A 72,089-nucleotide genomic window follows, 5' to 3' on the forward strand; every position below is an offset into this window, starting at 1 on the left:
CTTCGTACACCAGGGTTGCCAACAAAGATCCTCCTGCCTCTGCGTTCCAAGTGCTGGGATTAAAGGTGTGTGCTACCATGCCTGGCTCACCGTTTCCCAACTCTAGCTCTACACTGGTAGCTCATAGCGAGTGAATCTGATACTTACCAGGGCCAGGGTGCAGCAAGGACTCCATGGAGCCAGCGTGTTAGGTGGGTAGTGGGAGAGTCCACCCTCCCCCCCTTTGCATGTGATGGCATCTGACACAGAAGCATGCAGCCCGCTCCTGTGCATCAAGGATGACTGCACTCTTTCCATTCTGCTAAACAGAAGGCATAAGCGTGCACAGTCCTTGAAATAACCGAATGACTAAACATCAGCCTACACTCAGATGCAGATACCAACTAGGCATAACTAGGGATGGGAGGGGTACACGTGGCTGTCCTTCGTCTGGGGTGTTTTGGCCACAAGAGGTGGACAGAGTTTCGCTCCCTCCTTGCAGTGACTGAGAAGAAGTAGCTGGGTAGCTGAAACCACAGAGGCTAGTGCAAGTGAGCCTTAAGAAATTCCGTCAGATGTGATATGTCCAGGCTTGTACTGGGATATGAAGTACTGGATTTGACAAGATCTGTGGGTTCCCAGTGCATAAGCGGTTTAAAAAAAAAAAAAAACAAAGTGCTTCTCAAAATACAATTAGGGAAAAATTCCTTTGAAATGCTGAGTTCCCTTGGGGTGGTGATAAAGAAACCAACGGCCCCTTCTACTTTAGAATTAGAACAACTTTTAACCTCCCTGATGCTCCGATACCGTCATTACTTGTGTGCACATGGACATCACCAGGTATGTGTAGAGCGATCACTGGATTTATTTTTTCAAAGATATACTTCAGACAACTAGTTTTTGTTTTGTTTTTTAAATCACACCACTCTAATTAAAATCTTACTGCGAAGTTGGTGGGGGAGGTAAGTCACAGCTCTATAGCTTTTCTAGATTCTGTTTGGGTTGAGCTTGGTGGGAACGCAGATATTACTGAATACAAAAGCGTTTTCAAAATTCGTGTTTTACAGATGAGAGGGAGTCTGAAATTACTTTTGATAATAAATGTCAAATTGCAGAAAGGGAGGCTGGGCTATGGGGCTCAGTTTGTAAAGAGTTAAGCCAGCAAAAAAAAAAAAAAAAAAAAATAGTTAAGCCAGCATAAATGAAGTCCTAAGTTTGATCCCTAGTGTTATGATTTAAAAATGAAACTCCATGACACAGATATGATATGGAGAGATTTATTGGAGGAGAAGAAAAATGGAGAGGAGTTGGGACCTGAGTGAGCTTGAGGGTAGAGAGAGGATGGGGATGGGGGGAGGGCTTAGGGGAGGTTGTCCTTTTCATCCTGGGACCCTAGTGGTGGCAGCAGGCAGCTGATGTCAGAGGTTGCTAAGCAACCTGGAGGCAGGTTTGTGAAACTGCTTATATGTTAACATCTAGCACCCTATAAAACTGGGTGTGGGGGGCCACATGCCCAGAATCCCAACACTTGGGAGGTAGAGGTGGGGATGGGACACAAGTTGGAATTTATCCTCAGCTGTGTCGACAGTTTGACTGAAGCCAGCAGGAGCTAGGGAGATGGCTTAATTAATAAAGCTGGGCAAGCATAAAGTAATGACTTGCACCCAGGAACCTTTTGAACTTGTAGCCCAGTATTAATGCCTTGATGGACAAGGGTGCTTATGACATAGAGGTTCGGGAAATGGAATAAATTAGGCACCATGTCTAGAAGATTTCCCTTTTCAAAAGCTGTTCAGTCCTCCGCTTGTCTGAAGTGTGGGTTGTCTAGCTAGGTCCTTGGCGCCGTTAAGAGAATTCAGTCACTTTACCCAATTACTCTCCATTCTTCCTTTCCAGCCTCTTTGGAGCCCCCTGGTTCTTGCCCTGTTTTGTGGTTGTCTGAACAGCTGCAGGTTTCGTTATTTTCCACTTTCTTGGGGGCACTCCTCCAACCTTATCATTGCAGTTGAGTGAGCTGCTGTTTTTTTCCCAGCTCTGTGGGGCTTTTTCTGCACTATTCCAACCCAGCCTACAGAGGACCTTGTTTGGGTTCTTGAATAATACACTGTAACAACACCTTCGAAATCCAAATTCCCGTGCAAACATCTCTCAAGTTTTCTTAGGTTTGATACTGACATTATGGTTATGTTAAAAACAAACATCTTTATCAGCCATGGAAACAGAAGTTCTTAAAGGTTAAGAAGACACAGCTTACTTTTGCTTTAAGATGTAATAACAAAGGGCTGAAAAGATGGCTCAGTGGTTTAGAGCACTGGCTCCTTTTGCAGAGGACCTGGGTTCAATTCCCATTCCCCATGGTGGCTGACAACCATCTGTAACTTCCGGTGGCAGTGAATTCTGTACCGTCTTCTGGCCTCTGGGCAGTAGACATACATGGGGGTACACATATAAGACACTCATACACATAAAATAAAAATAAACCTTTAAAGAAACTGAACAAAAAAGGATTAGATGAAAAGGACTAACCAAAGATCACACTTGCTGCAGCTCACGGTGTGTTGAGTTCATAAGTAGTCTCCTCATTGTTATATATGTTAAGAAGGTTTTTTTGTAATAACAGATTTTAAAATGGAGTTCTGGGATCCTTTCATATTTCTCGTTCATATGTGTATTTGCTTTGCTTTTATTTGGATCTGTATATGCAACTGTCATTTTAGGAATGTTAAAGGCTCCTTGGATAACAGTGGATGAAAATATTCATGCCCTAGACTATAAGGTGTGGGGGGGGGCGTTGTTTCAGGTTGCTATTGACAAATGAGTTTTAAACAGACAGAACTGTAGGTCTAATCATGTGACCAAAGATGTAGATGTTTCAGGAGACTGCTCACAAAAATAATGTAATCCCTGGGTCAAGAGGAGCAGTCTTAAGAGGTGTCGGAGGTTACCTAGCAACGGAGGAAAGCCGTTTGTGGCAGGACCTGAACAAAGGTAGCAGGCATGTCAAGGAAGCTAGCATCAGCAGGGTCAGTGTGACCCAGAGAGCTAGAGGAGAGGGTCAAGTCTAGATACAGTAACACCATCCACAGAAAGCTCCTCAGAGGTGAGAAGGGACCTTTACGTACAGCAAGGGAGCTGAAAAAGGTCGACACAGCCTCCTTTGACCTTACTCAGTAATCTGTGCAGTATTTGGATGTTCTGCACATTTATCGATTTGGTATCACAAGAAAATTTTAGTGAGTGGATGAATTTGTAAATAGGGAATCTGTTATCATATATAATATGTTATATATATAAAGTATTTTTACTTATTCATGTTATTGTTTATTATTATTATTATTATTATCATCATTATCATCATCAATTATTATTATAAGAGATACCTATAATTTTTCTTAGCTTTTGGGGGAAACTTAGTGATAGGCACTAAATGTTTTTCTCTGATATTGAGTACCATCTTAGGAGTTGCCTGGCATGTTTTTTCTTTCTTTCTTTGTTTCTTTTTGGTTTTTTGAGACAGGGTTTCTCTCTGTAGCCTTGCCTGACCTAGTGTTGTAGTCCAGGCTGGCCTCAAACTCACAGACATCCAACTGCCTCTGCCTCCCAAGCGCTGTGATTAAAGGTGTGTGCCACCACTGCCCAGCTGTCTGGCCTGTTTTTGTTTGTTTGTTTGTTTAACTTAAAACATTTTTTTCTGGGCTGTTCTTATGCCTTTCAGATTTATCTAAAACTATAAAAGGCACTGAGAATTTGTTTCGCAATATTTTCAGTTGTCATTGATTTAAATTTTTGTGCGCTGAATTTTTTATAATCTCAATTTTTATATACCTTTGACTTTACATTGATTCTTTTAATTGTTTTCCCCTTTAAGCTTATAAAATTCAGGGCCGATTGTTTTTAATTTGGAAGATTAAAATGACTGTATAAAATTGGTAGTTACTAGGTAGAAACCCAGGCTGAGGGAGGTGACGACATAGGAAAGATATTTGAACTCAAGTTGAATGCTTAGCCCCAATATCATCATATTTTAGCATACTTTAAAGCCATGCAAAAGTAATCCAAAAATTCTTCACAAACTTCAAAAGATTATTTTTTTTAAAAAAGAAAGAAAACGTGTATCGTTTTCTGATTTGTAGACTTTGAAGTCTACACATTGGCAGTCTTTGAAGACAGGAGTAAGGTCAAATGATTTAAAGACAAAGAAATTGAAAACATAGGAATTTCCTGAAATAGAAAATGCCTCTGCTTTTCTTCTAAGCATGTCCCGCAAGACTTTACGTGGTCCCGAATGAAGTCTCAGTGTCACTCTTAAATACAGAGACATCCCGACCAATACCCAGGATGTCCTTTGCTTTCTTTGTGCCTGTGTTCCAAGCCTGATAGCACATTCCTTCCTGTACACTATGCTTCCCTTCTGGAACTTTCCTTGGCCTGTTGCCAGCTTTTTGTGGTTGGTTGTGCACGTGTCAGACTCTCCCGCTAGAACAGGCGCTTCTGTCTCCTGTCATGTTCTCTAGACACGGGCTCCGAAAAGAGGAGGTAGAGATGATCTTAGTGAAGGAAGAGTGTGGCGGCCGGGGGTTGGGGGTGCCGGGGGGGGGGGAGTGGGGTGTGGGGGGGAGTCAGGAGGTGGGAGGAAAGGATGGATCAAGGTTAGCTGGGAAGGAAGTCCTCATGACTTCTGCCCCTGCTACGCTCACCCGGGCTGCTTTGAAAGTGAGTTCTCTGTTGCAGAGAACATTTGGATAATGGCATTGCTAGAAAATAACAGACTAAAGCCAAGAGCTAGTCTGAATTTCCCAAGGTTCCTTTGTTAGATGAGTTGTGAAAATAAGGGCTGGAGGTTATGGGAGATGTTGTCATGTTTCAGTCATGTGACCCTTTGACTTGGTGCCATCTGCTACCTTCCTGGGCTGCTCTAGTTATTTCCAATCAAGGTACCATTATGGAAGAGGGGGAGTTGATGGGGAGGGTGTGGAAGGTCAAAGTTCAACTATGGGCTGTGGGGAGATGGGGTATGTAAAGGTCTTTGAAGTCTTTGTTTTCCTATTCAGTGAACCCACTAATTATTTTTAACATCTATGCATTATAATATCAAATAACTTTAAATTATCATTCAGCAAAATGGGTAGAGTAGTGCTTACCGAGTGGCTAAAGATTCTAAGTATGGGAAAGGAGACCTTCCATAAAGGTGGATCAGATTGGAAACCTCTCACTGCGAGAGAGAAGCTGACCAATGGGATGTCAGAAACGATGATGAAGAAGGCTTTGAAATAAATATACAACTAAGTTCTACTGAATAGAACTTTCCAGAGTGAGGGAAAAGCACATGTTGCTTAAGTGTGTGTGTGTGTGTGTGTGTGTGTGTGTGTGTGTGTGTGTTGGGGCCAGAGGCGGGCGCTGGGGGAGTTTGCTGGGTCAGTAAGAGCTCTGGAAGGATTTCAGGCTCCAGCTGTTCACTGCCTGTTGCTGACCATCTCCAGCTACTCATGGCCCAGAAGCAAGGAGGGATTGTCCTGGGTGTCCTGCAGGGACTTGGCTGCCTTTAAGAGTTTTCTTACTCTGACATGAACTCTGGTGCCCCATATTTGAAGACCTCCGCTTGGTGGGGAGGCCTGGTGGCACTCAAAGAAAGAATAAGCAGGCTTCCAAGATGAGACTTGATAGCCTATGACTATATAGTGGGGGAGGAGGTCCCCCTCGGTTATAGACCTAGGGGAGGGGAATAGGGTAAAAGCGGGAGGGAGGGAGGAATGGGAGGATACAAGTGTCGGGATAACACTTGAGATGTAATCTGAATAAATTAATTTAAAAAAAGTTTTCAAACAAGGTCCACATTTTAAGAGGGAAAAGCGGGGAGGAGAATGGATTAGAGTCTGTGTACTATCAGGAAGAGTTGTAAAGCAAGAGGCAAACAACTGTGATTCGCAGCTTCCAGGCTCAGAATTGAAGATTTGGATAAAAATTTTCTTTGTTTTGTTTTTTGTTTTGTTTTTTTGAGACAGGGTTTCTCTGTGTAGCCTTGGCTGTCCTGGACTCACTTTGTAGACCAGGCTGGCCTCGAACTTGCAGTGATCTGCCTGCCTCTGCCTCCTGAGTGCTGGGATTAAAGGCGTGCGCCACCACACCCGGCTGAAGATTTGGATAAATTTAAAGAGAACATGCCCTCTCATTCATTAGTGCAAAACATTTCTTATACATACATACATACATACGTACATACACACACGTATATATTATTAATACTAGCAGTTGTTTTTTCATTAGATTGAGCCTGTATCTCTTCTCATGTTTGTAAATCTCTTTAATGGCACTTATATGAATGTGCTCGTACTGTCTTTGGGGATGAAGAGATAGCTCAGTGGTTACAGAACTGGTTGCTTTTCTAGAGGACCCAGGTTAGAATCCCAGCAGCCACATGGCAGCTAACAGCCATCTGTAATGCCAGGCCCCGGGAATTTCTTCCACTAAAATGGGTAGAGTGGCTCTTACTAAGTGACAAGGGATCTTAGTTTGGGGAATGTGACCTTTGGTAAAGAAATTGGGTCAGATTCTCAGAAATGGAAGGCATGTTAGTTCTTTCTGCCTTGCTTATTATGGCTCCAGATAACTGATGCTGAGCTACCTTACCAGAAGTGGGAAAAAATTTGTGAAAGAAGCCAAGTAACCCCAAGTCAAAGATGCAACAGGGGGAGCTTGTATCTAATTGTTAAGTTCTGTCAGGTAAGGCTGGACCAATAATAAATAATAGCCTTTCTTGGAGAGGTCCTGGTCATAGCACCCACACAGCTGTTCACAACAGTCTGTAAATCCAGTCCCGGGAATCCACTGCCATCTTCTGGCTTCTCCTGGTATTGCATGTGTGTGGTGCACAGACACAGGCAAAACATCCACATGCATTTAAAAAAAATTGTCACTAGAAAAATAAAGCAGGCAATTGCAGCATCTAAAGAGCTCTGGAAATCCACCAGCAAAAAAGAGGCATGGGTCAGCTTTAGTTCAGTGCTTCAGGGAAGATGTCATACAGTGGGTTAGCCCTGCAGTCTTATAATTGATTAGTTAATTAGTTGAGACTGGGTCTCATGTAGCTCAGGATGTCCTTGAGCTTGCTGTGCAGCTGAGAAGGATGACTTTGAACTAATAAGTCTCTACTTCCACCTTCCAGGTGCTGGAATTAAAGACAAGGGCAACCAACCATAGCTGGCTATTTAAATGTTGTATTATTTATATAAGTTGGGCTTCTTTCTTTCGTTTTGTTTTGTTTTTCAAGACAGGGTTTCTCTGTATAGACTTGGCTGTCCTGGAACTTACTCTATAGACCAGGCTGGCCTTTAACTCACAGAGATCCACCTGCCTCTGCCTCCTGAGTACTGAGATTAATCTATGTCTCTCTGTCTCTGTCTCTGTCTCTGTCTCTGTCTCTGTCTCTGTCTCTGTCTCTGTCTCTCTCTCTCTCTCTCTAAGTAAGGGGGGGCGGGGAGAGAGAGTGTCTGTGTCTGTGTCTCTGTCTGTGTAATCCTGGGTGTTTGGAACTTGCTTTGTAGACCAGGCTGGCTTTGAACTCACAGAGATCCACCTGCCTCTGCCTCCCAAGTGCTGAGATTAAAGGTATGCGTGTCAGTCTTGTGTGAAATAAGTCAATTGCATTTCTATACAATCCCAGAATGGAGGAAGCTTTGCTTCTGGTGAAATTGGAAACAGGCAAAAGTTCAGAAGCATTTTGCACATGTTTTATCCTGCTAGCCCCAGGTCTCAGCCTGCATAGATGGTGTGGAGTGCAGGGCTTCTCCACAAAGTAGATTCAGCCACCCTGCCTGCGTGAGCATGGGGCCTACCCAAGCCTTGAATTCTTATTGTGTAAATGAGACGAATGACCAGCCACCACATTTCTCAAAGTTACTGTGAGGATTACACGCCGCGATGCATACACGGTACTTTATAATCTATAAACCACCACAAGAATAGTGGCCATCCTCAGCAGCCACAGGAACTGTTAGCTTTCTGTCTTCCTAATGACAAAGAAGCTAATAAATGTCATTAAGAAGAAATAATTAATTTTACTGGATTTTGCTACTTTAATGTTTGGCACACAGCTGCTTCTCACTACACATTTGTTGAATGAATGCAAGAAGATTATATGTGGGCTGTAGCCTGGCTGACCATGAAACAATAAATCAGCTTTTTCCACCTTAAAGAGATGTACATGTCTTCTTCATGGGATTAACCCTGTTATTATTACCTTTAAAATGGAGGAACTGAAGCTGGTTGAGCTCAGCTGATGCTCAAGCAATTTTAATGTTTATCTGTACTTTTTTTTTTTTTTTAAGATGGGCCTGTGACTCTGTCATAGAAAATCATTCAAAGAAAAAGGATGCACTCTTGTATCAGACTTTATCTATTTTCCCTCATCAAAGTAATTTTTGTTTCATCTATCACACTCTGATGAAAGTCAGTGTCCCTGTATTCCTGGTTTGCCAGCTCTGTCCGTGTCTCTGCCCTTTGTGCATTGTGTCTGAGCTCTAACACTTCCATTCACTGGGAAGTCTGAGGGGCCATTGTGCAGCTGAGTGACGTTGTGTCAGTTCTATGCGTTGTGCTTGAGGGCAGAAGTGGCACGTTGCCTCTGGAGGGTCTTCTCTCACTGCCACTCAGATGATGCAAGAGGGAAGCCATGGCGACTCCTCCCAGGTAAGTGCTCTGGGCTTAGGACAGTCTGCCTAGTATGTGTGGTTTTTGGTATCCATTTAAAGGAAAAGGTAGAACCAATCATTTCTTATCCTCAGGCTTTGGGCATAAAAAGCATCAATGAAATTCCATGCAATTGTATTTGTGTATGCTTTCCTAGAAGATGGTCTATTAAAAAAAAAGAATCTCCAAAGATGCTTAGGGACCACTGGCTGGCAGTGTGTTTGATCAGTGGTAACTTTGCTGCTGGAAATGATGTAAGAACCTAGACTCTTGCAGGGCTCACACCGGATGCTTAGGGAACATTTGCTGGGCCCCGGGCAAAAGTCACACATGTTGCTTTTTTTCTTCTCTGTAACACATGGCCGGTGAGCTTCTTGAGGACAGGGTCTTTGTTGTGATGCTTGGCAGGTGTCCTAACCTCTGTCACTCAGTGATAGAAAAATGTACTTTCTGTGTCAGGTCTAATATAAAATTATTTTGAAGCCAGGGTGTGGTGGTGCACGCCTTTAATTCCACCACTTGTGAGGCAGAGGCAGGTGAGTGTCTGAGGAGGCCAGCCTGGTCTACAGAGACTGGTGAGGGCTACATAGAGAGAAACCTTTTCTATATTTAAAAAACAAAACAAAACAAAACAAACAAACAAACAAACAGGGAAAATGAGGTGCCTTGGAGATTCATGTCATCACGCCTGATGACCTGAGTTTAATTCCTGGGACTCACATGGTAGAAGGAAAGAACCAACTGCCATGGGTCGTCCTCTGACCGACACACACACACACACACACACACACACACACACACACACACACACGGAGGGGAGAGTGAATAAATGTACTAAAAAGACTCCTTTTTTAAAATCCTACTTTGTTCAAAAGACCTCACTTTTATTGTACCTTCACCTTCAACAAAAGCAGTCTGAGCCACAGATAGCCTAATGTAGACAAGTTATAAATGACCCACATATGGCTGCCTGTAGGGAGGATACATGTTCTGATTGTTTCATGTTAATAACACAAAGTATGCGTAGTTGTGCTATGCCCTAATTAGCCTTAATTGTCAACTTAGCATGACTTGGTGTCACCTGAGAGAAAACCTTGATTGCAAAATTTTCAGGATCAGATCAGCCTGTAGGCAAGTCAGAGCTGGTGGTGGTAGGTGTCTGAATGGCTAATTGATGAGGGAGGGAGGGCCTAGCCCACCGTGGGTGGTACCATCCCTACACAGGTGCAAGTTGGATAAGCATGAGCCACAGAGCAGAATTTCTGTTTTGAGGTTTTGTCCAGATCTCCCTTGGTGATGGACTGTGACCTAGAAGTGTGAGATAATAAATCTCTTCCTCACCTGAGTTGCTTTTGGTCAGAATGTGTATCCCAGGGACAGAAATCAAACTAGAACATGCAGCTAACATAAGGATGTGGGAAGGCAGTATTTTTAAGTATACTGGTGGCAGTGTTGATACTAGATACTTCCAAAAAGACAGTGTTCCTTCTGCTTGGTACTACAGTTTGGCAGCCCTGTAATCTGAGTTTGCACCAGTGCTGGCTGTTTGTGGCTCCTCTTCCATCTCCCAATACACTTTCAGCAGAGGTCTCCAATGCTGTGTGCTTTTTCTCTCTGTTTTCTCACCCAAATTCCCAGGAGTTGAGATCTGATGGATTCAGGCTACCTTCTCTTGTCGGATAAGCTCATGTGACAGCATTACTTTTGGCTTCTTCTGATGAGTCCGTTCTGGGACACACAGGTTCAAGGGGGGCGGCCACTTGGCACAAATGTGACTGTTGCTTTGAGTATGTGGGGCTCTCCACTGTGAAGGAGCCTGGAGAAGCTAGGGTGACTGACCTCCCGGTTACCTAGTGGACTTTGAGAAAAGGGGCAAAGCCTGCCTTCCTCTGTTACCCATGACAATTGCTGGAGGCAGTGCTGGGGCAGAAGTTACAGTTTCTTCAGCAATGGCCCCTCGCTAGACTTGTTCTGCTGCTGCTGCCGCCGCTGCCGCCACTGCTGCCGCCGCCGCTCTCCGCACCTACCCTGAGAAAATAGCGTGGTAAGCGGCCGGAGTCAGGACTGTGCAAGCTTGTTGCTTGCTGGGACTTTTAGCAAAGGAGCCAGAGTATTTGTTTGTTTGTTTGTTTTTTCTATTTAACAGATAAGGACGTGGCCATGTCTCATTTTTAAAATGAGAATATAAAATAAGACGTGCAGGTGCGTATGCCATGACTGTCTGGGAGTCAGAGGACAACTTGCAGGAGTTGGCTTCCCCACCCCCCCATGCCCGCCACACCCCTTTCCTCTCCATTCCAGGGATGGGACTTGGATCACCAGCCTTGTGTTGCTAGTGTTTTCATCTGCTGACCCATTTGCCAGTCAGAGTTTGTTTTTAGGTGCTGGGGATGTAACCAGTGGTTGCCTAGTATATGTGAGGCTGTGAGTTCCGTCTTCAGTGGAAAAAGAAATACATTAAAACAAAAAAGACAATAATGACCACAGCCTCCCGTTTGGTTCTAGGCAGCTCTAATCGCACATAAGTTACAGTCAGGTACTTGCCTAATTTTGCTTTGAAATTTTATGTGTATGAGTGTTTTGCTTTCATCAATGTGTGTGTGTGTGTGTGTGTGTGTGTGTGTGTGTGTGTGTGTGTGTGTACACCAAGTATACGTATGGTGTTCTGAGGTGAGAAGAGGGTGGCGAATCCGTTAGAACTAGAGTTATGGATGGTTGTGAGCACTTTGTGGGTGATGGGAAGTGGTCTGAGCCTCTGAGCCCGTTCTTCAGCTCCAGTTCAACTCTTTTGAATGAATACCAGGAATCAATTGGTGTACAGGGTCTCAACTGAAAATCAGAAACACACAGAGTAAACAGTGTCCTTAGCTTATTAGAAAAATGAAAAACAGCACATTTTATTCAAAGGCAGTAGATAAATTGTCCATAGGGAAATGTTGACTTATAGGGAAATGCTTAAGTATTTGGTAAACATGTTTCATGTTTCATAAATCAAGTCTTCAGTTGAGTCCATTCTGCCCAGGTTTCCTGTGGGTCAGGGTAGGGGCACCTGTGGGCAGGCATTCTTGAGGAGACGCCTGTTTCTGTTGTTGTGTTTTTGGCTGATGTTGTTTTTGAGACAGCTCATCACCTGTGTGGGCTAGGCTGGCCCCAAACATGGCTGTCTGCCTTTGCAGATTACAGATGTGTGTGGCCACACCCAGAGGAGTAAATAGTTCAGTTTAAAACAAGTTGAAACCAAGAAGTTGATGTTTTCCTTCCACTAATACGTCTCAGGCTTATGTGTGTGCAATAGTGACTACACTATATGTTTATGTGTTTTTAAGGCATGTACATTTAACCGAAAAGCTTACAATGTTAATATGTTCATTGCATCAGTACCTGTTTTAACTGACGAGGAGACAAAGCTATTTCTGGCAGAATTGCTTTGTGTTTTTCAGTTTTATAGTCAATTGGACTAGGACTAGGATAGAGAGGTCGGGTGGAGGGACTGTCCTTGGCAGGACTTGCTTTTGCATTCTTGGCAGTCTCTTCAAACCTCACAGTAAGTGTCTGTGCTAATCCAGGGGAGCCTGATTTTTAAGAGGAGGTCCCCCTTTCTCCTAGCATGCTATAGGAATAACATTGCGCTTGTGTGTATTTTAGTTACTGCCTGGAGAGGAAGAAAGCCTGGCTGTTGGGGTTCAGGAAGGTGTGGCTCTGGAGCTGTGGTAATTAGAGCGCCTCCTGGGTTACTGTCACCACCACAGAGCAGTCAGTCTTCACAGAAGAATAACGGATAGTGTGACAAGGGGCTGGAGAGATGGCTCAGCAATTCCCAGCACCCACCTTGTGGTTCACAACCTTTTGTAACTCTAGTCTCTGGGATTCTGATGCCCTCTTCTGGCCTCCAGGGGCACTGCATGTACGCAGTACACAGACATACATGCAAGCAAAATATCCGTGTGTATTAAATTAATATTTAAGGTGATACTTTGTCAGTGTGGAGGACCTGGAATTATAAAGTTGATGCTTGACCAGTTTCCACATTTAATAAATACAATTTAGCATCATGCTTTTCTTCTTCAAATTGGAAGCAGCAGTGGCTGTGAGTGCCTAGGAAAATAAAAATGTTTTAAAGCCCTCCCCGACCCCAGTGATTAATATTTGTGTTCCAAACCTGGAGTGGGGGGATGTAGAAAGTATTTCACTGTAGCAAAAGTGGCTGGAGAGATGGCTCAGGGGTTAAGAGCATCTGCTCTTGCTGTGGACCTGGCTTCCGTTCCCAGCTCACAACCATGCGTAACTCCAGTTCCGGGGAGTCTAATGCCATCTTTATCCTTCCATGAGCACCAGGCATGTGTGTGTTGCACACACACGCACGCACGCACACATGCACACACGCACGCACACACACACTCTTAAAAGGAGTGACTGCTGTGCACAGTTGTGAAAGGGTTGCTGTTAGGGTGGGTTGACTTACAGAAACAATGCACTCTTGTTTTTGTAACTGCAGCTCACTTTAATTAGAGGCTGAGGGCAGAAAGTTTGGAGGAGCCAGGCAGGGGATTAGTGGGCTGGCCCATCTACCACAGCCCAGTGCTTCCAGGGCACCCTGGATTTTGTCTTCATGGTGGAACGAGTCTTATCCCATAAAACCACAGATATGTCATATGCCCATCACATGGCCTTTGCTCTCTGGCTACAAAGGCTCACCTCATACCCTTCCTCTCTTGGGAAAAGCAGAATCTAGACACTTGTGACCTTCCGTAAGTACTAAAAGCCTGAGGGTAGACACAGGTGTGGGTACGGACAGACAGGTATCTGCTGAAAGACTTTGTCTAAGCTCTTCTGAGGTTCCATGTTGGTCAGTACTGCAGGCCCTGTGGGCCGAGCTGCAGGACCCCTGGCCTCACCTTCCCCTTTTCCCCTGGTTTGATTAAAAACGAGCAACATGGGAGAAACCTTAGGTTTTGTTTGCTTTATTTATCATCATCATCATCATTATTATTTTATTTGTTTGCTTGATTTATTAATTATTATTTTTTTTGAGGGGGAGGATTTCTCTATGGAGCCTTGGTTGCCCTGGACTGGCTTTTTGTAGACCAGGATGGCCTCAAAATCATAGAGATCTACCTGCCTCTGCATCCTGAGTGCTGGGATTAAAGGCATGTGCCACCATGCCTGCTCCAGAACTTGTTTTTCATGAGGGAAAATGAAGACACTGAAATATAGTTTCTTTTTATTCTTCTTATTTTATTTTATTTTATTTTTTTGAGGAAGCTTTAGCTTAAAAAAAAAAAAAAAGTAGGGGCGCTCCAACATCTTTCTCCTGTGTGTTGTTTTCCTGATGAGGAGCTCTGGATCCTTGTTTTAGTGTCATTACTTATTTCAATTAAACAAGGAAAGATATTCTAAGAGAGGAAGCAGTTTCTGTTATGAAGAAATGTTTTTTTCCCCTCCCAAGACAAGGCTCCTCTGTGTAGCTCTGGTTGTCCTGTAACTCACTCTGTAGACCAGTCTACTTCCTGAGTATTTGGATCAAAGGTGTGCGCCACCACTGTCCTATGTACCATATTTAAAATTATGTAATGGGAAACGTATAAGAAGTGTCCATTTTCAGGTGGAAAAATAGAGCATGAAGTCTGTATAGTGCATCCTGAGGTCCATCACATAGTAAGTCCATTAATCAAATAATAGGTCCATCACATAGGAGGTCCATCAATCACATAGTAGGCCCATCACATAGTGGGTCCATCACATAGTAGGTCCATCATCACATGGTAGGTATGTTTAAGGTCACTAAGAGAGCTGGTGCTTAGGTAACAGGCAGTTGACAGTGGCCTAAAGCTTAATGTGATTCTCTGGTGTCTCTGGTGTGGCCTCTGGACCAGATTATACACATCATTAGAGAGGTTTTTAGCCAGTTGGTGCTCTCAGGTGCCTTTTAGATACAGGGAAAGAAAGCACACTGTGCCTTCCTAATGCTGTGACCCCTTTAATACAGGTCTTCATGTTATGGTGACACTCCCCCCCCCAATAAAATTATTCCATAGCTGTATTTTTGCTACTGTTACAAATTGTCTATATCTACTATGCCAGATATGTGCTATTTGACATCCTACCCCTCCCCCCCCTTAAAGGTCGAGACCCATAGGTTGAGAATCGCTGCTCTAGAGGCATGAGCCAAATGATAGCTTTAAAACAAAACAAAAACAAAAACTACCTCTCTGTTATACTTCTGATAGGGTAGAGTTTGGGAGCCATAGGCTAGGTGCACCCTTCTTTTTACCACTGCATCAGGGTTAGTGTCCAGGCCTAGCAGTGGTGATCCCGCAGGTTCTCCATGGCAACAGCAATGGATGCAGCCTTGTTGAGGACTGCCATAGACAGCCTTACACTAGGACCACAAAGGCAGCCTTAGGAGATGCAGAGGGAAGCTATGGAGTTAAGAAAAGCCAGCTGAGTGGCCTCCACTCTGCTGTGCTTAGTGCCCTGCGTCCAGTGCACGGTGGCATTTCACGGAGCTCTCTGCTACTCTTAGGTCATGTCTCTGGTGTCCGCTGGTCTCTTTGCTGAGGGTCACAGCGAGCGACAGTGTTTCACTCAGAGGCTATGCGTGCTGGCTGGCCTCAGAGATACAGGAAACTTGAGGTAAGCTTGGAGCTTCTGAAGCTGATTTTATTTTAGACCTAGGGACCTTATCTTGTAAGCCGTTAATATCCCTTGCCTGCCTGGTAGCAAGTGCTTTGGTTTGCAGTGTTTGAAGGAATCTCTAGACAGTTAGCACCAACCGTGCGTCGTCTGGTGGAGAGCTGGCATTTCTGGCTCTCGACGCGCTCTCTGGACTCCAAACTGCATTACCCGGTGACTCCTTAGGAACTCAGCTCACAGGCTCCACCTCAAACCTCTTCAGTCTGAATGGCCTGCTGAGGCACAGTGGGAACAATCAGATTTGATGAATTCCATGGGTGATTTTGAAGCATGCCAGTATTTGAGAAATATTGGTTTTAAGCATAACATTAAAAAAAAAATTGTCACGCAGTAGTCATGTGCCTCCTAGTATTTGCATTTGTGTAGTTTTTGAAGTTTCTGTTGCTCTTGGCTTGTTTTTAAGTTTATTCTCTGGTCCGATAAGATACAGGAATGATTTGGATTCTTTTGTATTTGTTAAGACTTACTCGTAGCCTAGAATGTCACCTGTTTTAGAGGTAGTCCCATGGGCTGCAGAGAAGAATGTGGTTTATTACCTGGTGTGTGGGATGTTCTGTAGATAACCTTGTTTCAGTCCTTTTGGCCAGTAGTGTGACTTAACTCTCAAGTGTCTTTGTTGAATTTTAGTTTCAACGTCGTATCTAAAGATGGACTATTATTATATCAGGACTGAATTGGTTTGTATGGCTATTAGTATGAAATCAGAAGCCTCAATGTTTATCATGTTTACAATTGTTGTTTCTTTTCAATGAATTTTTCCACTTATTAATATGTAGTGGCCTCTTAAAAATCTCCTAATTTTGGTGTGCGACCTACTTCATCAGATACCTGAATGGTTTCGGTTTGCTTTGTAGATCGGCTTCTGCCCTTTCCCTCTGTCTCTAGCTTGCTAGGGAGGTGTGTTTCTTGGAGACCACAGATAATTGGACCTTTTTTTTTTTTTTTTTTTAAAGATTTATTTATTATTTGTACAATATTTTTGCCTGCATGTGAGCCAGCAGGCTGGAAGAGGGTACCAGATGGTTGTGAGCCATTATAGATGGTTGTGAGCTACCATGTAGTTGCTGGGAATTGAACTCATGATCTTTGGAAGAACAGCCAGTGCTTTTAACCTTTGAGCTATCACTCCAGTCCTGGATCATGGTTTTTAATTCAGTTGGTCTCTGTCCTTTAATTGGTGATTTAAGGCTTTTCTTTGAAAGATGTTTAAAAATTCCTATAGTTTTGTTGTTTCTCTGGTTAGCTGGATTTCTGGTTCTTTCTGTCCCATTATTATCAGGGGATTACTGCTCAACTGTTTACTAGCTTTTCTCTGTTCATCTGTTCTTCTCATGAAAGTTATTCTTTCCTGTGCTTTTAAGATTGAGACTGTCTTTTTTCCTCCCTGTATAGTTAGTATTCCTTTTAGCATCTACAGTGCTGGCTTGATCATAAACTGCCTTAGTTTGTGATTGTCTTCAGATACTCTTATTTCTCTGTTTTGAAGGACAGTTTCCTGGCTACAGCAGTCTTGGCTGGCAGTTATTTACTTTTGAGTATAAAATATGTCATTCCATGTGATCTGTGCTTTTAGGTTGCCAATGAGATATTTGATGTTGTTTTGATGTATTTGGGGTGATTTAGTAGTTTCCCTTTGGAATATTTCATATTGCCCTTGTTTTATATATTTGACATAGTGTCTGTATGGTTTTTGGTGGAATCATACTGCCTTTTCCAGTGTGTGTGTGTCCGTCCATCCGTCCGTCCATCTGTCTGTCTGTTTGTCTGTCTGTCTGTCTGTGTGGGGTGTGTGTATGGAGGGTGTGTGTGTCTGTCTTTATGGAGTGTGTGTTGTGTGTGTATGTGTGTCCCTGTCTGTCTGTCCGTCCATCTGTCTGTCTGTTTGTGTTTTGTGTGTGTGTGTCCCCAACTGTCTGTCTGTCCATCTGTCTAGGATGTGTGTGGTGAGCATATGTGTAGTTTCTGTGATGTACTTGATTAACTGTTATTTGATGCCTCTTCTGCATTAATTTGGGGCTCTTTCTTACTGAGCAGCCTTTTCTTGGGGCCTCAATCCTTAATACTACTCACAGAGAGGCTCTTTGGCCTGAGGCTTCTGTTTCTCTCTTCCTGTGGGGACCTATGAAGTTGGAACTGTGTTCATTTTAGCTTCTTCCTGGCATGCCTCTGCCTCCCGTGCTAATACTAAAGGTGTGAGCCACCATGCCTAGCTATTCTTTCTTTTTTTAAAAGATTAGCTATTTGTTTGTTTGTTTGTTTGGTGTATGAATACTCTATCTGCAGGTACACCTGTATGCCAGAAGAGGGCACCAGATCCCGTTATAGGTGGTTGTGAGCCACCATGTGGTTTCTGGGAATTGAACTCAGGACATCTGGAAGAGCAGACAGCGCCCTTAACCACTGAGCCATCTCTCCAGCCTTCCAGCTATCTTTCTTATATTTGCTCTTCTCCTTAACTAGGTCTCACGGTGGCAGCTGCCAGTCAGCCGTCTAGTGGAGAAGTCAGACATCTGGATTTTTAAAAAAATGTATATAGCTGAAAACAGGAGTTGACCACAAACCAGGCTCAGAAATGTATACTGGGATTTTCAGTCGCCAGCTTCAAAGAGTTGTTGATGAGTGACCTCTGAGAGGGGAAACACCTGTGCTTGGAGGGAGGGGATGTCTAGCAGGCTCTGGGTTCCCAGGTGCAGGCTCTACTCTACCATGCGTCTCTCCCCACCATCTGCCACCACTCTGCTCTGTTTTAGGGCTGACAGCACACCCTCAAATGGAGCACACAGAAGGGATGGCTTCCCTGGGAATCTTTCACTTTAAGGAACAAAACCAACTTAGGAATGAGTTTATCAGGATCCTGAAATCCTCCTAAGAGCCCAGGAGCCTCAGAGAGCATCTATGGTCCCTACTTCTCTCAGCTCCATCCCCAGCTTTCTGCAGGTCAGCTCTATATAAAAGCCTTTCGCTCCCTATATTGCTTTTTGTCAGGCTATTTGTCACAGCAATAGAAATGAAACCAGGGCCCAGGGAGAATGTTGGGAGGTGGGAAGATGGCCTTTTTTTTTTTTTTTTTTTTTTTAATTTTCTGTATCTTTTAATGAACATTACAATTAATACTAATTAATGTATTTATAAATATTTATTAGATTTCTAGACCTAGATAAAACTAGATACATTATGAAGCTTACTTGTGTGGCTATAGTAAATATAGCTATATACTTACTATGTTTTTTTAATTGAAAAATAAAATCATTCATATTACATCTCAATTGCTATCCCATCCCGTGTATCCTCCCATTCCTCCCTCCCTCCCGCTTTCACCCCATTCCCCTTCCCTATGACTATGACTGAGGGGGACCTCCTCCCCTCGAATATGATGCTAGGGTATCAAGTTTCTTCTTGGTAGTTTGCTATCCTTCCTCCGAGGGCCATCAGGTCTCTCCATCAAGGAGACATGGCCAAATATGGGGCACCAGAGTTCGTGTGAAAGTCAGTCCCCAGTCTCCACTTAACTGTGGAGAATGTCCTGTCCCTTGGCTAGATCTGGGTAGGGGTTTGATGATGACTGCACGTATTGTCCTTGGTTGGTGCCATAGATTGAGCAGAACCCATGGGCCAAGATCTGCCCATCATAGTGTGAAGATGGCCATTTTTTGACACTGTGGCTTCATCAAAAAACCCCAAGAAGGCCACCAATGGCATGAAAGGACAGAGGCATTCTCCCTGCACGTACCCTTAGCATGCATTGTGGATTTATCCACTGACCCCACTCTAGGGGAGTGCCCTTGGGCTCTAGGCTCTTGCTGAGTCAGAGAGACTGCGCTTGGTTCACTTTCTAGTTTCTCTGTTCCGAGGCCGGCTCCATGGCTGTCAGCACCTGATGCTTTCAACGATACCTGTCTCTGTTAGTTCAGACGTTTTACATGGCAGTGATGACAAGTGAGACAAGGTTTTTAGTGAACGGCTTCGCGGTCAAAGCCTTCTCACGGTGTCTGCTTTAAAAGCCTCCTTTATTGAGAATGTTGAAAGCCAATGACACAGGACTAAGAAAATACAGACTATATGTACTGCATCCTTCCCTCTTTACTGGTTTGTTTAGTCAACAGATGATTTGAATTGGGGATGAGTCTTAGTTGACAAGCAAGAGGCACAGGGACTTTTTTCCTAAAGTGACTTAATAGTCACTTAAGCGTCTCTCTTGGGGTTACAAGGTTCACCTTGGCTGTTCCTGAGACTCCTCCCACACCTCCCTCCTGGCGTCCTGTCAAGCTTCCAGACCTGATTGCATGCCACAATGTCATGACCCCTTTAGGTCCTGTGTCGATCCTGGTCCCTGCCACTTTTGGAGCACGTTTGAGGTCACACTTGGCCACTTGACTATACCTTCAGCAGCTGGGCTTTCTCTTGGGGCTCCCATTCTTCTGTCCGTGGGTGACGGCAAACCTGTCGTAGCCTTCCTGAAACTGGGAAGCCAGAGCCGTATGTAATTGGGAGTTAAGAGAGAAAAACACTGAGCATGTTTCCTGTCCTTAAGTCAGTGATGAGCTGCCTAAGTGCTGGGTGCTGCCGGGTGGGCTATAGGCTGTGTTTCCTCTGGTCACCTCACCATAGTTTCCTATAGCTTCTGTGGCTACATTCACACCAAGAGGGTGCCTGTAGCACTTGTTCATGGCTCCTGAGATGCATGGGCCTCTACCTGCTATCAGGTGGCATGGGAACCCGAGACATTTGATTGGCATTTCCGAAGCTAATTTGGAAACTTTTCTGTGGCACAAATTAGCCTTCAGAGTTCTAGCTTTGTCTGTCAATCTTCAACAAATTAATCAAAGTATGTGTTTTCCCTTTCCTGTAATGAGTCATTTGGCACCACTAATATTCTTTGATAAAAACCTGTCTTCCAGGGTCACGCAGCTGAGCCTCAGGCCTCAGCCAAGAGCTGCAGTGTAGTTTAACCATGAGCTGCCTCCTTTGTCCTAATTTCAGATCCTTCCTTGCCCACAGCACAGCTAGCACAGTAGAAAAGAAAATGTACATTCGGGGTAGATAATTAGGACTGAGCCGGGAGGACACCTGTAGGATGGCAAAGCCTGAACCCAGCATTGATAGAAACAGTGTTTGCCAGAGAGTTCTGTGAAGCCCTTGGTATCTAGGGTTGCAGCACAGGCTGTGCATAAAATATTTATAGAGCATAGTGTGCTTCACCTTTGACAAAAGAAGGGTTCGGGTGTGCACTGTTACTACGGACGTCACTAACGGATAAGTTGCTCAAGGACCTTTGGAAGAAAAGGAAAGCGTTTGCCTTCGAGTGGCTGATAGAATAGCCTTGACTCCCAGCCAAAAATACTTAACTAACTAAATAAATAAATAAATAACAGAATGATCCTTAAGAATCAAGAAGCATAAAGGGAAAGAAGTGAGTTTAGTGGAGATGCTCTGCAGACCGGATGGAGCTAGGAGCTGTGTGAAGCTGGTGAAAAGAGTGGGCTTGGCCTCCGGGGTTACGGCCCAGAAAGCGAAAGCACAGCGGAGAAGAGTCTTGGGCATCAGCACATGACTTGGTATGTGCACGTGCGCCCTGTCCCGTCCTGACTTTACATAGGTGCTGGGGATCTGAGCTCGGGTCCTCATGCTTGCGTGGCAGCCACTTAGCCAGCCATCGTCCCAACCCTGTGTGGCTTGTATGTAAACATAAGTCCCTGTCACTCTGTCGTGTGTTTGACTGTAAAAGAGGAATGCTAGTGCCATCTAACAGCCTCATAAAGGGTTGGAATAATAAGGCACCTGTTGCTGAGTTAGTAGGGGTGATCTTGCTTGTTTGTTTGTTTTTGTAAAGATAACATTGACTCATGAGCTTACCTACCTTGATTTTTCTGTGATCTTTGAAATAGGCCAGTAGAGATGTTCCTTGTTTGGAAAAACATATGCTAGGGAAACTGCCATAGGTCACATGTTTGTGTCTTTCTATGTGAAAGACTCTTGAGACCCACACCAGGATCCTTTCTGAGCCTCAGAGGCTTCAGCAGATTTTGCTTTTGGTAACCAAAAGTTCCCAATCAACGTACAGAGTACCAAGTGGATAAAGCCATTGATCTAATGACAGTGTATAAATTAATATGGGGGACACTCAGGTAGAAAAATAACAAAGGGCATGAACAAGAAGTATAAAATGGTAAAATATGTTTAACTTCAAATGCACACTGAGTTCGAAGTGTCTGTAGAATATTAACACAAACTATCACAGTGTTAGAGGGGTGTGGAAGAGTGGCATCGCCATGCACTACGAGATCTGACATTCTTACAGGCAGCTTTCCACAGTATCAGCTCCATAAGTTTCCTATGACTGCCCTGCCCCCTTTTCCAGAAAAATAACTAACAGTGTGTGAAAAGGTATCCATCTCAGCATTGTTTTACAATCAAAGCTTAGAAAGTATTTCAGTAAGTCAAAGGGATTTTAAGATGAAATCTCAGGAAATCATTAAAATAAAGGTGTAAAAAAACTATTAAATGACACGATGCTTTCATTAGAATCAGTGGGAAAAGCCAGTTATGAATAATTCCTGTTTGTATATTATGTTTATAAACGATCCTGCATATGTACCAAAGTGGGAGGAGATTCAACAACATGCTAACAGCACTTAAAAGTTTTAACTCTCATTGCTGGGCAGGCATGGTGGCGCATGCCTTTAATCTTAGCTCTTGGGAGGCAGCGGCAGGTGGATCAATGTGAGTTCGAGGCCAGCCTGGTCTACAGAAAAGTCCAGGATAGCCAAGGCTACACAGAAACCCTGCCTGGAAAAACAAAACAAAAAAGTTTTAACTCTTGAATTCTCTAAACCTATAGTTTGAGAACAAGCACTATTTTGAAGGGAAACATATTACTCTTAAAATATTGAGTGTTAACTATATAGATTACCCAGCATGGTGCTATCAGCTTGTCACGTTGGTCTCCTTTTATCTGTGAGTAACCACCATGTTCCCGAAGCACTAGATTGGGCACCGGCTTTCTGGGGTTGACAGTGTAACATGTGAAATGGTTCTGTAAGATTTCTCAGGGACATCCCCTTGATGGGGAGGCCTGGTGGCACTCAGAGGAAGGATAGCAGGCTACCAAGAAGAGACTTGATACCCTTTGAAAACATACAGGGGGAAGAGGTCCCCCTCAGTCACAGTCATAGGGGAGGGGAGTAGGAGGAAAGCGGGAGGGAGGGAGGAATGGGAGGATACAAGGGATGGATTAACAATTGAGATGTAATATGAATAACTTAATAAAATATTTTTTTTTTAAAGATTTCTCAGGGGGACAAAACCAGGCAAGCAAGGTGGTGTTGGCAGAGCAGGGTGTGCAAGCCATTCTTGTCCGTGGTCAGACTGAGTGGGAGCAGGGCAGGAGGACAAGGACAGGAGCAGTGACAGCTGGCAACTGAAGTGTCTCTGGCTGCTGGTGATACTTTGAGAGCTGGTGGAAACTTTTGGGGCTGAGAGCTGCCTGGAGGACTGCTAGCTCTCTCTGTTTCCTGGCCCACCATGAAGTGAACCTACCTGCTCCACCCTCTGAAACTGTCCGGCCAAAAAAGGTCTTGGGGTTTCTCACACAGAGACCAGAATAGAACTAAATAATTCAGGTGTTTAGATCAGACTGTTAATGTTAGGTCAGGCAGACTCTTTGAAAGTGACCAGCAGTCAACCTTAGAGTTCTTGACAGGCAGGTCTGCTGTTTCCATTTGCCCTCTTGCTTTCTCCTCAGTCCCCAGCCACATGTATCCTGTGTCAGCCATATTGAAATTGCACCTGGGAGCCACCTGCTGCTTCCTGTTTCTCAAGGCAGAGGCTTCCTGTGAGCTTCCATTGCATCTTGCTCATCTGTTTGCGCTTGCATGCCTCTGCTGTTGGAGGGGTTTTCTCTCATCTTTGTAGTGGCTCCATTTCTCCTCCATCAGGTACTCTTCTGACATCCCTCAACACTTCACTGTATCTTGTATTTATCCCTCCTTAAGACCTTCCTTTAGTTCTTTCTCCATCATCTTTTCCCATGGCAGGTTATTGTTGGTGCTGCTGGGAGCTTGGTTGTGAGTTGCCATTTGAAACGTGTTGGACATACTTAAAACTCGTCTCCTGCCTCCATGAGCAGATCCTTAGATTGACCACTCTATAAGTGGTACCCAGCCTTTTGACATTGCCTATTGATGTCTTCTACAAATGTGCTGGGCCATAGTCACATGTATCATGGAGCCTGTGTGACCTAGCAGGTTAGATGTGCCTGGTTCCCACTAGTGATTGAACCTGACACACAAAAACTGTACACAATTGGGCAGCAATATATTTCAAAGTACACATATGCTGTGAATGGTTGAAATCCAGGTAATTATATCTCCTCAAGTATTTATTATTTCTTTGTGGTAAAACATTCAAAATATTTTTAGTAAACGAAACTTTTAGTAAAGGCCTGTTGATCTCAAAGAGTACTGGCCAAGCTAATTCAGAAGAGGACTGACTTCTAAAAACTCTAATGCCTTCTACACTGAAGTGAAAAACTTAATCTGAATAGTCTCGTTCCAGTTGGACAGTTATATTTGATACATAATGACACATTGGACGGTAATGTTAGGGGGTGCGTGAGGGTTAAAGCATGGGGATGGTGAGCATTGCTGGGGTTGGGGACCTAAGCCTGTATCTCACAAGAGGACATGATAATTACATAGGAAGAGTGTGGTTTTGCCTGGTCTGACTGGTTTCATGGGAGTAGAAGGAACTGGAAACTGGTGGCACATAGTCAGTATGATGGTAGATCATGGGAGAACTGAGAGTAAGCAGAGGAGTGTATATTTGGAGAAGACAAACTCTTTAACACTAAGGATATGAGGAAAAGAGGCCTTGGGGTTTAGACATTTTAAGGTCAGAGAGCCTTAGGGTTGATGGGATAGGACTGGTTAGTATTATTTACTACCTGTGGTGGGCTCTGTGAGACAAGACATTTAACGTAACAAACAGCCTCCAGGAAGCATGTTCTCATGTTAGTCACAGCAAAGCTGAGGTGTTGGACAGAGCAGACATAATCTGGTTATATTCTGCAGAGTGGCGGGGTCATGATTCATACCCAGGGGACCTTTGATTTCATAGAGGACCGAGGGTGTGAAAGCTGGCATCCGTTCTTTTTGTTTTTTGTTTTTGTTTTTTTGGTGTGTGTGTGGGGGTTGTTTGTTTTGTTTTTTGAGACAGGTTTTCTTTGTAGGTAGTCCTAGCTGTCCTGGAACTCACTCTGTAGACCAGGCGGGCTTCAAACTCATAGAGATCCCCCTGCCTCTGCCTCCTGAGTGCTGGGATTAAAGGTGTGCGCCCCCGTTGCCTGCTGGCATCATTTCTTGGGTGTGAAGTGAAGAAACCCAAGCGTGGCCCATCTGTTGAAGGCTGTACAGGTGACAGGAAGAGAACAGCAGTTCTATGCAAGAGAGCTGGCAGGTGACAGTCTCCAGGAAGAGTCGAGACTACAGTTTGTGAAGAAGTCACAGACACATGCAACGTGCCCAGGGGTTTGGTATCAGGCAGTGAAAAAGAAGCTCAAGGGAAGATGGTAGATGGGTGGTGGGATTGGGAGTGGTGGAGAGTGCGGGTGAGTGACAGTCTCCAGGTTTGTATCCCAGGGAACTGCCGCTTAGAGCGTTGATGGTGGAATGGTCTGAGTGTAAAATGACAGGAAACCATGTAAAGATTGGTGGAATGCACGGGCTGACCTATGCATATCTTAGCAAATACACCAACAGAATGGTAGCAACTGAGGATGAAAGGCAGTGAGGGACCAAGCCTCCTTCTTTGAAAGAGTGAGGGTAAATCAATGTAGGAGTGTGGCAGCCAGCTTTTACCTAGAGCAGAGAGACTGGTTTTTGCAGTTCCTTTGTTATTTATTCTGTTCCCGCCCCCAGCAGGTTGAGGTTTGATTTCTGAAATGCATAGCTGACCCTAATGATCGGCTCCCTTAGCTGTGGGTCTTAACAGAAAGGAGATTGCTCCAGCCACACCTCCCTCAGTGAGATCCTTTCCCTTTCAGGATGATTGTCGCCTTACTGGATGGACGGCCAAGCTACTGAATTACATCCCTCTTCTGGCCACGCTATCTGTGGAGATGAAATGTTTATTGCAGTAACCTCTGACCTTATGTGATTAAGGTAAGGTTATACTTTTTATCTTTCAGCTGTCACAAAGTTGTCATGTTTGTCTCCTATAACTTTACTTTTTCACAGACATTAATCCAGCCCCTTCCACAGGTTTTTATGTTCTAATATTCCACTCAGAATGCTCTTAGTCTGAAAATGTATATGAGTGCAGAAAATATTTTTATAGGATGAAATATGAGCAAGCTGTTTGACGCTGAGGAATGGAGGTGAAATGTATTACTCCTGAGATTAAATCAATAAAATACTCCATTTCCATAAACACAGTATGCATAGGCTGGATTATACCAAAAAGAATTTATTAGATCAAGAGGAATATTATTAAGGCTACTTGAAATAAATGAAAATGCTTAAGTAGTATATTGCTGGTTCATTTCAAATGACAAAAGTAAAAATACAGGGAATTTAAAAGAAAAATATTGTCCCTCTTTCAGAGATGTTAGCATTTCACTGAGTTATTTTCCCAGTTTATGTAGTGTGTGTGGTTCATTTACTAGATTGGTTTAGAGATGGCTGACACTCACCATATTCTTGCCCTGTGCCAGGTTCCACACCATCCCCTTTGTAGGCATTAACTTATTTGTTCGTTTAATGATTATTCTTTTTTTTCCTTTATTATTGCTTGTGCATGTGTGTGCATGCAAAGGTCAGAGGACACCTTTGAGGGCTAGACTCTCTCCTTCCAATGTGAATTGTGGGGAGTGAACTCAGCTAATTGGGTTTACACGACATGCGCGTTTGCCTGCCGAGCCAGCTTTCTGTCCCGATGGTTCCTTACTTCTTTTGTTTGTTTTTCGAGACAGGATTTCTCTGTGTAGCCTTGGCTGTCTTGGACTCCCTTTGTAGACCAGATTGTCCTCGAACTCACAGCAATCCACCTGTCTTTGCCTCCCGACTGCTGGAATTAAAGGCGTGCACCACCACTGCCCGGCTTGGTTCCTTACTTCCTTTTTTGTTTTTGTTTTTGTTTTTTGGTGTTTTTCGAGACAGGGTCTCTCTGTGTAGCCCTGGCTGTCCTGGACCAGGATGGCCTCGAACTCACAGTGATCCGCCTGCCTCTGCCTCCCGAGTGCTGGGATTAAAGGCATGCACCACCACACCCAGCTGGTTCCTTACTTCTTAACGATGCTCTGATCAGCACTTTTGTCACCATTTGCATCTGAGAAAATTTAGACTCTGGGACTAGTCCGTGCTTGTAAACCTTGTAAACTTGGGCTAGTGGGATAATAAGCTCTACCAATAGGCTGCCCCACACACTTCAACAACATGCTAATTAATTCCCTTTTTCCAGCCCACTTCACCCGACTGCGTAATGCTCAGTCTCTCTACCCTATCTTTATCTTAGATACACACATCACTTTTCTTCCTGTAATTTTAGAAGCTTCATTACTGGAGTGTTTGTCGTACGTGTGTGTGTGATCATTTCTGGAGGGTGAATTGCTGCCATGGCCTTTCTGAGGTTGATGGGACACTCTTCCAGTTGGTTTTCAGAACGCTTCGCCAGTGGAGCTCCTTGGGTTCAGCATAGAAGTGTAACCGATGATGCCCAGCAACACCTGGAGATTGCAACCTGACCAGCAGGCATTGTCTGTCTTTAGAGATCCCAAAGGTTCTTGTGTGTAAATCCTTTTCCACACACAGTATTCTAGAGACCATCACCTCTTCCCTCTCTCTTTGTGTCATTACTAATGGCGTTGGCAGGACAGTGCATAAGGTGCAGGCTCTAGAGTAAGATGCCTGGGTTTAGGGAGGCTAGTCTGCCTCAGTTTCCCCATCAGCTCAAAGTAAATACATAACAGTAAGACCTCCCTTGTAGAACACTTTAGGATGGTGCCTGACTTGGTACATGCTCAGTAATTGCTGTCTACTATAGTTGTCTTCTAGAAGTATATAGTCACATAATTTTATATATTTTATATATAATATGTAATATATATGGCTGTTCTTGTTTTGAATGAAATATGATTGTTACCAAATTAGTAATTAATTCACAGTAGAAACTAAACTACTGACAGTGTCATACTGTTAGCAATGGCTGTGATGAGCTGAGCTGAGCTGCACACATAACCATCCCTGCCTCAGTTGATGCAGAGTGCAAGTATAGTGGCAGAGTAGAAACAGGGATAACCACATGTGTGTACCTGCATACACACACACACACACAGACACACACACAGACACAGACACACACACACATGGGAACACTCAATTGGTCCTCGATGCATACCTGTGAGGGAGGTGAAGCAACTGTTCTTAACCTGGTTTTACAGGGGAGCAGGATTAAGTGTTTTGCTCACTGCAGGTCATGGAACTTCTATGGAAATACTCTAGACTTCTCTGTCTTTGTGTCCTTAATCTTCATTCTCCAGGGGCGGGTGGGGAGAGCCAGGGCAGAATCATCCTGGGAAAGGAATAGCAAATGCCGATGTTCCCCAAGAGAGGGCAGCAGAGTTGGGAACTATGCAGACAACACATGCACATAAATAGGGAAACTAAGGCAAGGACCTCAGTTCCCAAAGAGTTGAATGAAGCCTAAAGGAAGAGGATTTCCTTCTTTGTTGTTTGAGTCGGGATCTCTTGTATCCCAGCTCTCAAAGTCCCTATGTAGCCAAGGAGGACCCTGAGCTTTAAAACATATAGTTGTTAGTGTTAATAGTATCAGGGCTCTGTGTGTGCACGTGTACACATGAGTGTGTTTGCGTGTATATGTAAGTGCATGCGTGCATGTGTCCACAGGCATCTGTACTGTGCATTATGTGTGTGTAGGGGTGACTATGTCTTAGCACATGTGTGGTTGTCAGAGAGTCAGAGAACTTTGTAGAGTTGACCTTCTCCCTCCATTTTAACATGGGCTCTGTAGAGTGTATTCAGGTTGCCAGGCTTGCTCAGAAAGTGCCTTTGCCTTCTGAGCCATCCTTCCAACCAACTTTGGACTTCTGACCCTCCTAGCTTCACCCCCTGAGTGCCAGGAATACTGTTACATGTCATCACATCAGTTTATGTAACGCTGGGAATCAAACCCAGGGCTTCCTGCGGGTGACAAAAGTGCTCTGCCAATTGAGCTGCATCTGCGTTCCATTGCTGGGAAGAAACACCACAGCCAAGGCAGTTCATAGAAGAGAAAGCATTTCATTGTGGGCTTGCACACAGTTTCAGAGGGGCCAGGCCATTATCAACATGGCGGGGAACATGGCGACATGCAGCCAAGCGCTGGGGCAGCAACTGAAAAACTACCCTAATCCATAGGAGTCTGGGCCTGGCATGAGCTTTTGAAACCTCAGAGACCACCCTCAGTGACACAGTTCCTCCAACAAGGCCACACCTACTCCAATAAAGCTATGCCTATATGAGCCTGTGAGGGCCATTCTTATTCAAAACCCCTCAATCCCCGTGTCCCACTTTAAAGAATTGATGCACAATTATGTGTTTATGCAGTTTGGTGTAGACTTGTGGTGCATATAGATACATAGGGTAATGCTCACATGGGGGACTGGCGTATGTCATCTCAATCATTTGTCGTTATATATTGGGAACTATAAAAATTCATTCTTTTAAAAAATAAAGGTGTGTGTGTGTGTATGTGTGTGTGTTCAGATGCATGTGCACAGGTGTACTCTTGCATATAAAGGCCAGCTGTCAACCTCAGGGCCCATCTACTCTGTTTTTGAAACACGGTCTTTCACTGATCTGGGGCTTCCCAATTAAGCTAGGCTAGCGGGCCAGTGAGTCGCAGAGATCACACGCGGCTGGGATCAAAGCATGTGCCACCCCTGTAGCTTTTTATGTGAGTGACGGGGGACACAAACTCAGGTCCTTGGGCTTGCACGGAGCCCACTTTGCCAGTTGAGTCATTTCCCCGACTCCAAATGCGTCATTGAGACAGAGCGTGTCTTTTCTCAAAGCCAGGAGCACATAGACTCGGGAGCTCTGGGGTGAAAAGGGAGCACTGTGAGGAACTTAAATCTCCCTGTAGCCCAGGCGGAGCCCAGATGGCAAGTGGCTGTCAGGCTGTGCTCCTGGTTTGCTGGAGTCAGCGGCAGTTTTGATAGCTGCTCAGGTAGACACATGGACCCTTGACTGATGAAGAAGCTGGGAGAGAGTGGTCCAGGGTTTGCTTTGAAAAGCCTTTGCTCACTCAGGGCTGTGTTCCACGGTGCTTTCCTGACCGCTGAAATGATGTTGGCCCCAGCGGATGCCTCCAGAATCCTTCCTCCCATTGTTGTAGTTCATCCCTAGCCTACACTGAACCCCCTCTCCAAGACAGTTTTAATAGACCGTGGCTCTCAACCTTCCTAGCGCTGTATTCTTTAATAAAAACAGTTCCTCATGGTGACCCCCAACCATAAAATTATTCCGTTGCTACTTCACAGCTGTAACTTTGCTACTGTTACGAATTGTAATATGTTACCCCTGGCAGGTTTGCTACTTATGGGTTGGTAACTCCTATAATCATATAACATTTCATGTTGGTTGATTTATTTACTTTTTTTTTTTTTCCCCCTTCAAGATTTAGCTTTGGTTTTGCTCATTTGCTTGTGTGTAAGAACTGTAGCCCAGGCTGGCCTCAAAATTGTAGTCATGTCAGAAATACAACCTCATTTGTTATTACGAATAATGTGTATCGAATGGAGAAAAAGTAGAACAAAGAAAAGTGACTTAGCATAAATGTATCGTCTGTGCTGGGGAGGGCGCTCAGTAGCAGTGTGCTTGCCGAGCATTCTCCAGGTCCTGGGTTCCATCTCCGGGGCCACAGAAGAAAGCCGCGTGGTCATATCTCTGTCAGATCACTGGGCTCCCAGAGTTACACTGGAAGTGCTAAATCAGAGTTTAATGCAAAAATCCCCCTGCTTTTTATCAGTTGACAAAGTGTAAAATTTCTACCACACCAGTAAGTCACTACTTTGTAGTTGTCTAGGGTGATTGAGGAGTTGATTTTAGAAATGTACTGTACTTAACAGGTCTCTCTGGATGTGTTTGTTAAAATCCGTCCTTCTAACTGTATGCTTGGGGCCAATCTAAGTTTTCCCTTACTATAAAATCAAGAAAGAGGCCTTTTCACTCTGTGTTACCTGAAAGGCTAAGCCAGTTTATAGCCCTTCTGACACTATGTAAGAGGTCTCTCTTGCCACATCTGTCTTACCCAGGGAGAAAAATGCATTTAAAACAGAATAAGGGGGCAGGCAAGGTGGCTCCGTGTATAGAGGAACCACTGCCAAGCCTCATGACCTGCGTTCTGTCCCTGAGGCCCATATGGTGGAAGGAGATACCCTCTGACACTAATTCACATGTGCAGCGTGGTGGTGCCCACACACACCACCCCCACACTGGGGGACTGATGTGGCTCATCAGGTGGCATCTGCTGCCAGGACCCACATGTAGAACCCCATCTCCTGCAAGTTGTGACCTCCACACAGGTACCATACAGAGTGCATGCTTCCCCTCCCAAGAAATGAATGCAGTTAAAGCAGTAATAAGACAAAGGGCATGGAGCCTTATGAACATATGAACTGTTTCAGATGCATGCATATTTTGTAGATTTTTCTATTCATGGGCTTTACCCTTTCCTCTAGAGAAATGGTTATTTTTTGTTTCTACTTTATCAGAATGTTTTTTTCTTTCTTTTTAAAAATTAATTTATTTATTAATTCATTCATATTACATCTCAATTGTTATCCCATCCCTTCTATCCTCCCATTCCTCCCTCCCTCCCACTTTTACCCTATTCCCCTCCTCTATGACTGTGACTGAGGGGGACCTCCTCCCCCTGTATATGATCGTAGGGTCTCTTCTTGGTAGCCTGCTATCATTCCCCTGAGTGCCACTGGGCCTCCCCATCAAGGGGATGTGGTCAAATATGAGGCACCAGAGTTCATGTGAAAGCCAGTCCCCACTCTTCACTCACCTGTGGAGAATGTCCTGTCCGTTGGCTAGATCTGGGTAGGAGTTCGATGTTTACTGCACATATTGTCCTTGGCTGGTGCCATAGTTGGAGCAGAACCCCTGGGCCCAGATCTGCCTGTCATAATGTTCTATTTGTAGGTTTCTAGGACCCTCTGGATCCTACCAGAATGTTTTTCGTCTAATGTGTCTTACTATAGAAGTATTAGTCATTTCTTTTTTTTTTTTTGGCCTTGAGTCATGCTTAGTACTTTTGACTATATATGAACATTTTAGACAGTTGAGTATTTATTTTCCTTCATTGTTTCTGCATAGAGTCATTGGGAAGCAAGAATACTGTAGCCTTTGCACTGTTGTCTTGTAATTCTCTCAGGTGTGGTCCCACTTGGCACACCTGCTGCCTGAGCCCATGCTGACATGCTCTTTATCATGGCCTGCAAGATGGGGCACGATCTGGCTGTGCCTGCTCTCCATCCCCACCTCTTGTCACCCTCGAACACTGTGTTCCAGTGCTTGGCTGCCTTCGTACAGGGAACATGCTAACCTCTCTATGGGTATTGTTCACTTGGCTGGGATGCTTATATTACACATGCGCATACACAGACACACACACACACACACACGCGCGCGCACACACACACACACACACACACACACACACACACACACACACACACCCCTAGCAGTGCTCTGAGAGGTATTTCTAGAATGAGGACTGTACATCCTGGTGTTTGAGGATCCCTTGGCTTCTTGCTCATTACTCTCAACTACTTATTTTATGAACTTCTGGCTTGTGGCTTTGGATGCATCTTCACAATAGTGCATACCTAAGAGTTGTTAGGATGAAGTGGGTCAGTTGCTCATCTTGCAGCCTCCAGCTTAGATTTCCCCTGAGAGAGTCCCCTGTTTAACCACTAATGGATCATTCCCAACCAAATTCCCCCCCCCCCCTTTCTCGGGGGGGGGTTCGAGACAGAGTTTTTCTGTGTATCCTTGGCTGTCCTAGACTCACTTTATAGACCAGGCTAGCCTCGAACTCACCAGATCCGCTTGCCTCTGCTTCCCAAGTGCTGGGATTAAAGGCATTCGCCACCCTCTCTGGCTGCAAATTCTCTCTTACTTCCTGGTCTTGTCTTTTTTCCTTTTGTACACTTACCAGTGTGCATTATTTTTTATTCACTTGCCCCCCGTGTAACTCTTGTGGGGAAGGGACTGTATCTATAACAGGTGTCTAATACTTCACTGTATTTAGAAGACATGAACCGGAGCAATATCTCAGCCACTACACTGCATGGAAATTTACTTACATTTTCTTATTGTTGCCTTATGATTTTGACACTTTAAATACAGCCACTTGAACTTTAGCTTAAAATACTATTTTAGATAGGCATTTTTCCCCCTAGATAGGCAGCCAAGTACAGTTATTTGAACAGCCACCAACTCAAACTATATGTCCTTGGGGACTCGTAGTAATCTTGTTTCTTTTGTTTGCGCTCTCTCTCCCTCCCTCCCTCCCTCCCTCCCTCCCCCTCTCTCTGGGTCCTCTGTATGAAAAGTAAATGCAGAAGCTGTTCCTAGATTTGAGCCGAATTCCTGGGGAGTACGCTGGCCAGGTGCCAGGAAAGATGACCCTGGGGTCATCCCTCAGGGCCCTGCTTCTAAGAAGGAGAAAAGGAAAGTGGTGATGTCTTGGGGACTGGGTACCAGGAACTCAATATCCACTGCTTTTAGCCTGCTAGGTATTTTAGGCAATTTTGTTTTAGGAAAGCCTTGTCTACTTGCTTAGAAATCATTGGAACTAGGGAACGTCAGCATTTTGATATCCAAAGGCCTTTTCCTAAGCCAGTCTTGCCTCTACGTGAAGGACAACATTTCCTCATGTACTCAGTACTAGGACTTGGTAGTTTAGAAAATACTGGTTATTATTCTCTTCATATTTTAACTCTTTTAAATTAATGGCAAAAGTAATGCACATTCACATACTCAAAAAATATGTGGAAACCATATAGAGGGTTGGAGAGTTGCTTTGGTGGTTGTTCATGCAAAGGAGCCAGGTTCAATTCCCAGCACCCACATGATGGCTCACAGCTGTCTGTAACTCAGGTCTTGGGGAATTGGATTCCCTCTTTTGTCATGCATATACATGTGTAGGTAAACACATGTATGCATAAACTAATAAAAACATAAAAATGTCTTTAAAAAAGAAAATGCACATACGTATCTTATCTTCTGATCTCCTCTATAGTGACCCTGCGGAGGTTCTTGTGTGCCCTACCAGACTCCCTCCCTCCCTCCCTCCCTCCCTCCCTCCCTCCCATCCTCCCATCTATGCACTTGCATCAGAAATCCACTTTCTTGTCCACATCAATGGGTGGCTTTAATAACACTTGCTGCCTTTGTTTCTTGGCTGCCAGCCTCTTAGAGAAGTCACCAACGGATGCTTTCCCAGGCTTTGAAACACCAGACCCCACTTGGTCTCTGCGACTCACTGGAAGCAGTCTTCAGAGGCCAGACGCTCTGGCACATTCCAGGATGTGGCATAATCTGATCATGATTTCTGTCTCACTGCAGAGGGAGGAATGGAGATTTGGGCGGTGAATGAGCCAGAGAGAAATGAATTCTTCTGAGTTCACGAGGCTGAAAATTTAGCTGCAGCTTTTCACTGAATTATGACAAAATAGTTTGATTTCCTAAGAAACAGGATGGCAGATGGGGGTGCAGTCGCGTTGTACAACTTTTCGTAGCTATGCTTCTTAGAGATCCCCTCTGCCCACCTCCATTTGGTACTGGGAGATGGAACCCAGTGTCTTACACACGTTGTATGATGCTCCAAGCAGCAACTACACCCTAGCCCTTTCTTTTGCTTTTATCGCCCCATGAGAACAGAAGATAAATTTGGGGTGGGTGACAGTGGTGGACAAAGTTGACTCCCGGCTGGCTGTGCCCTTCACACTGGCTCTAGAGAGCATGCCACGACTAGCCTGGCTCTGATCGATGGTGCTCAGCCCTGAGAAGTGTAGGGCTGGCTGTAAGTGATGGGGGCTGTGGGCTTAGGCAGAACTGCACTCGTAGGGGTTTTCCGCAGTGCCCACCACATCACACTGGAGAGGCAAGTTTCATTGCTTAAGGGGACAATTTACGGCTATGGCCTCATCTCCGCGTTTTAGCTCTTAATAAAATGGGAAGTCACCAAGCAATTAAATAGTAGTGTAGTTTTCAGGCAGGAAGTGGAAAAAGGCTAACTAGGGGGAAAGGGCTTGCATGATTGACAGAGGCTGGTAGGAGATTTACATTGAGAATAACTCGTTCCTCAAAACTTTCTTCATTTTTCTGGTGGGAATTATGGGGTAAGTCATCGACCAGAAGGATGGATGATTAAAAATGCAGGACTTATGATTTCTTTTTTGACTTTGTGTGTCTCTAAATCCTCCGCCTTAACATGGAATTTTCATCTCTAAATGCGAGGCAGTGTGCCCAGGATTAAAGTGAGCCCAAGGTACTGCTGAATTGTTAATTAGCTCAGATTCTTTATATTTTGTGGGGTATTTTCAGAAAAGATGGAATGAGGGCAAGAGCCCAGGGGTTTGCTTTTCACTTTCTGAACATAGATCCATGACCACAGACATCCTGAAATGGTCAACAATATTGGGTGAGGTTCCTGTAGTTTTTAGAATGCTTAAAAATAGCATTAGTAATTTTTCATGCTACTAATATATTTACAGTCGTATCTAATATAATAACTCAAGCGTTGAGTTCCTCTCTCACAGATCCCACTCTCATTCTTTGTATCTGTTAAAGCAATGGGTCAGAGCATCCTTTGGTGCCTGACTAGAAAGCTGCAGAAAACCAGATCCAAGGTGTACAGCGATCGTAGCCAGTAATTGCTGCTTGTTTTTAATGAAAAAGGAGAAATTCATCCCAGGGTCCCTCTTGGCAGTGGCTGTCAGGGACCACAGACACAGTGACCATCAGATCCAACATGGCGCTGCTAGAAACTGCAAGGGACACAGAGACCAGAAGCGGAAGAAGTGACCACACCGCTCTCATGGCTCCTTTCCATTACAACCTTCAGCATTAGGACTTTTTAATGAATGTAAAAATCTGGGCGGGTCAGATTTTGTTCTAATCACCCTTCCTCTACCACATCGTGAGATCCACTTGATCGCGCCCCTCTCATTGATACTGACTGTGTCCATCGAAGGAGCTGTGAGATTTTAAGATGCTTTGGGGAAAAAAAATGGCCCTAAGTTGAGTTTCTTCCTCCTCTCCCCCACTCTTCCCCTCCCACAATAACCACATTAAAATGACCCAAAGAAATGTGTGCAAGTTTTAATAGTTGGTACCTGTTGGCAGATGATTAACTAGGAATTAATTTACCTGACCTCTTAGAAAATGTGTCCCCCACGTGCATCTCTGCTGGGGAGACTAGAGCCAGACTCACCCCAACCAGGAGAACAAGAACCCCAGGAATAAACTGCACCCTCGTCCTCCTGCCCTTCCTGGTCTGCTGCCTGAGAGGGCTCATGTGAAGAGTTAGTTAACCCAGAGAACAGGGGAATGGTTTACTCTAGAACCTGGTGAGGGGGCGGGGGCAGTGTTGGGGGGGCGGAGTTGTATCCAAAAGCTCTTCCAGCAAACCACTGCATCCCAATCTACCCAGGGTCCAGGGCTTGGACTTCAGAAGCGCAAGCTTTAGTTGAGTTTCTTACCAGAAGGGAGGGAGGACATGGAGCCTCTTTGATTGCATGTGTCGTGTGTGGATCGGGTTTGGATAGACATGAATGAGAACAGTGTGAACACGGCCTCTCTGCCTGGACTGCGACCTCACTTACTTCCCAGGCATGTATCTCTGCTGCTTGGAACCCAGGACTAGATAAGACTCCTGACTGGAGTGTGTTTCCTCCCCGCTCAGGGTATTGCTCAGATTGGCAGCTAGATGCAGAGAGACCCTCCTGTAAGCTGCTCCCACTGTCCCCTGTCTCACTGTTCCAAAGTGGAGCTTTCCCATGCCAAAGCGTCAACAGAGAATTGGTGATTTAGTAAAATTTATGTATATTTATTTTATTTTAATTTGTCTTTGTGTCTGACACATGTGTGCAGGTGCCCGTGGAGGCCATAAAGAGGGCATTGAATCCCAATTTATGTGTGGTTGTGAGCTGCCACATGGATGCTGGGAGCCAAACTCGGGTCCTTTGGAAGAGCCGCAAACATTCTTAATAGATGAGCCACTTCTCTAGTGCCAAAAATGTGTTCTTAACCGATGTGCTATTTCTCAAACTTTATTTTTAATAAGATAAAAATTTCACAGCACAAAAAGTAAGTCATGTGCAACTGCCATCTGTGTTTTCAAAGCTTTTCACCATCACAAGAGAATGCCCTGAGTGCAGAAGCGGAGCTTGGATATTCCCTGCCTCCCCAGCGTCTGACAGTCATAAATCTGCCTCAGTTTCTGTGCATTTCACATACAAGCTATTGAATGTTAGTGTGATCTTTCGTGTCTTGCTTCTTTCGCTTGGTGTATTTTCAAAGAGTTTGGGCACATTGTAGTGTGTGCTAGCAATCAGGCATCTCCTGTGACTGCCACCGGGGACCAGCAACAGCAGGATACATCATCACTAGCTGCTAAGATGCAACTCATCCCCACTGTTACGGCAAGTTGTGCATCCTCCACAGTGCCTGCTCTGCATCCCTACCACTCTCTTCTTCCCTCCACCCTCGCCCAGGGGAAGCCACTGTAATATCCCTTCCCCAATAAACCTCCCATGTGAGATCCGTCACATGGTGTGACTTTATAGCATTCGTTGCTTAGGTCGTAACAGTATATATATCAGCTGTGTTTGGGACTGATTGATGTTCCATTGTATGTGGCACACATATACCATTGTGTATAAATGGCTACCCATTAATCTGCTAGTTTTTCTTTTTTCTGTTTGATTGTTACCACTTTGGGTGTTCAAGGGCGTGCATCACTGGGCCATGTATCTAGAAGCATAAGTTTGTCATATAGGAATTCTGTTGACTTGTTTTGAGTAGATAACAAAAGTGCTTTCCATGGCGGCTAAACTGCTTCATTCTCACTCGTACAGGGAGGGGTGTCCCATGTCCTCGCATTCTTCCATCTCATTGTTCTCTAAAACCATCATAACTCCCATTGGGACTATCAATACTGGTTCTCTGAGTCGAATGTCTAGATAGCTGATGTTTTTGTTTTGTTTTTGTTTTTTTCCCTGTGTGAGTATTGGCCATTTGGAGGAGTCTACTCAAGTTCTTGCCTGCTTTGTTTTCTTTTTTAGTTGGACCATTTGTCTCTCGGTTGTTGAGTTGTGGGATTCCTTGCATGTTCTGGATGCTAGCCCCTATCCGATGCTGACGACAGACACATCTCTCTCTCTCTCTCTCTCTCTCTCTCTCTCTCTCTCTTACTTTCTTCATAATTGCTTTGTTGTGAAGAAGGTTTGGATGTTGATAGGTCCTCGTATCTTGAGAATCCATTGCCGAGAGCTGTGCATATTTACTGATGCACTTTTTTTTTTTTTTTTTTAAAGAGTTTTGTGATTTTCCCTTTGGCAGTGAAATGATTTACTCAGTTGGAGTTAAGCTCTCCCGTGGTGTGGGCTTGTGCCCGAGGCCGTCCTTTTGCATTCTGAGTTCTCCCCGCATTGTGGGAGAGACCTGTCTTTGCTCATTCCGTGGCTTCTGTACCTGTGCTTTGTTAAAAGCCTCTGTCTGTGTGTCTGTCCGTATGTCACTACCATGTTCTCCCATCACTACGGCTCTCGGGTGTTTACACTGTGGCGTTTATTCTTCAGCACGGTGTGGAATTCTCGGGCCCCCTTGTAGCTCCGTAAGAGTGAAGGGCTCCGTGGGTTTCTTTCTCTTTTCCAGTTTATTTGTAGTAAGTACATCGACTGACTTGGCATAGTGTTGACAACTTGCAATATTAAGATTGGTAACCTGGAGCCGGGCGTGGTGGCGCACGCCTTTAATCCCAGCACTCGGGAGGCAGAGGCAGGCGGATCGCTGTGAGTTCAAGGCCAGCCTGGTCTACAAAGCGAGTCCAGGACAGCCAAGGCTACACAGAGAAACCCTGTCTCGAAAAACAAACAAACAAACAAAAAAAAAGATTTGCAACCTGTGAATGTGAAGTGTCTTTTGGTTTTTTTGTTTGTTTGTTTGTTTGTTTCCCTTTTCTGAGACAGGGTTTTCTGTGTAATCCAGACTAGCCCTGAACTTACAATCTTTCTGCCTGAGCATCCCCAGTACTGGGAAATCTCGCCTGTTCTATCATACCTGGCTACTTCATGTCTCTTCCCGTTTATTTTTAGGGCTTTAATTTATAGCCATAATCCTACATAGTCTTTAATTCACAGATCCCCTTCAAAAGGATTTTATTCTTGTAGCAGAAACCATCTTCTCTTACTTCTTTCTCCCTTCCATTCCCTCTCCTCTCTTCTCCAGGCAGGTCTGATTTAGCTCTGGCTGACCTCAGACTTGTCCTATAGCTAGGATGATCTTGAACTCTCTTGCCTCCGCCTCCCAAGTACTATGATTGCAGGTATCTGTCACCAACACACCCTACAGAGTTGTTTATTTTATTTCTAAGTATGTGTGTGTCAGATCCCCTGGAGCGGAGTTACAGATGGTTGTGAGTCACTCACCATGGGTGCTGGAAAACAAACTCAGACCTTACCTCTGAACCATCCCATCCCTTCAGCTCCCAGAATTCTTTCCCTGGTTTCCTTTCGAGATTGTTCATTCCTATGAGTAGACTTGAAGAGCCTCTAACTTTTATTTTCTCTGGGATTGGAGACGTGGGTCACTGCGTGTCTGCCCCTTTCAAGGCCTTAGGTTCGATTCTAAGCACCACACAAAATAATGATGTGATAATAATAATGATAGTAACTTCCAAAATCTAAAGCCAGGCACCCACCACACCTTTAATCCCACATCCGGGAGGCAGAGGCAAGCGGATCTTCATAAGTTTGAGGCCAGCTTGGTCTATAAAGTAAGTCCAGGACAGCCAAGGCTACACAGACAGACCCTGTCTTGAAAAAACAACAAGATAAAAAAATAAAGATCTGAGTAGGAACCTGCCCATCTGTCGGAACGTTTCTTTAGAGCCACCCCTGTTGCACTTGCTGTGTATCCCTCTACAAATCCTCTGGGTATGTACATGCAATTGCAGTTCCTTCCACAGAGTGCACTTGGCTTAATTGCAGATTTGGGGTAATGTTTTCCTCTGTATGTCCAGGCTTACTTTCCTCCTCAGTGCTGAGAACAGTCTACAGTACAGCAGGGTCCTTCTATAAGAGTTGTGTTTTAATGAGCATTTACTTTTTTTTAAGTCTCCCCCCCCCCAATGGTTTTTTGTTTTACCTATTGCAAACAGTATAACAGTTAGCAAATGTGTCAGTTTGTAACTGTGTCTCTAAGGTCAAAAGAATTGCTGAGAGGAGAAAAGTACACATCTTACTTTGACAACTTCTCATGTTGGAGATGTAGACGGAGCTCAGCAAGAGTCCCTGGTTTCTTTTACTAGAAATTCTCACACACGCACACACACACCATACACACACATGCACACACACATACACACACCACATATACACACACACGCACACACACTTTTTTTTTTGATTTATGTAACCCTTTTAGGCCTTCTTTATTTTACAGTTCAGTAGCGACAAGTACATTCACACGGTTGTGTAAACAGCCTCAGAATTCTTTGTCATCCCGGGCATGACAAGAGCACCGGCAGCCATTTTTCTTTTGTGCCTGTGAGTTTGACTATTTGCTGCACCCCTGTAGGCAGGATCATATACTATTCCCCCTTTAATACTTTGCTTATTTTACTTATTAGGGTAGCACCTTTGAGTTTCATTCATGCTGTAACACGAGGATCTGATAACTTGTTAAAGACTGACTACTGCTTTACTGTAATGTGCACTGTACTTTGATGGGCAGTAAGAGCGCCCCACCCCCTTTAAAAATAAAGGACCTGCCCACTTCTGGTCATAGATGCCTCCTATTATTACCCAGGATCATCCTACTGAGAAATTAAGTGTCTGAGTAAAAAGGATAAAAGTACAACTGAGTCCTTTTAGTCCCACACAGTGTGGCAACATAGTGACAGAGTGAACAGTGGAACCTTCCAGGCACGTAGCTGAGCTATGTAAATACGGTGGTTTCCATGCTTTGTGCTTTACCCTAGTATCGTTAGGTGGGGAAACAGCTACAGCACATCCCTGGTTCTCTCCCACCCCACCCTCAACATCCCTCCATTATCCCTCCACCCATTTCTGGCAGACATTCTCAAATAGCTTCAGATTTTATGCCAAAAGATCTGTTGTTTGTTAACAAATTCTGTGAGTGCCGGTCTTTTAGGTTAGCAGTTTGGGTTTGTTTGGGCTTCTCCTTGATTCGTTTCTATTTCTGTGATGAAATATGCTGAAAAGAAAGAAGCTTAGGGCAAAGGGGGCAGGCCTTATTTCTGCATACAGCTCAAGGTCACAGGTCATGTGGGAAGTCAAGGCAGGGACTTCTAATAGGTAGTCACATCACATCCACAGTCAAGGGCAGGGAGAAATGAATGCATGCACACTTGCCTGCGCTCAGTGCTCTTGCACAGTGGAGGACTTCCTCGCTAGGGAATGGTGCTACTCACACTGGACTGGATTTTTCCACAAAAATTAAGACAGTCCTTCACAGACATGTCCACAGGCTGAGCCACTGTAGACAATCCTTCCTGTTAGATTTTTTTTGTTGTTGTTTTTGTTTTGGCACTGTTGAGAACACTCACTGTCTTAACCCACAACCAGAAAGTGACTAGGAAGTGAACTAGAAGGGAGAAGTTTGCTGTAAGGGAGTCCGTGCCACTCACGCTCCTGGGGAATTAGCGCAGGTAGAACATTCTAGAGACAGCCTTGCTGGGAAATGCATGTGTCCTTAGAAAAGATTCCTCAGCTAGGCGTGGTGATGCAGGTCCCGGCGCTCAGGGAGGCAAAGGCAGGTGGATCTCTGTGAGTTCGAGGCCAGCCTGGTCTACAAAGCGAGCCCAGAACAGCCAGAGCTACAAAGAGAAACCCTGTCTCGAAAAACAAACAAAACAAAAGGATTTCTTTGGTCCCTTGCTTTAGAACCCTTTAGTTTAGTGACCCCAGTGCAGTGAGGGATGCCAGAAGATGGAAGGAGAGTGCGCTCTGCCTTTCTTCTGATTGTAGGTGCTTCCCGGCGGAGACCCCAGATCGTCAGTAGGCAGCGAGAGAACAGGAGGGACCAACCTCCTTGATCTGCTTCCAGGTTATCCCCACCGTAGGTACTTAGCAGCCGGTAGAAGAACCATCTTTTCCTTGTCAGTTTTTGAGCATGTGCCGTGCAGGAGCCATGCATGACGTCAGTGCTGTGGTGGACGAGGACACAAGGAAGAGATACTGTAGGTGATGGGAGGAATAAGGATGCCTCTGCCAAGGAAGACTCAGGGACAGTGGCTTGGTTCTGACCATAGAGAACAAGTAGCCGGAAGGAGGGTAAATGCGGGAGAATCGAACTCCACACTGGAGTAAGTGATCTAACCATGTGTGATTGGAGTACGCAAAGTCCAGCTGCTAAAGAACCTCATGGCATATTTTGTCAAGAAATATCCTGCTGTGTTTTATGTTTTATGTTCTGCGGAGCATATTGCTACGTGTATAAAAATATAATGACAAAGGCTTCAGGGGCTGGAGAGATAGATGGCTTGGTGCTTAAGAGCACTCGCTGCTCTTGCAGAGGACACACTGTGGCTTACAACAGTCTGTAATTCCAGTTCCAGGATCCAGCACCCTCTCTGCCCTCCTCAGACACCAGGCACATACACATGCTGGCAAACACACTCATACATATAAACTGAAGATCAGTAAATCTTAAAAAAAATAAGTAAAGCGTTTCACTAGAGGCTTCCCTCACTTGGTTTTCCCTGACATGGATGTTTAGTTAAATTCTGAGTGCTGAGGAAGAGAACACCAGGTGGGCATACTGGTCCCACAAGCTCTTCTCCTCAGCCCCCCACCCCAGCTGATGAGAATGTATACAATGCACACCATGTGATTGGTGGTTTTAAAAGCAGCAGTATAAGGCCCGGAGAGATGCTTAGCTGTTAAGAACACTTCTTCTGGAAGAGGAGAGTTGGATCCCCAGCACTTAAATCACCTAGCTCACAACAAACTACCTCTAACCTCAGTTCCAGGGAGATAAATGCCCTCTTGTGGCCTTAGTGGGTACTGCACTCATGTATAAACCTACATATAGATACAACTAAAATCTTTTTTTTTTTTTTTGAAAAGCATAATAATCAGAATTAAAAAATATATATATTCTAATGATGCTGGAGGAATGGTGGCCAGGAGAAAAATGAGGTAGGAAAGGGCCCCTCTACCCTTTCCTGTGGACTGAGAATCTTAAATACTTAGGGCTATAGAACACCAAGCAGCTTAGTTTGGAAATCTGCTGTGTCTAGAATGGCATGAAAATCTTGTCTTGTAAGAGGGACATTGTCTGGTGAGAACTGCTGTCTTTGGGACAAGCAGTGAGAGGCATGGGAGGGACATGGGGCAGCTGACTAGTTGGTTTATGCCCATACTGACACACGGCCCTGTGTTCTGAGCCCTATGAGTAGAGGGTGGCTACATTTCAGCTAACTATATAAAATTAATATTAGCATAGTTGAGCTTGAAGGTATAATATACAAGCATTTAAGGATGCAATTTTTAAAAGTATAAGCAAGTGCCTTTATACAACAACTGTAGCTGGTGAAAGGCAGAATCAGCAAGCACCTCAGACTTTGTTCAACTACTTGTCAGAGCTGTAGTAAGGCCCTGCTGGGTTCCTGATGTTTTCCTTCTGGGGAGGGGGGAAGAAAGTGAGAGAAACAGGGCAGGGGGAGGGAGAACACCAATATCGTGTTCTTGGGGGAGATTATGTTCTGTGGATGAGGCTGGCTATGGAGTCAGTGTAAAAACTAGGATGAGACTTGAAGTTGGTTGGCTCACTTGGATCTTGAAGTGTTTTATGCCCAGGGAAAACTTTGGCTGATACTCGACTTCTAATTTTATGAGTTTCTATGGGCCGTCTTTTAAAATGATCTCAGCTGAATGGCTGAATGTTGAGCAGCGGCCCTCCCTCTGACCTCCCTCCCCTCATCTCTTTACATGCTGTTGGGTGAGATTAACTTGGTCTGTCCTCTGGTGCTTCTGAGCAGGTGGGTGCGCCTGCGCAGCATGGGCTCAGCTGGTGAGCTCCTGTCCCAGCCTTGTGGCCTCTTGTGCAGACTCTTGCTTCCAACACTGACCTAGCCTTGGCTGCATATTTATGCCCGATGTTTGCTTTGCCCCAGGCTAGGAGAGCCAGAGTGTCTGCTCGCCCAGCCCAGAGGTGGGGTTCTAGAAACACTTTCTCTCAGATCTGTGAGATCCGGAAGTTGCTGTGGTAGAGGAGAGGTTACAGAGCAATGGTAAAGATGGTAGGGGAGGGCAAAATGGATGTGTGTGAGGTTAGGCTGATCTCGAGCAGTGGTTCTCAGCCTGCTGATGCCGCGACCCTTCAGTACAGCTCCTCATAAAGTTACCTCTGTTGCTAGTTCATAACTGTAACTTCTGCGACTGTTATGAATTGTAACGTAAATATCAGACATGCAGGATATGTGACATACCTGTGAAAGAGTCGTTCAAGCTCCAAAGGGGTCGGGACCCGCAGGTTGAGAAATGCTAATCTTGAAGCACCGTTAAAACCACCGCCACCACCACAACAACCCTTCCTCCTGTGCCTGCTGCCCGTGGCCGTCTGAAGCATGACGCTAGAGGTTTTTCATGTGGAGATTTCTCTGTATTACTATCCAGTGCCGTGGACGCTCAGAAGCATGGGGTAAAAGCTTCAAAAGCATAACCAGTATGTCGTAGTGCGGGGCCGAGGAGTTGGTAAAATGCCTGCTGTGTAAGCATGAGGACCTGCGTTCCAATCTATCGCACGATGTTAAAAATAAAATAAAATAAAATAAAGAGCCGGGCATGGTTGCGTAATTTGGGCAGGGTGGTATTGGAGATAATCAAATCTGAAACTCACTGGGCAACTGATCTAGCCAGACCCTGAGCTATAAGTTGAGTGAGAGAGATGCTGCCTGAAAAGTTAAGTAGACGGCAGTAATGAAAGACGTCCAGCATCTACCCCTGGCTTCCATACGCACACACGAGCACACCTACCCCAGCATGTTTGTGCACATGCACACACACACACACACACTCACACAGATAGACATATACTGTATGCACATGCACACACAAAGAAGCTTTATGTAATGTTTTTTAATGATGAAAGACTAATTATTATTTTTTAAAGATTTATTTGTCTTACTTTATGTGTATGGGTATTTTGCCTGCGTGCACATATATGTGCGTCACGTGTAACCCTGCTGCCACAGATGCCCTGCAACTGGCATAACATATAATTGTGAACTGCCATGTGGGTGATGGGAATTGAACCTGGGTCCTCTAGAGGAATAGTCAGTGCTCCTAACCACTGAGCCACTCCTCCAGCCAACCAATATACAAGAGTTTATATATACCCATAAGGACCTAAAAGATTTTTAAAATCATTCTACTGGATAGGATATGGTCCTCATAGCTGTTTTTCCAGCACTTGAGAAGAAGAGGCAGAAGACTCATGAGTTAGAGGCCAGCCTACACTAGCCAACGAGTCCAAGACCAGCCTGGCATGCAAAGGAAGAGCAAGTGACCGAACAAGAGCAGCAACAAAAACCCCTTTTATCCCTCTTGGCCAGTGTTATCTATAGGACAATGCAGTTGCTTCACAGGAAGAGGGTACCAGAAAGCGTTTTGATGGAGACCTCTCAAGTGGTTGAACTTTAGAGGGTTGGACTGGACCTTCTGTGATCTAGGGCCTCTATGAGGGAGGAGTGCAGTCATCGCTCAGGCTTTCATGAAGCCAATGGAAGAAGCAGAATCCAAAACTCACTCTTGAGGAGTGTCAGTTATGAGGGCGTGCCTGATCAACCACACCTGAGAAGCTCCCGAGATGAAGCCAACTCATAGTTTCTTAATAGCCTCCACCCCGGTTGATGGTACAGATTGTATCCAAGGGAGGTGACCTCAGCCAGTATTTAGACCTCAAGTGGGATAAGGCAAGGGCGATGTGCATAATGGATGCATTCATACACGGGGCTCCCGCACGGCCTGTTCTTGGATGGAGACGTGGGAAATGATACATAGGCACGTACTCACGCCTCCTGCCGTTGCTCGGGTCACTGCTGGCCTCCTACTCTTGCTTGGCTGCCTGTTGGTACTGGAGTTCTTTTAAGAACATTGAAAAGTCTCACGTACTGAGGACCAAAAGTAAGAAAGTTTGGCTCCCTGGCCCTTTGGGAAAACAGGAAGAGCAAGAAAGAGACAAGAGTGTCCGTTTCCTTCAACTAGTAAAGCTTATTAAACCTGGAACTGCGGCACCGGTTCTGTGATGACACTACAGCATTTTAATTGAGAAGGCGTCTGTAAGCTTATTGCTTCTAAGTTAAATAGATTTGTTTGTGAGTACTTTGGGGATTCTTTAATTGGCAGCCACCACAGAACCACTGTAAATACATCCGGCAGCCATTGATCCTACTCACGTACATTTATTTTGCTTTTAATCCATGGTACCTCTCTCATTTCCTTTTGTGGATTTTTCATAACAACTTAAGCCTGTAAATTCTAGCGGAGTCAGCCTTGAGTAAAAGTGAATTAGCTTGATCAATAGCTTAGTTTGGAATGTAGCAAAATTAATTTTCCACAGGCCACTGGCTAGCAGGTAGTTTTCGTTTGTTTGTTAAAGAAGACAAAATATCTTCAAATGACCTACAAACGTTGCCATTCTAATGTAACAAATGATTTTGTTTGTATATTTAGTATACATTTTTGTTTGTTTGTTTTTGTCTTGTTTTTCAAGCCTGGGTTTCTCTGTGTAGCCTTGGCTGTCCTGGACTCACTTTGTAGACCAGACTGGCCTTGAACTCACAGAGATCCACCTGCCTCTGCCTCCTAAGTGCTGGGATTACAAGCATGCACCACTGAGCCCAGCTAGTATACATTTTGATGTATAATTTTTATCAGGAACATGGCATTTTCTTGAGGTTTTGGGTTTTCTGGTTGTTTATGGAATCTTTACAATCTGTGATAAATAATGTTCAATTGCATTAACATACCATATTATGTGGCCTGTGTTCATGCTGAAAGTATAGACTGCGCTTAATCTTTTGCCACATTAGCTACCACTAAGTGAAGTCTTCATGCTGTAGACATTTATTTCCTTATCATAAATTTATAAGCACAGCTAAATCTTGAGGATAAGTACATCTTAATATTTTGAACACCTTTTTTTTGTTTTGTTTTTGTTTCTCTTCTGTAGCCTTGACTGTCCAGGACTTGCTTTGTACACCAGGCTGGCCTCGAACTCACAGAGATGTAGGCAGCTACATCTGTCTCCCTGAATTCTGGGATTACAGGCATGCACCACCACACCAGGCTTTTGAACATTTTCTACTTATAGAAAGTCTTTAAGCTATAAAAGTAAGCACAATTATCTTTACAAAGTTGAACAATTTCAATATCTATAGGGTTAAAAAGGAAGGAAGGAAAGAAGAAAGAAAGACAGACAGACAGACAGACGTTGTCTACCCAACCCTAGCCCCACTCTGCAAGGTGAGCCATGATGTGCCCTTAGTCAGTGATACATAGAATGAGAAAGATGGTTCTGATGGGAACTGGTTTGGATAGAAGAGATGGTAATGTTCTGCATAGTTACACAGTAAAGCAGAGCACAGGGCTAGCCATGTGATGCTCTCTTTGGTAGAATGTACTTCTGTCTCCCAGCAAGCTGTTGTGGTGTCCACTGTTGGTATAATGTAGCAGCTGGGAGGCAAAGGGCAGGCTCCTCTGTGCTGTCCTTGCCGCTTGAGCTATGGCTGGAATCAGCAGCCCCAGATTTCTTGGGCCAAAGGTCACTGAAGACCCCTTGTGGATCAGTGAAGAATGTTCTGTCTGGGGCCCTAGATGGCTCACTCTGCAAAGCAGGGAGGGCGGGTTGAGACAGCTTTTCTGTCTTCTCCTCTGTGAGCTGGCCGCCTTTGAGGTTTGTCTTCGTGGTCTAGAGCCACTGGTAGAAATCAAGTGTGTGGTCTTCCTGCTTATCTGGGAATTGCTGTGAGCAAGAGAGCGGGGTGCACTGCTGTTGTCCACAGGGCTAATGTCTTTTAGGAGCTCAAGGAAGGCAGCAACGGGGGTCTCAATTTTGGTTGTCTTATTAGTGCATGGACTGTTTCAAATTCTGTGTCCTGTGCTCACTTCCTCTCCTACTCAAGCTGGTTGTCACTGGCTGTACTTTGAGTCCTTTGGGTGCCAGACTGTGTGCATGCCCACGTTCTAAGAGAAGGTGGCCTGTGACATGAATACTAGGGTTTTTGGCCTTTAAAAATGGCATGTTATTGGCCTAGACCACAACGTTCTGCTAAAAACAGCGGACTAAGGGGACTTTTCACTAAGTCACAGACATTGTCACTGAACGGAGTGCAGCTCTGTGAGACCAATTCTTCACTTACTGTGAGTCTTAGCTTCTGATTTCTAAAATTGCCTCTGGGATTCCATCCAGAGCACAGGTGGGAAGAAGCAGAGGCCTCAGCAGATGGATAAGCTTGGAAGAAAAGAGACCCTCTGTCCTGCTCTCTGATGTGTCTGGGTGTCTTGGTTTGTGTTCCCGGCATGGAGGTTAATTCCAGACAAGCTAGGTTTCCACGTCACTTTGAGACTCAGTGGCCTGTCTTGTTTGGGACTATGTCAGAGGCTAGGAGGCTGATGCCCTGGCCTTCGGATGACACTGCGCTTACTTCCCCAGGCCTTTCTGATCGTTTATCTTCCTAGCAATGTTTTCCTTCTCTTCAGCAACCAAGTCATATGACTCTTTAGTGTGTGAGTGCCTAAACCTATAAAATACAATGTTCTGAAATAATAATAGCTTCCGTTTGCACAAGGAGCACACCTGCTGTCCCTCCTTTCTGGCCCATCCACACCTCCTGTATTGTCCTTTGCCGATAGGAAACCTTAAGCTGTTTTGTGCTTTGGATGTTTCTAAAGAAAAGCAGACAGAGCCAAGTATTGTGACTCTTGGATTTAGAATAAAGGTCATTTTTGTGACTTGTTATAGTTCCTAATACTTAATTACTGGCACTAAGGACTTTTAACCCAAGGCTGAGATGATAATAAACTCCCCCTGAGTACCAGTCATTATATAAACACAGGTTGCAGGCAGCTCTGGGTGTGCACACAGGTGGTGATAAGCTATCCTGTGCCTGGGTGTTTTGAAGGTCTATCTTGGGGGTTTTCAATGTCGTCATCTTCACACCTGCTGCCGTAATCATTTGTGCTCTGCCTGTACATAAGCCTTTAGCGTAAAACAGAAAGGCTTTCGTATCAGTACTCGATGCTTGGGAACGCGTGGGTACCTGTCGAGGAGTGGGACGAAGTGCGGCTGAGTTAAGACTGGATTTGTAGCGTGATGAGTAAAGACAGCGCTGTCAGCCGAGCAAGCGGTAGGCATTGAAGGCAGACATGCCAGGAAGCCATTCTAGAATGAGTAGAAAGTGGGTCATCCCTCTGATGAGGACACTAGTTGGCAGGACCAGTTTGTATGTCCACAGGTCTCCTGATGGAGAGGGTATGAGTTGGAAGAGACTCCAAAGGTCAGAAGTCGCCGTGGTCTGACGTTTGTCAGCATGTGCTTGAGTTTGCACGATCAGGACCCCAATGAGAACACAATGTATACAGCAAGCATTCCTGGTGGCTTTTGTTGATACACAGCAATCCTGGCTTTAGAAAATTTTATTGGTGGCTTAGAAGAGCATAAACTGTAAAAGCAAAAGATGAGGACACTGGGACAACAGGAAGAGGAAGTGAGAGGCATGACGGCATGTGCTGTGTGAGGGCTTGGGGGCATGCTTACTGATCCCCTCACAGACAAGGGAAACAAGGAAGCAGGGCCCTTCAGGAGGTCACCATGGGTTATGCCACAGCAGCACACTCAGGGAGGACACCTGTGTGGCAGTCACCGCTGGAGATGGACAAAGATTTCCAGTGCTTTATGGCAAAATAGAATTTGCCATTGCACCCCACTAGGCTCATTTCTGAGGTTTAAGTCTTTCATGGACCAATCTCCGTTCCGACAGCTTTCTATTGTTCCCTCTTCTCAGTGTCCTGCTTGTAATGCCTCTGAGGAGATCTAGAAGGGGCTGCCTAGCATCCAGGAGAGATGCTCTTTGAGGCCTGGACTTTCTATTGCGTTGGCACTGCTCACTAGATGGCAGTGTTAGCAGCCTTTTGGGAAGTTCAATTGCGTCATGACTCTGAAATATCTTTTTTTTTTTTTTAAAGGCAGGGAAGCCACTGGAAATGCTGTACTTGAAAGCGTGCCTTTGAGCTTCTTCTCTTCTCTCTTCCTTTCATAGGGCATGGGTAGGTAGGAGTGAGTTGCTGCTGGGGGCAACTGGGGCACCTCCACACAGGACTAGGAGAGCAACTGTCTGCAGTGTGTTCCACTAGCTCAGAGCTAAGGCTGCCCTGTTCCCAGACATGACCCTTGCTGGTTTCTCTTTGAACTTTTATGCCAAGGCAGGAGTAATTGACAGTCATTTAGAAAATTCTAATATTGTAATTAATGCTGATCAATAAGATGTGAAGTGTATTTTATAAGTGGAGACACTTTTTAGACCTCTCAGGAAATGAGGTATTTTTCTCTACTTATATATGGTTGATTTCCCACTTCTGTCTTTGAGGAGAGATTACACACCTATCTGTTTTTAATGAAAATTTTGAATTTTAACATTATAATGGTACTAAACTAACAGTGGTTCAATTTTAGAATTTTATTGTGTGTCTTGATTAGCACTTAGAACATCCTAGGAAAACTGCCCTTGTGGCAGTTTGCCGCAGGCGTTTTGCATGGGGCAGCTCCTTGTTGCATCTGACTGTCCTGTGGGTTGTTGGTTATTCTGCATCCCTGGTCCTTGTCCACTAACACCTAAAGTGTCTGCACATATGACTCAGTAATATTGCTGTGTGTGTGTGTGTGTGTGTGTGTGTGTGTGTGTGTGTGTGTGTGAAGAAATGTGTATTCAAGGCTGGTGAAATGGCTTACTAGGTAAAAGCACCTGCTGCCAAGCCTGGTGGTCTGAGTTCAAACCTAGAACCCACATGTTGGAAGGAAAGTACTACCTGCAAGCTCTACGTGTGAGAGAGAGTGTAGGTACACAGTCCTTCACTCAACAGCAGGGAGAAAAAGAGGGGACAGAGAGAGGAAGGGAGGGAGGGGTTGGGAATATAGAATGAACTATCTTTTTAAAAAAATAGAACTTATAATCTACTTTGTATATATCAAAACTCTCCACCACAGCCCTTTCTGCTCTGGTTCTGGTTAGTTCTGTGTGAATGTAGATTTTACTTGGTGTAAAGTTGTACCTGATTTCATGGTGTGCACCCCCGCCCCCCCCCACCGCCTCCTCACCGTTCCGCTGTCTGTAGAGTTGATACCTCATTTCACGGTGTCTCTTCTCCACCCCACTGCCCCCTCATTTTATTAAATAGCTTTCTGAAAGTGAGGACCATTATTTTTCTTTATATGGATTTAGCACCGTCTTCCTGAGATCTATATTGAGGCATTTTGCATTTTTGTTGAGATTGCTCCAGACAGATTGGGGAGGAGTGGCAGCCTTTGCTATGGGTCCATCTGGCACCATAGGCACCCCCTCCCTTTAAGGGTTTCTTCCCAGTTCTTGTTTCATCTGGTAGGAGACACATTGCCTGTGATGGTTTGCATGACGTGAATGACATTCATTTCTTGGTTTTGTTTTTCCTTCTCCTTCCTCCTCCTGATCCTCCTCCTCCTGATCCTCCTCCTCCTGATCCTCCTCCTCCTCCTCCTCCTCCTCCTCCTCCTCCTCCTCCTCCTCTTCTTCTTCTTCTTCTTCTTCTTCTTCTTCTTCTTCTTCTTCTTCTTCTTCTTCTTCTTCTTCCAAGGTCTTATTTGTAGGCCAGGTTGGTCGTGAACTTATGACCCTATAGTCCCCTGCCTTAGCTTCCCAGTGTGGCTACTATAGTCACTTACCATCATTGCTGGCAGCTATTCCTTTCCTGGTATTACTGAAGAGAAGACTGATGCTTTATTTGTTCTCATACTGTGTTAGTTGCTTTTCTCATTGTGATAAAATACTTGAGGGGAAAAAAATTACAAGTGGGAAAGGTTTATTTTCCTCGTGGCTTCAGAGAGTTTTTGGCCCATCATGGCAGGGCAGGCATGGCAATGATGGCAGCTCCATCCATGGTGGTGAGAGTGTGAGATGACTTTTCATGTCCTTCGGAGCAGGAAGAGAGACCAGGCTAGTGCTGGGGCTAGATTCTTGCTGCCAAAGGTCACTCCTGCTGATCTGCTTCCTCCAGCCAAGCCCTGACTCCAACAAGGTTCCACAACCTCCAATAGTGCCTCATGCTGGGGAGCAGCATTCAGATCCCAGGCCTGTGGGGTCATTTTCAACTTCAGCCGTAACACTCACTGCCTTTCCACAGTGACTAGTCATAAGAGGCTCCTAGCTGGCATGGTGGCGCACGCCTTTAATCCCAGGACTCGGGAGGCAGAGACAGGAGTTCGAGGCCAGTCTGGTCTACAAAGTGAGTCCAGGACAGCCAGGGATACACAGAGAAACCCTGTCTCTGAAAAACAAAAAAACAAAAAACAAAGAGACTCCTGAGCTTGAGGATTCCGTTTGCTCTCACGGTACTCAGCATAGAGCTGGCCTCCTAGCACACCCTCTGTGGGGCACAGTGTTTAAACTGTGGCCTAGTAACCACTTATGAAGTCACATAACTGAATGCAAGGGTTGTGAAACATTGGACAACAGTAAAAAAAATTTGAGCTTGCACCAATAGAAATTAATTCAAAATCAAAAAGCAACAAACCTAAAATGTTTCTGTCGATGCTTGCCGGAGTTGTGTCACGTGGCTTCACTGCAGCCTTGCTTCTGAACGCACAGCATGCAGCTGTGCTTTACGTGTTGTCCTGCCTCACAGTGCCAGCAAACACTGCCCGAACACCATGCCTTGGGGATTGCAATGCTTTGACTATACATACAGAATTTTCTGCTCTTATGGAAACACACTGCAGAAAGCAAAGGCTTTTAATATTGTTCCAGCGTATTTCCCAGCATTCCTTAGCCCGTCTTTTCGTGTTTGTATTCAAAGGTTTGCACTTGACAACTGCTGTTTGGGTTACTGACACGATTGTCTCCCAAAATCATCAAGTGGTTTAGGCTTGGGGTTGGAACTGAATTACCAGCCTCGTCTGAAATGCTCTTGAGATACTTCTGCCATTTTGTTCTGTATTTTTGCAGAGCATGTTTCTTACCATTGACAATCATAACATAAAAAATATCAGTAAACTCTGAAAAATGTTAGATCCTCTGTGCTGCGCACTATCAAGTATCCTCAGCCAAGATCTAATTCTTCACGCAACAGCAAACAAATGCATCTGTCTTGTTAGCACACAAACTTGCCTTTATATTTAGTAGTAAGCGAGTGCTCTCTATACACCAAATGATTGTTCTGCAGATAAATTTCTTTCTGATTTATAATCAGTAATGATTTACACACCTGTTTGATATTTTTATATCCTTGGGGTCGTGTAAATATTTCTCAGGCAAAAGTTGTTTCTAGAGGAAGAAGTTTTAAGAAGCCCTGCTCTAGGTAAGCAGTTGGTCGATTTAGTTGCTAGTCTCTTTGCTTTTCTGATTGATCACCACATTGATGTAGTGTTAACATCAGCTTCTGGATACAGAATTAAGTCAGCACTCCCAGTAGGCCTATGGCACTGGGAACATATTTTACCTATTCCTTTTGATGTCTAAAGACAGAAAATAGTGGCAGAGGGGACACCAAACACCCACAGGGAAGGGAAAAGAAAACAGGGAACTCAGCCTGCGGTTCCAGGAGGCGTTGGCCTACTGCTGTTCCTTGGTATGCCAAGATCAGAAGGGGAGATGGGTGAACACACGAGTTTCCTACCTGAGTGGATGCCACTGGTTGCCTAGACAAGCCTGGTCAGGCAGAGCAGCCCAAAGAGAGGCTCGTGTTGGAGACCAGCAAAAACTCCTTTGTGGGCCTGATTCCAGGGTTGCCTCCCCACCCAGCAACAGCGCGGCACCACACCCTGACCGACACACAGAGAAATGTGGTTTAATGCCAACAATAAGGCAGATCTTTCAGGTTTAGGTAAATTACAAACTTGTTTGGGTTAATAACACTGCCCCTTACCCCCTCACCCCTGCTTTGAACCGGATCTAATGCAGCTCACATTGCCTTAGTCTTAGCATATGGCCAAGGTGGGACTTGAACCCCTAAGCTTCATGCCTCCACCTCCTGAGCATTGGGATTATAGGCAGGAGCCAACATGCCCAGCGATGGGTACTAAATTTTTAATTCTCATCGAAACCCTGCAACACCCTCATTTTAAAATAAATCCACAAGGACTTGTGTAGAGCCACTTTTGGCAATCAGTCAGTGGTTTCTTCGGATGTAGTTAACGTTAACTCATTCTTGGAGCAACTTGAGTCAACCATGATGGATCATGTGCTGATTATTAAAAGTAGACATTAAATTTAAGTTACCATCAGGCTGTGTAACTCAGACCTTGTCTTTTTTTTTTTTTTTTTTTAATGGTTTTTTGAGACAAGGTTTTTCTGTGTAGCCTTGACTGTCCCGGACTCACTTTGTAGACCAGGCTGGCCTCGAACTCACAGCGATCCGCCTGCCTCTGCCTCCTAAGTGCTGGGATTAAAGGCGTGCGCCACCATGCCCGGCTCAGACCTTGTCTTTTAATTTACAAAACCTTTGCCACTTCTCAAAGTGACACTTAATCTAAACGCAATTTAGTTTCATGTTCTGTAAAGGAATACTCTATGGCTGCTTGATACCAATTTTCACTATGGAAAATTTAAAATTCCTATCCACTCATTTATCCATCTACCCATCCATCCATCTACCCATCCACCCATCCACCCACCCATCCATCCATCCATCCATCCATCCACCCACCCATCCATCCATCCATCCACCCATCCATCCATCCATCCATCCATCCACCCATCCATCCATCTACCCACCCATGCACCCACTCACCCATCCATCCATCCATCCATCCATCCACCCACCCATCCATCCATCCATCCACCCACCCACCCATCCATCCATCCACCCACCCACCCATCCATCCACCCACCCACCCATCCATCCACCCACCCACCCATCCATCCATCCACCCATCCATCCATCCATCCACCCATCCATCCATCCACCCATCCATCCATCCATCCACCCACTCACCCATCCACCCATCCACCCATCCACCCATCCATCCACCCACCCACCCATCCATCCATCCACCCATCCATCCATCCATCTACCCACCCATGCACCCACTCACCCATCCATCCATCCATCCATCCACCCACCCATCCACCCATCCATCCATCCACCCACCCACCCATCCACCCACCCATCCATCCATCCATCCAGCCAGCCAGCCAGCCATCCTAGTTAATTAGGTTCCCTGTGTGGAAACATTCAATATTAATTGAGATGATAATTTTACTGTATGACCTACAAATTCTGTGCTTTTGGTGAGCTGCAACATTGTTGTTGTTGTTGTTGCTGTTGTTGTTGTATGCCTTGTCATTAGTGAGTCTGCAGTTTTGCTGCACAAGGATCTCAGTCTGTTGCAGTGCATTTTTGCCTTACATCTGTTTGCCTCTAGTTCCGGCAAGCAGCAAAAGAGCAAGGTGGGCTCTATGCGTGGCCTTAAGCCTTTCCCCTGGAATTAGCACATGGCACTCCTGACACTTCATAGTGAAGAACTGATGATATATCTAAGCCATCTTTAAGGACTGTGTTCATTCCCTTACCACGTTTATATCCTACAGGCTCATACCTGGCATTTAGTGTTCCAGTCCAGACACTTCTTTTGTCCCCAAATGATAGAACCCAGAAGCTAAGCGAGAAAGAACAAGGCACGGGCAGCATCTAGTGTCCTGGTTTTTATTTCCTGTATTTCCTCAAAAAAAAAAAAAAAAAAAAGTCGGCTCTTATTCACATGGGCTTATCTGCTTCATCTGAGAAATAGTTGTCTTTTCTCTCTGTCCAAAGAAGTGGGGGACCATGAAGCTCAGCTCTGTTTATCCTGGAAGCCAGCTTGGCAGGCAGAGCCAGTGCCACCCTTACGGCTACTCGGCAGCGATAAGGAGCCAGCCACTCTTGTTTCATCTGCTGTAGTGGGGGTGGGAGGGGTGGGAGGTGGGGGGGCGGGCATGCAAAAAATGGGCTGGTAGGAAAAACTGCTCATGGAGCTTTTATTTTTCCCACCGTAAGTTAAAGCAAAGAGGCAGCCGCCTGCGCCTATCACCCTTGGCACGGACTCGGATCAGCAGGCCGGGTCCTGGCAGATACCCAGTCTCATTTGGAAACATTCTTCTGCTCTCCTCTCTGCTGTTGACGTTTCTCAGCAGGGCAGGCTCCACTTGGGCTTGCCGCTTTCATAAAGATGAAAACATGTGTCTATAGAATGGAACATCTTTTAGAAGGGGCGTGTGGGTGGAATGGAGGATGAAATGAATTCTGGCTGTTGTCAGTCAACATATTAAGGGAACCGCCCGGCATGCCAAGCTGATTGTAGGCAGTTGTCGGAGAAGTAAGTGTGGCCCACCTACTTCTGATAAAACCCACCCTGCACAGAGTTATCTTCCTGGAGATCACTTTCAATACTGCCCACAGAATTCCACTTCCATTGGACAGACAACCACATTCCTAAGAATAAAGTGCAGGTTTAGATGCCATGCAGTGTAAAGCTGTGTTCATTGAGGGGCGGGGGGAGAGCCGTGCTCGCCGTTCCAGATCTGTTACCTCCCAGTCAAAATATTTATCAGGACAAAGTTATTTTTAAGTAAAGATTGCTTTACATTTTGAGACTGTTTAAATGTTTACACGAAGAGCTGACATCAGTTCAGAATCCTGCATTCTTTTACGATGAAATGAGCCGCTAGATGATCCTGGTAGCTTTCCAGCATTCAGCGAGGGATAAAAACACACCGTAAGTAATTTCACCTTCAACTGTGGGTGCATGGGCAGATTTCTCTTGCCAGCCTCGCTGTCATCTTTTTAAAGGCTTCAGATAAAGTATGATAAAATTGTTGAAACATTAACATACTGAGACTTAAAAATAAAAAATAAAAAATAAATAATAAAATAAAATACTGAGACGTGACATAATTTTAAGATACATAAGGCAGATTCGTTGAGTGGCGTAGTAGTCACTGCCCTGTTGCTGTGACAAAACAAAACAAAATAAAACAAAGCAAAACCAAGTCTTGTCCAAGCAAGTTGCAGAGGACAGAGTTTATTTGGGTTTATGGCACCTGAGAGATGGGTTCCTTATGGCAGAGGGCATGGCAGCCGAAGTTGGAAGCCAGGAGCTCATATCTTGAGCCACAAGCAGTGAAATTAAGCTAGAGCTGGAGGGAGGCTTTGACTTGAGGTTTGCTCCCCGTGTTGTACTTCCTCCAGCAAAGCATTATTTACCTCCTAAACCTCCCCAGATCAGCAGCACCAGCTGGGAGAGAACAGCCACTTTTTCCTATGCTTGAGACTAGGGCTGTGACTGTATGTGTTGTTGTTGTTGTTTGTTTTGTTGTTGTTTTTAATCTCAGCTACATTTTGATGGCTTATGACCTTTTGTCGTTCTATCCGTTGTGCAGTTCAGGTCCAGGCCAGGCAGACAACTTTGGGGCACACCGGTGTCTAACATGGTCTTCTTACATTTCTATCACCCGGTGTCAACTTAGTAACAACCGTTGAGTTCCTACCATGTCTCAGAATGGGACATTAACTCATAGACCACCTGTCATTCAAAACCTGATTTTTGTGAGCTGATGTGTTCAGCAAGTGATTGAGTTTTTTATTGCTTTGGAAGAAAAGAAAAAGAATATTTAACTTTTCTGTATGTGTATAGTGCTGTGAATTGAACCCAGAGCCTTGTACATGGCTAAGTAATTATGAGCCTGACTACTGAGCTACATGCCAGGCCATTGATAATGACTGTCTGAAGTTAAATACTGGGTAGAGGACAATTCAGATCTATAAGGCTTGATGAGATTAAAAAATAATAACCTTGGGCTGGAGAGATGGCTCAGTGGTTAAGAGCACTGCCTGCTCTTCCAAAGGACCCGGGTTCAATTCCCAGCACCCACATGGCAGCTCACAACTGTCTGTAACTCCAAGATCTGACACCCTCACACCAATGCACATAGGTTAAAATTAAATAAAAATATTAAATAATAATAATAACCTTTTCAGGGAGAGGGTGGGCAGGATTTTGCTGTGTAACCCACACAAGCTTCAAGCTCTCATGATCCTCCTGCCTCAGCCTTCTAAGTGCTGTGATTACAGGTATGTGCCACTGCACCTCGGTGAGACAAGAGTGCCTGCCCTGTTTGCCTGGAAGTCAGTCAGCATTTGATCATCCAGAGGGAAGTGTCTGAATCAAGTTCCCTAGCTCATCATTTCTCATGTGGAAAGCTGCATTTAAAGGCCAAGCTACCATACGTGTTTCTGAAGTCGAGAGTGTTCGCTTTCTATTTTCAGCGTCCTTGCCTCAAACCTCCGTGCCCATTGGGCCATCCTATCCTATTGAGTGAAAACTTTCACTTTGGGGCCTCGCCTTAACACAGGTGGCAGCACCTCACAGTTACAAGGCGACGTTAGTGTCTCAGTGGTTGACTGCAGCCAAAGATGGATTAGTGCTTTGAATTGTTTGTGTTAGCTGTGTCAGAAGTCTGCCAGTGAAGCATTACTGTCTATATAGTGAAATAAGTGTGAGCAATGCCTCTGGGTCACAACGCCCTCCAAGTCACGTTCAAGTTCACAGGGACATGGTGACTGTAGGCATTCTCAAGTCCTTCATTGCCACAGATGAGTCCATGTTCACACAAGGGTTTTTGACATGTGACCAGTTACCTGGAGAAGCGTGTAACTTCAAAGCCTTAGAATGTAGTCACTTGACTGGTTTTGGAGTGTTATTGTTTTGTTTTGTTTTTTAAAGATTTATCTATTTATTTATTATTATGTATATACAATGCCCTGCCTGCATGTATACCTGCAGGCCAGAAGAGAGCATCATATCACATTATAGATGATGTGTGAGCCACCATGTGGTTGCTGGGAATTGAACTCAGGACCTCTGGAGGAGCAGTTGCTGCTCTTAATCTCTGAGCCATCTCTCTAGCCCCTTTATATAATTTATTTTTATTTCTGTTCATAGGTATTTTGCCCGCATGTCTGTCTGTCTGAGCTTCTACATGGGTACTGGGAATTGAACCCAGGTCCTCTGGTAGGACAGCCAGAGCTCTTAACCACTAAGCCATCTCTCCAGTCCCACTTGACTGGTTTTGAATCCTCGAGGGACAGCATTTCTCAGAATTAGTGGACAAACAAGCCTGGACTTCCTTGATAATCTTTTCCCTGCTAGCTGGAGTCAGCTCCTCTTTTCTTGCCTCTGGCATGGGCTGCCCTTGTGGGCTTGAGCAAAGCCTGCCATGGTGTCTGTACTGTTGTGTGCTTGCTTGCTTCTGAATGATCAACCTGCTGATTGTGGCATCTTGTTCATGACCTTCCCAGTGGGAGGGGTGGCCCTAATTGAGAACCAAAGAGGTCCAGATCCTCTGTCAGTGGCTTTGATTTGTTTTGGGAATCTCAAGTATCACTAATGCCTCTTAAGGAAGGAAAGAGCTGGGCAGTGGTGGTGCATGCCTTTAATCTCAGCACTTGGGAGGCAGAGGCAAGTGGATCTCTATGAGTTTGAGGCCAGCCTGGTCTACAAAGTGAGATCCAGGACAGCCAAGGCTACACAAAGCAACCCTGCCTCCAAAAGAAAAAGAAGGAAGAAGAGGGAAAAAATAGACATTAATGTTTTCCGACCTTTTGAAAGCATGTATGTTGAGGATCTTTCTTCTCTGTGGTATGGCCTGCTTTTATAGCTTTCACTGTTCCTTTGTGTCATGAGAATTTAGAAGTGATGGAGCCAAGGAGTACCTGAATCCTCATTAAATTTATCTAGAACCAGTGACTAGAATTTTTGTCTCCAAGACAGCTTCCCTTGGAACACTAAGAAGGGGACTGTACAGAGACAAAGAGAGTGACAGGTGTATGGGAACATGTTCAACAACAGTGGCTTCTGAGAAATGCAAATCAAAACCACCTTGGCATTTCACCCATCCTGAAGACTTAAAAAAATAAAATAAAAGGAGCCTGTATTATTAAGAATAGATGTCGCTGGACGTGGTGGGCGCACACCTGTAATCCCAGCACTCAGGAGGCAAAGGCAGGCAGGTCACTGTGAGTTCGAGGCCAGCCTGGTCTACAAAGCAAGTCCAGGACAGCCAAGGCTACACAGAGAAACCCTGTATTGGAAAAAGAAAGAAAGAAAGAAAGAAAGAAAGAAAGAAAGAAAATGAAATGCTACACAACAGATATGACATGGAAACATTTATTTGTGGGAAGGAAAGAGCAGAGGAGATAGGGCTTGAGTGAGCCATGCAGGTAGACAGACAGACAAGACAGTGGGAGAGAGAGAGAAGGGAGAAGGGGGGGGGGCACCCCTTAGGGAGACAGAGTAAGGAAGCTGAGAAAGTGAGAATGCAAGAGAGAGCGACAAGGTGGTGGTGGGTCCTTTATAGTCTGGTACACACCTGGTGGCAGGTGATGATGTCAGAGGTTACTAAGCAATGTAGAGGCAGGCTAGTGGATATGTTTGTGAAGCACTCAGGGAGACAGAGGGAGGCAAGGATCTCTGAGTTCGAGGCCAGCCTGGTCTACAAATCAAGTCCAGGACAGCTTGTTTCGGGGGCGGGGGGGCAAGGTGTCACTGAAGGTGTAGGAAAAAGAGAACCCTTTGACATTGTTAAGGGGATATGAAAGTTAATGCAGTCTCTAGGACAACAGTACGGATGTCTCCCCCCAAATTCATACCATAAGGTGCAGCACTTCTCCTTTTACCTGTATATCTAAAGATTGAAGACATATTTGTACTCCTATGATTGGTACATAAATATTCGTAATAACTAAGGTATTGGATCAACTAAGGTATCCATCAAATCACACACACACACACACACACACACTATTCTATTCAGCTAGAAAGATGAAGGAAATCCTACCATTTGAAACAATATGATTGAACCTGGAGGATGTCGCAGTACATGACACAAGTCAGATCCAGAAAGACAAATACTGTCCAGTATTCGTGAGGAATCTGTAAGGCAGACAACCTCTGCCCTATGCGCCCCTAGTCCGCATCAGCTTCCTTGGCAGCCTGTTCCTACACTTCAGCCCTGACACCCACACACAGTTCTGCATGGAGGAAATGACTCCCGGAACGATCTGTTGAAACTTAACTTTCTGTGCGTTTCCTAAGTCCTTATCAAGCAGGCCGCCGATAAGGACTGCTAATTGAGCAGCAAACCAAAGGCTGGGAATAGGAAACATTTACATCTTTAAGAACTCAAATCCAACAAAAACGCTGGCTGTCGGCCCTTTTGGGGTGAAGCAAACCTTGTTTCCTGGTTTCCCAGAAATCAGTGTGGGTATGAACTGATCTGGGCTCAGTGCTTTTGTTTTTCTGTTCTTCCTTTGAGTCTACTGGAAACTTGTGGGTTGGGTCTTCTGATAGTTACCCATTGTTGAAAGTTTTACATTTTTACATGCCTTTTTATGTAAAAGGGATGTTTGGAAAATCCCCAGACTCAAGGCCACAACCCAAACAATCTCTCTTTAAATTGGTGTCTTCTCTAAGGAACTGCCTTATTCACTGAAGCCAGAAATAGTCCCTGAGGCAGAGGTTTAGAATAAAAATGAGCATAAAGAAACTTCAAGCTTCTTTGGTTTTAAGGTGGGCTGGAGAGAAAGCTCAGTGGTTAAGAACACAGGCTTAACATAACCCAGAGGACCTGTGTTTAAAATCTCAGCACCCACCACATAGTGACTCTACAGCCTTTTGTGACTCCAATTCCAGGGGTTCTGACACCCTCTTCTGACTGCCATGGGTACTGCATGCAAATTGTACAGTACAAACATGCAAGTAAACACTCACACATAAAAATAAATCCCTCTTTTAAAAGGCTAAAATGGCCCATTAGAGCAGTGGTTCTCAACCTGTGGGTTGCAACTCCTTTTGGGGTCAGCAAAACTACAGTTATGAAATAGCAACAAAAGTGATTTTATGGTCAGGGGTCACCACAGCATGAGGACCTGAACCACGGTATCAAAGGGTCACAGCATTGGGAAGGTTGAGAACCTCTGCATTAGAGTGTCCTGCAAAAAATGTGGGGGCAAGTAACCTAGAGGTTGTCTGCAGATAAGCTGCTGTCAAGTTGGGCCACTCAGTCAGAGTTGAGGTACAGAAATGAGGTGTAGGACTGTGGAGGGCTGTGGAGGCGAAGGGCGAGGCTGCATCAGATGAAAGTATGGGCAGCAGGTCCAGACAGATGGATGGACTCCTGATATAATCCTAACTTTCTTGGCTAAATGTAGGAGCATTTTTTCCTTGTTTACTTTTGAAAGTAATTCACAGTCTGGGCCTTGTAGGTTGTGCCAGACAGATGGAGCTGTACACACCCTGAATTTGCATTAAAATGGAACCAAATATCCCTTCCAAAATGGAAGTAACCACTGTTTTATACAATATGGAGGGGCTGGAAAGATGACTCCTTGGTTAAGAATGCTTGCTCTTCTTGGGGAAGATGAGAGTTCAGTTCCCGTACCTACAGTGAGTTGCTCACAGCTGCCTCTAACTTCAGCTCCAAGGGATCTGACACTGCTTTGCCGCATTGGACACCCTTATGGATTGACAGGCAGGCAGGCAGACACCGTTATAGACAGACAGACAGACAGACACACACACACACACACACACACACACACAATGAGAGAGAGAGAGAGAGAGAGACAGACAGACAGACACACAGAGAGAGAGAGAGAAAGAGAGAGAGAGAAAGACAGACAGACAGGGAGGGAGGGAGGGAGGGAGGGAGAGACAGAGAGGGAGAGGGAGAGAAGGAGAGAGGGAATAAGAATCTTTTTGCAATAGAGAGTAAATGAGACCAGGACATCACCTGATCTCAGTACACTCTTGCACTTTCTCTTCCCCTCTCTCCAGGCTGGCTCTGACCTCCCCATCTTTCTACCTTCGCCTTCCGAATGCTGGCATCACAGGTCTGCCCCAAATGCCCTTCCCCTGTCCCTGTCCCTTTAAATGTCTTACATTCTGAGTAGATACCAGGGTTTCTCAACTTCCTTACTCTCCGACTTACCCTTCATCTGCTTTTGTCTTTATTCGTGCTTTCGTGTTTAACTTCTCTCGGTTCCTAGCATTCCTTATTCCCAGCCCCGTAGAGAGTGAGCAGCATGGAGCACTGTTCTTGGACTCTTACACATCAAAGAATACCATTCCTTAGTTCCTCCTGTCTGCTCTTGGTGTCATGGTCAAGTCTGCCCAGAGGTGGGCACATCCTTCATGGACTTGGTCCCCTGAAGGAGCACCTGAGTTTGACATGGAAGCCTTCACCTTAGATCCATGCTCCAAAGTTCTTTCTCCTAAACTGCATGCCTTTCTTCCCCCTCCCACTCTATGTCATGGATGGAACCTTCTTTCTCTCGTTATTAATAAACATTCCTGGCAGATACCAGAACATTTAAGGAGACCCAGATGGCGATGTGGTCTCTGAGAGCATACGTGCTGCTGCTGCTGCTGCTGCTGAGGGTCTTTACCAGTATGGAATGGCCCTGGTTTGGAGCTGGTCTGTCTTCTATCCTGTCAGTTCCCACTGTGGTTCCCCTGCTGGATTCTAGCTAATAGGCAAACAGATGTTCCAGCTGTCGTTTGGTGGTGTAGGTGTGGCCAAGAGTAGAAGTGTAGGAACGGAAATAATTGTTTAAGCACAGCTACATCCTGTCCTGAGTCGATGAGTTTGGGGTTTATTTTTTTTTCTCCTCTTTCTATTTTTAGCAATATGTAGTAACTAAGCCTCCCGAGGAATTTGTATCCAAATTAGGTTGGGGCCGATGTTAGCAGTATGTATTTGGTTACTTAATAATAAGGACTTCTTTACTTGTTTGTTTACAGCCCTATGCGAAATAAAAATAAAGAATGCACAAAATCTGTAAGGAGCATTCAGAACTCTTACATCAATTATATTGAGCACTTTTCCTGACGTAGCATTTTTAAAAAATCGACAACATAACTTAAAACAGTTGCTTGTCTCATTTCCTTGCTGGTCCTAAAGAAGTTTGGGTTTGTTGTTGCTTTCCCTGTATTACTAGGTAGGAGCTAAAGTAGAGAGTGCTTGCCTCCTGACTTGAAGTTAGGAAATCAGAGGCGCGGAAGACACTGGGAGGTGGGTATGTTAGGGTCCTGAATGCAGGGAAGGAAAGACCCCAGACTCACACAGTATGCGAGCAGCAAAGAGCATTTATTTATCCTGCAGAAATCCAGCATGCTGGGGCCACCACTTAGGCACAATGGTGACTCCAAGGTGAGTTCACACGCTCTTTCTAAAGGCACCTGAGGGATTCCAAGAGGGGTTAGGGTAATCTTCAACATGATTGGAGCATTTAAACTAAAAAAAAACGCAGGCAAACTTAATCAGTGGTCCTGAGTTATTCATAAGACAAGAGATTTCCAGACCAGCAGCAAATCTTCCTTAAGCAATCAGAATAGCAGTAAAAACCAACCTTAAGCAAAGTTATCTCTCTCCGGCCAGGTGGCTAGGCCGTCTCTGGTTGGCTGCCCATCTTTCTGCAGTATTTCCAGTGACTGTTGAGCTCATTTCTGAGGAGCAGAGGCTCAGGCCTGATCTGAACCTACAAGAAGCCGAAGCCTGCCATGGAGTCCACTAGACTTATTTCACCACAGCTCCTCACATAGATCCCACCCCAGCTCTACTCCCTTCAGCGGGTCACCTGTTGGATCCCATTTGGTTTCTGGGTTGACCTCTTCCTGATCTCGTTCTTAGCCCTAGACCCTGAATAGCTCTCAGAGTGGGCCGCATGTGACTGCCAGTGTGTATTTCTGTTCCTCGATACACATTGGTACACTTGTCACCGATCTGTCTCCACATGCTTTGCCGGTGCTGAATACTCGGAATGCTGAGAAACTAGAGCAGAAGTTTAGACTCCTTGCCTTCGGGCCCTTTGGCCACTAATGGGCCAGATCCTCAGAGAAAAGTCCTCTTGGCTTACCCAGTTTCCAGTCCCACACTGAGATAACTCTCCTTGTCGTCCTCCTCCTGTAGACCGTTGATTTCTTGGGATGGGGGGCCTTGGTGGTCGGGTGGAGAGTTGCCTTGCTCTGCCACCCCCACATCCTGAATGCTTCCCTTTCTCAATAACACATAAGATATTGTGTATTTTATGATCTGTAAGGTCTCAGACTTGATGGAGCCACATAAGGATGTCTGCCCCTAATCCTGCTGATGAGATTTCCTGACATGGCACTTTTCTTCTTGTCACAGGGATGAGAAAATCTCTGGGGCTCCCCTTCCTCCCATAAGCTGACACTTGGCTCACTTGTCTACTAAGATGAGCACACCAGCCCACTCCTCCCCCCCCCCCTCACGCTCTCCCTCCACCTCCTCAGCAGCTGCCCGCCTTGCCTTTCTGCTGGTTGTACACATGCAACAGAAATACAATGTTAATAAATAATTCTACATGTAATGGAGAAACAAGCTGTTAAAAAAAAAAAGTCATTTGCCATCTGCTCAGCTGAGTTGCGGAGAGCTACGACATTTTCTGATTCAGTGACTTAAGTAGTCTTACGCCTCCTATACAAGCAGATTATAAATATCCAAACACATGTCCTAGGAGAAAGGTGTCAGTCTCAAAAGTAAATATAAATAACAAGTGATACCCGATTCCCTCTAGCCCCTAGAGGCCATGCTCCAGGCTATAGTCTGCAGTACAAACATGTCAGGGACAGCCCAGCCCGTGCCTATGGGGAGCAGGTGCCTGGAAAGAAGAGACTGGTAGAATTCCCGTGAGTGGCTGAGGGTGTGGGACAAGGCTTTCACATTGCTGTGGTAGTGACCTATCTTTCCAGGGCCTCTGTGTGTTCTGCGCTTGACCAGGCTCTTTGCGTGTATTGGACTGCTCCTTTAAGAACAACGAAACTAGTAAGAATAAAAAGGTAACAGTCAAAAGCATGGATCAGTCAGGTCCAATGTGAGGGGTCCTGCAGGAAGCATCTTCTGACTTCGCTTGTTTGAAGGTTAGCAAAGGGCACATGGCTGGCTGGTGGGGCAAGTGTCACTGTAAAAGCACTCGGAGGAACATGTACTGCTGGTCTCTCTGCCCGGTGTTACCGTGCTTTTCTTCACACGCACCCACAGGTTTTGTCTAGTTCCTGGCCTTTGTGATAAACAGCAGGCATTTTCAAGTTGGTAATGGGTTAAATATAGAGTATGGTATATGTGCCCAGCAAACAGAATTATCTATACAAGTTCTGGAACTCACAGAGAAATGAATGCTTTGTGGGTCCAACATCCCAACATTTTGTGAGGCTTTAGTTCTGGGTAGGTAGCTTGGCCAAGGTCTTTTAGGCTCTCCCTGGGATGCCACCCCATGGCTCAAGGTTGTTTTCCTTTCTTGATGACCAGCATCTACACCCCGGGGCTCAGTTATCCACACGGCTACGGCTACCCAGCCCCGGCTTCCCTTCCACTTTTACTCCCCACTTCTCCACTGAAACCTGGACAGATTCCTTGCTTCCTCTCCCTCTGGGCAAGCCATTTTCTTTGTTTCAGCCAGAACAGCAATTCCAGAAGACCAACCCAGACCCGATCACCTAACTCTGCCGTCAGGTGTCTGTCATTAACCCCCCCACCCCCGCATTGCCTTCATAATACAAGGCAAATTCCTTAGTTTGGCACACATAGCCTTAGTCATCCATGCTTGGATATCTGATTTCCTACAACTCCTTCATACATGCCCCGTCCTGTGGGCTCTGCCTCTGCCCTCCTGGAAGAGCCTGCTTCCTCCCCTCCAGGGCCAACTTACTCATCTCTAAGACTCCCTGAGTGCCCTCTCCCTACTTCTGTCTACTTCCTTATTTGGATTATCCCCCATATTCAGCATCTCTGTAGCCATGGACTCACTAGTGGGAGAAGTACAATACAGGTGTGTCACAGTGACTTCCAGCACTCTTCCCTGCATAACCTCTTCCAGCCTGTATAACCACTTAATAAAAGCTTGGATGATGGAGGTGACCTTTGACCCTTAGTGTGTATAGGGAAGTATACTGGTCAAGTTGTAGACCAGCTCTCAACCTATGGGTCGTGATCACCAGAAAACACAGATATTTACATTAATATTTATAACAGCAGCAAAATTGCAGTTACGAAGTAGCAACAAGGATAATTTTATGGTTGGGGGGTCACCACAGCACGAGGAACTATATTAAAGGGTCGCAGCGTTAGGAAGGTTGAGAACCACTGTTGCAGACAGGAGCGGTGAATGCCTAGGAGGATTTGTGTTTTAGTATCAGTAGCCACCAGTTTTTTCAGGTTTTCTGACTCAAAAGTATTACTGAAATCCACGCTCTGAGAGTTTGTTCTTTGGGTTGATGCACTGGGCATGTAATTATTTGTCTTGATAATTAGCCTTTGCCTTGGGGCTGTAAGAGATGAGGTTAAAGGAATGGGTGGTTTAGTAATTGTATTATTCTTCTTAAAAGGAAAGTTAAATAGAAACTATTTTAAAAACTGGCTAGAGAAGGTAATTACCGGGAGCACGCAGGGGATAATTACTTATTTCATTTACTGTAACTGGTGCAGATGGGTGCTCTGTGCAGAATGCAGCAGCTTAGGAGGCTTTTTTTTTTTTTGAGCTGCTTCCTTGCGTGGGCGTACCAGCCTCAGGTGCAGGGCAAAGCCTTCCTCTGGGATGGGCTTTGGAAATTAATTCCAGAGGTGCCTTTTGACTGCCTCTCTGAATGGGAGTGAGCTACTCCGTGGTCTTTAATTGAGTCACACCAGCACAGTGCCTCATCAAAGGGTGTAGGTGGAATTGTGCTTAGGCAGAGCCGAAGGCAGAGGCAGCATAGTCCCCTCCCTCATCTTAGGATAGTCTATTCTGGGTCGCCATCTGTTGGCACACATCTAAAACCCTATAATAGGGTTATGGGGTGAAACATTTCATGGGGGCTGGAGAAATGGCTCAGAGGTTCACAGCACTGCCTGCTCATCCTGAGGTTCTGAGTTCAATTCCCAGCAACCACATGGCGGCTTACAACCATCTATAATGAGATCTGGTGCCCTCTTTTGGCCTGCAGGTGTACATGCAGGCAGAATACTGTATACATAATAAATAAATAAATAAATATTTTTAAAAATTTCATGGACTTTGACTAGCCCTTCTTCATCCCATTCAGGTTTCTACCAACAATGCCACTCATAACCGTGAGAGTCCCTCGCTGTGAAGTCGCGTCCCATAGCAAGCCATCTGCATACTGGAGCCTGGCAGCGTAGGCTCTCGGGAATTCATTCCACTTACTTTCTTAGTCTTAAGAAAAACCTTGACTCAGATGGTCTGTTTCATAACTTAAATCCAAGAAGAGCAGCTTTAAAGTGAATTGATGTTTTGGCGCAGCGCTGCCACCAGGAGCCCTGCTTGTCACAGCCACTGCACTCACTCTCCCACCCTCCTCACGCCCAAACACCCTTGGCACGCGCGCAGGGGTGTTGCACAGAAACAAAGCGGCTGCACGGGAGTTCTAGCCATCACATATCACATTCTGGCCTAGCATCGTGTGCCCTCTTCAGAACCCAGGAAGATTCCCAGCAGAAACACACGCAGGGACCGGCTAGGGTTAAGTCACGTGTCCTTTCCTAAACCAATCACTGGCAAAGAGAATAAGGTTAGACCTGTGGCTCTCCACCTTCCGGATGCTGCGACCCTTTAATACAGTTCCTCATGTTGTGGTGGGCCTCCACCTATAAGACTATTTTCCTTGCTTCTTCGTAACTGTAATTTTGCTACTGTTATCATAATGTAAATATCTGTGGTTTTTAGTGGCCTTAGGTGACCCCACACCCAAACCCCTGACTCACAGGTTGAGAACTACTATGTTAGATGGCTTCCGTCCTCCATGGGACACAGGTAGAAAACAGGGGCTTCGGGGCCTATTCCACTCTACCCACCTCTTGTCGTTCTGTTTTATTTTGCTAGTTGGTTTGTTTGTTTGGTTGGTTGGTTGGCTGGTTTGGTTTTTCGAGACAAGGTTTCTCTGTGTAGCCCTGGCTGTCCTGGACTCGCTTTGTAGACCAGGCTGGCCTCGAACTCACAGTGATCCGCCTGCCTCTGCCTCCCGAGTTCTGGGATTAAAAGGCATGCGCCACCACACCTGGCCGCTAGTTTTCTTTTTTCAACTTTGCGTGTTTGGGGGTTTTGCCTTCGTGTATGTCTGTGCGCCACGTTTGCCTAGTGGCCACAGAGGCCAGAAGAGTGCATTGGCTCCCCTGGACCTGGAGTTACAGACAGTTGTGAGCCACCATTTGGGTGCTGGAAATTGAACCTGAGTCCTCTGGGAAGAGCAGCCAGTGCTCTTTTTTTTTTTTTTTTTTTTTTTAATTTATTTATTCTTGTTACATCTCAATGGTTATCCCATCCCTTGTATCCTCCCATTCTTCCCTCCTTCCCATTTTCCCCTTACTCCCCTCCCCTATGACTGTTCCTGAGGGGGATTACCTCCCCCTGTATATGCTCATAGGGTATCAAGTCTCTTCTTGGTAGCCTGATATCCTTCCTCTGAGTGCCACCAGGTCTCCCCCTCCAGGGGACATGGTCAAATATGAGGCACCAGTGTACGTGTGAAAGTCATACCCCACTCTCCATTCAACTGTGGAGAGTGTTCTGCCCATTGGCTAGATCTGGGTAGGGGTTTGAAGTTTACTGCCTGTATTGTCCTTAACTACTGAGCCATCCTTTTAGCCTCTCCAGCCACACTTTCAGGTCCTTCAGGACTTATCTGTAAATGTTTCTATTCACTTGTGTACTTTCCAGAGAACCACAAACCTTGACTTTATTTGTGCAAACCTCTTCTCTGAAATGTTAAGACTGATATAACCCTGAGAAGGAAATGTTCATACATCCTAGTCATGGCCTCTTTGGAGACCAGACTAGTCCTTAAAATAGGATGCCTGTGAGCACTTTCCATTATTAGAGCAGTAAGAATTCCTTATCAGTGAACGAAGAAGTAGTAAATACAACACTCACAAGTTAATACTTTCCCCTATTTTTTGTGTGTGTGTATGTGTGTGTTATGCGCATATGTGTACTTGCATGCATAAAAGCACACATGTGTGCACGTGGTCATGGAGGTCCAAGACTGATGCCAGGAACAATTCTCCATCACTCTTTTACCTTATTCATTCTCTTAATCCAACCCAGAGCTCGTGTGTATGGCTGGTCTCACTGCCCAGCTTGCTCTGGGGGAATCCCACCTCTGCCTTCTGGGACAGGAATTACAGCCAGGCCACTTTGGCCACCCAGCGTTTTATGTGGATTCTGGGATCTAAAATAGTCATTGTGCTTGAGTATCAAGCCGTTTAACTACCCCAACCCTTAACTTTGGGGGGGGGGCGGAGAAATGGGATATTTAGGCCCCTTAATATTATTGTTTAGGTGATCACTGCTGACACTCTGCTATGTGTCAGAGTTACCATGTGCTAGATAGCTAACCATTGAAAAGTATGCTAACCCACACGGCATTTAGAAAGTAGCTGGGGAAGGTTCCAGTCTGTTCTCCAGGTATAGGTGGGAGTTCTGAGAATGCTGCTCAGGGATCCATATGCAAGCACTTCTTCTAAAGAATTATTAGAATAATTTCAGATTTTCCAAGCAGCTCGGGCTGTTTAGGGTAAGCACACTTGACTGAGTAAGCTTCAGTGGCTAAAGATCAACCTTCTTCGCTGCCTGCAAGGTAAACATCTCATTTCTCTGCTTTCCATAAAACCCATGACAGTATTTCTGCAATCGTGGAGGCTCGGTTGCCACCTTCTGAGTATACATGGCCAGTGCTCTCTGCTAGAGTGAGGGTGTGTGTGGGAGGGAGTGTGTGTGTTGTGTGAGTGTGCATGAATGAGTATGTATCTGCATGGCGTGAGTGTGTGTATAGGTGTAAGCGTGCATGCGTGTTTGTGCGTGCGTGTGCGTTTTGCTTGTCGACGCCAGACGTGTCAGATCTCTTATAGCTGGAGCTATAGGCATCTGTGAACCATCCAGGCGTGGGTTCTGGGATCCAAGGCCACATCCTCTGAGAGAGCAGTATGCATTCTTAACCGCTGAGCCATGTTTCCAGCCCCCTCACACACAGCTTTATTCCCACACTGCTCAGACCTTGCTGCCCCTCTCTGGTCTTCTGTTCAGGCCTTTGTGCCTTTGGGAGTATGTTGTTGTTGTTATTATTATTATTATTGTTGTTGTTGTTGTTGTTGTTTACTTTTCTCCTTGAAATTTTTTAAGTCAGGAGACACATATGTACTTTGCTCACATTCATCTCCATTTCTCTCTCTCTCTCTCTCTCTCTCTCTCTCTCTCTCTCTCTCTCTCTCTCTCTCTCTCTCTCATCATCCGAGAATAGTTTGTTTTGTTTTGTGCTTTATTTCATCTGGTTATATACAAGCTCCCTGCGTCCCCTCCCTCCCTCTTCCCTCCCCCAAGCACCCCCCCCCCACACACACACACACACACACTTGACAAGCCCTACTTTGTTTCACTTTTCTATCTGTTCCCTAATACGAGCTTGTCAGGAAAAAGCCTCTATCTTTTCTCCGGATCACTACTTCCAGGTTTTCTTCTTCCTTCAGACACTCCCTGATAGCCTCATGATGTACTCACTGTGACTATGGGAAAGCTTTTGTGCAGGCACCTGTTGGACGTTCATTCTTTCCCTCGCCTTTCATCTGCGACAATACTTTGCTCAGGGACTGGAGGGCAGGGTGTCACTTATATAGCCCATTTTGCATGGTTCAACATTTATTTGGCTGTGACTAATGATGAGTGGCACCTGGTGTCTTAAGCAGCAGGAGTTCTTAAATTTCAGCATGCATCAAAGCCACAAATGTACTTATTCAAACAGATTGCTGGGTCCCTACACCCAAGGAGTTCTCTCTGAGTCACCATGGCTGGGGTGAGGCCTGGGAATTTGGTGTCAGTAAGGTCTCTGGTCATGGGAGTATAGCTTTCTCTGGGGACCACTCTTGAGAAGCTCTGTTAAGAAGCAGCCCAGGAATGAGAAATATATGTTTCTTCTTCTTCTTCTTCTTTTTTTTTTTTTAATATATGTTTCTTTAGGTTTAAGTGTTTGATGTGTTGGTATAGGACTGTAATCTCAGCTAGGCAACTGAGGCAGTTCATGCTACCTGGACTACAGGGAGGGCTCGGGCTAGGGTTAGAGTTCAAGGCCAGCCTTGGCAACTTAGTAAACCCTTTCTCAAAATAGGGATGGTATGTAGCTTAAAGT

This window comes from Acomys russatus, chromosome 5, assembly GCF_903995435.1.
Source record: "Acomys russatus chromosome 5, mAcoRus1.1, whole genome shotgun sequence".
Taxonomy (NCBI): domain Eukaryota; kingdom Metazoa; phylum Chordata; class Mammalia; order Rodentia; family Muridae; genus Acomys; species Acomys russatus.